Raw genomic sequence first — 72,089 nt, 5'->3', positions numbered from 1 at the left:
TCCCAGAGGCACGACCCATTCACCACAAGGCGCGGGCGGTACCTCACATGATGAGGGAGAGAGTGGAAATCAAGCTGGACAGGCTGCAACGTGAGGGCATCATCTCCCCAGTGGAATTCATCGAGTGGGCCAGCCCGATTGTTCCAGTACTCAAAAGTGATGGCACAGTCAGGATTTGCGGCGATTATAGAGTAGCTATTAATCGTTTCTCGCTACAGGACCAATACCCGCTACCTAAGGCAGACGACCTATTTGCGACGCAGGCAGGAGGCAAGACATTCACCAAACTCGACCCGGCCTACATGAAGCACAAGCTGGAGGAGTCTTCGAAGGGCCTCACCTGCAACAACACGCACAAGGGACTGTTCATCGACAGCAGATGCCTGTTTGGAATTCGGTCAGCTGCAGCGATTTTTCAGAGAAACATGGAGAGCCTACTGAAGTCGGTACCACACACGGTGGTCTTTCAGGATGACATATTGGTCATTGGTCGGGACACCATCGAGCACCTACAAAACCTGGAGGAGATCCTCCAGCGACTGGATTGCGTAGGGCTATGGCTGAAGAAGTAGAAATGCGTCTTCATGGCAACAGAAGTGGAGTTTTTGGGAGAAAAATCGCAGCAGACGGCATTCGGCCCACAGATGCCAAGACAGAGGCTATCAGGAACGCGCCCAGGCCACAGAACGTCACGGAGCTACGGTCGTTCCTGGGACTCCTCAACTATTTTGGTAACTTCCTACCGGGGTCAAGCACCCTCTTAGAGCCCCTACATGAGTTATTGCATAAAGGTGAGAACTGGGTATGGGGAAAAAAACAAGTAATTGCTTTTGAGAAAGCCAGAAACATGTTATGCTCCAACAAGCTGCTTGTATCGTATAACCGTGTAAAAGACTTGTGCTAGCATGTGATGCATCGTCGTACGGAGTCGGGTGTGTATTACAACAAGCTAACGTTGCGGGGAAGTTGCAACCTGTCGCCTATGCCTCCAGGAGCTTGTCTAAGGCCGAGAAGGCATACAGCATCATTGAGAAAGAGGCATTAGCGCGTGTGCGTGTTCGGGGTAAAGAAAATGCATCAGTACCTGTTTGGCCTCAAATTTAAGCTGGAAACCGATCACAAGCCCCTCATATCCCTGTTCGCTGAAAACAAGGGGATAAATACTAATGCCTCAGCCCGCATACAAAGGTGGGCACTCGCACTATCAGCATATAACTATACCATCCACCACAGGCCAGGCACCGAGAACTGTGCGGATGCTCTCAGTCGGCTACCATTGCCCACCACGGGGGTGGAAATGGCACAGCCTGCAAACTTATTGATGGTCATGGAAGTGTGTTGAAAATGGTAAATCACCTGTCACGGCCCGCTAGATTAGGACTTGGACCAGCCAAGTTCCTCTGCTGTCCCTAGTAAAAAACTGTGTACTGCATGGGAGCTGGGCCAGCATCTCTGTTGAAATGCAAGAGCTAATCAAGCCGTTCCAGCGGCGAAAGGACGAGCTGTCCATTCAGGCAGACTGCCTGTTGTGTGGTAACTGCGTAGTGCTACCCAAAAAGGGCAGGGAGACGTTCATCTCGGATCTCCACAGCACACATCCGGGTATAGTAATGATAAAAGCGATAGCCAGATCTCACGTGTGATGGCCCGGTATCGACTCTGACTTAGAGTCCTTGTACGGCAATGCAGCGTGTGTGCTCAGTTGAGCAACCCGCCCAGAGAGGCATCACTAAGTTTGTGGTCCTGGCTCTCCAGACCATGGTCAAGGATCCATGTCGACTATGCGGGCCCGTTTCTCAGTAAAATGTTCCTAGTGGTGGTGGATGCTTTTTCAAAATGGATTGAATGTGAAATAATGTTGGGAAGCACCGCCACCGCCACCATTGAAAGCCTGAGGGCCATGTTTGCCACCCACGGCCTGCCTGACATACTGGTCAGTGACAACGGGCCATGTTTCACCAGTGCCGAATTTAAAGAATTCATGGCCCGCAATGGGATCAAATATGTCACCTCAGCCCCGTTTAAACCAGCCTCCAATGGGCAGGCAGAGCGGACAGTACAAACCATCAAACAGAGCCTTAAATGAGTCACAGAAGGCTCACTCCAAACCCGCCTGTCCCGAGTACTGCTCAGCTACCGCACGAGACCCCACTCGCTCACAGGAATGCCCCTGGCTGAGCTACTCATGAAAAGGATGCTTAAAACCACACTCTCGCTGGTTCACCCCAACCTGCATGATCAGGTGGAGAGCAGGCGGCAGCAACAAAATGTAAATGATGGTCGCGCCACTGTGTCACGGGAATTTGATCTGGATGACGCTTTGTATGTGCTAAACTATGGACATGGTCCCAAGTGGATTGCGGACACGGTGATAGCTAAAGAAGGGAGTAGGGTGTTTGTAGTCAAACTAGACAATGGACAAATTTGCAGAAAGCACCTGGACCAAACAAGTCTGCGGTTCACAGACTGCCCTGAACAACCCACAGCAGACACCACCTTTTTTGAGCCGACAACACACACCCAAAGGATCAATGACACCACCCTGGACCAGGAAATCGAACCTATTATGCCCAACAGCCCAGCAAGGCCAGGCTCACCCAGCAGCCCTGCAGGGCCAACAACACGCCAGCCCAGCGAGGGCACAGCCAACACACCAGAACAGACATTTGTACCGAGGCGGTCCACCAGGGAAAGAAAGGCTCCCAACCGCCTCACCTTGTAAATAGTTTTCACTTTGACTTTGGGGGGGAGTGATGTTGTGTATCTGTAAAGCATGCACTCCCATGTTCCGCCACTGGGGAGTGCATCCCCTGAAGTCCCAAGGGACCCTAACATCCCTTGGGAGCACTGTATATAAGCCGGCCCCTAAAGCCTGTTCCTCACTCTGGAGTGTCTTATTAAAAACTGAGGTCACTGTTACGTTAGCCTCCCTGTGTGCAGTCTCATCTGTGTTAGGAACACAATACATTCATTACATTTGGCGATGAGGTAACTTAAGAACTTTCACATGTACAATGGGCACTGTTGGAATTCTAGAGAGATTTGCGGATGGCGAGGATTGGGAGGATTTTATCGACCACCTGGGTCAGTATTTTGTGGCCAACAAAATGGAGGGAGAGGCTGACGCAGTTCAGCACAGGGCGGTTTTCCTCACCGTTTGTGGTCCAAAAATTTATGGCCTCATGAAGAATCTTCTCTCACCTTTATGTCCAACGGACAAAGAATATGGGGATTTGGCTGCTTTGGTGCATGACCATCTTAAGCCAAAAGAGGTGATCATCATTTCACACTATCGCTTCTACACGCATGTTCGTGCTGAGGGCCAGGATGTGTTGGGATTCGTCGCCGACCTGCGACATCTTGCTGAGCCATGTATATTTGGGAACGTGTTGGAGGACATGCTGCGAGATTTCTTCGTGATAGGAATCAATCATGATGTGATTCTTCGGAAGTTATTGGCCAAAGAGAAGCTGGATTTGAGTAAGACCATCGCGACTGCCCAGGCATGGATGACGACTGATGATAATTTGAGGATATCTTCGAAGAGTCGGAGCTCCACGGTAAGTACTGTAAACAAGATTGTGCCATCGTCTGGCAGAGCTGCTTATGGCAGGGACTACTCGACTGCTTACGTGAAACCTGTAGCTGCTCAAATTCCGCCAACTGGTACGAATCCGATTTCACCCTGTTGGCGTTGTGGGGGCAATCATCGGCCTCATCAGTGTCGGTTTAAACAGTACTCCTGTAATGGCTGTTTGAAAGTGGGGCATCTTCAGAAAATGTGCCCACAACTGAGCAAGCATGCTGCCACTCATCACATTGCTGATGATGACCAGTTCAGTGCTGGCCCGGATACACAACCCGAGGAGGAAGTGTATGGTCTGTATTCGTTTTTGAGAAAGAGCCAGCTGATAATCGTTAAGGTGAAGCTGAATGGCGTGCCTGCATCAATGGAGCTGGACACGGGTGCGAGTCAGTCGATAATGAGCCAAAGGACATTCGACAAGCTGTGGGACACTAAGGCTGTGAAGCCTAAGCTGAGTCCAGTCAATGCCAAGTTGCCTACATGCACTAAGGAACTCATACTGGTGATTGGCAGTGCAGTAGTCAAGGTGTCATATGATGTTGTGGTTAATGATCGACCATTATGGATTGTCCCAGGTAATGCTCCAACGCTATTCGGCAGGAATTGGCTCAAGAAAATCAAGTGGAATTGGAATGACGACTACGTGTGCAGGAAGTGTATCCGCCTCCAACTCCTGACGGTCCGCATAGCGGAATTAGAGCTGAGGGTGAATTCACTCTGGAGCATCCACGATGCTGAGAATGATGTGAGTAGCACGTGTAGCGAGTTGGTCTTACCGCAGGTGAAGGGTCCGCAGCCAGCTAGGCAATGGAAGACCAGCAGGAAGAGCAGTGCAAGGAAGGTAGTGCAGGGGTCCCCTGCGTTCATCCCACTGCAAAACAGATACACCGCTTTGGGTACTGTTGAGGGGGATGACTCATCAGGGGTGGGCAGCAGCAGCCAAGTTCATGGCACCGTGGCTGGCTCTGCTGCACAGGAGGGCAGGAAAAAGAGTGGGAGAGCGATAGTGATAGGGGATTCGATTGTAAGGGGAATAGATAGGCGTTTCTGTGGCCGCAACCGAGACTCCAGGATGGTATGTTGCCTCCCTGGTGCAAGGGTCGAGGATGTCTTGGAGCGGGTGCAGGGCATTCTGAAAAGGGAGGGTGAACAGCCAGTTGTCGTGGTGCACATTGGTACTAACGATATAGGTAAAAAAAGGGATGAGGTCCTACGAGACGAATTTAAGGAGCTAGGAGCTAAATTAAAACATAGGATCTCAAAAGTAGTAATCTCAGGATTGCTACCAGTGCCACGTGCTAGTCAGAGTAGGAATCGCAGGATAGCTCAGATGAATACGTGGCTTGAGCAGTGGTGCAGCAGGGAGTGATTGGAACCAGTTCTAGGGGAGGTGGGATCAGTACAAACCGGACAGTCTGCACCGAGGCAGGACCGGAACCAATGTCCAAGGGGGTTGCTGTTGGGGAGGAGTTAAACTAATATGGCAGGGGGATGGGAACCAATGCAGGGAGACAGGGGGAAACAAAAAGGAGACAAAAGCAAAAGACAGAAAGCAGATGAGTAAAAGTGGAGGGCAGAGAAACCCAAGGCAAAAAACAAAAAGGGCCAATGAATATAAAGGGGCTGCAGGAGGAGGCAAAACTAAAAATCATGGGTTAAAAACTAGGATTGAAACACTCTACCTAAATGCACGTAGCATTCGAAATAAAGTAAATGAGTTGATTTGGTGGCCATTACAGAAACATGGTTGCAGGGTGGCCAAGACTGGGAATTAAACAGACAGGGGTATCTGATGATTCGGAAAGATAGACAAGAAGGGAAAGGAGGTGGGGTAGCTCTGTGAATAAAGAATGATATCAGGGCAGTTGTGAGAGACGATATTGGCTGTAATGAACAAAATGTTGAATTATTGTGGGTGGAGATTAGAGATAGTAAGGGGAAAAAGTCACTGGTGGGCGTAGTTTATAGGCCCCCAAATAATAACTTCACGGTGGGGCGGGCAACAATCAAGGGAATAATGGAGGCATGTGAAAAAGGAACGGCAGTAATCATGGGGGATTTTAACCTACATATCGATTGGTCAAATCAAATTGCACAGGGTAGTCTGGAGGAGGAATTCATAGAATGCATACGGGATTGTTTCTTAGAACAGTATGTTACAGAACCTACAAGGGAGCAAGCTACCTTAGATCTGGTCCTGTGTAATGAGAGAGGAATAATAAACAATCTCCTAGTAAAAGATCCTCTCGGAATGAGTGATCACAGTATGGTTGAATTTGGAATACAGATTGAGGGTGAGGAAGTAGTGTCTCAAACAAGCGTACTATGCTTAAACAAAGGGGACTACAGTGGGATGAGGGCAGAGTTGGCTAAAGTAGACTGGGAACACAGACTTAAACGGTGGCACAATTGAGGAACAGTGGAGGACTTTTAAGGAGCTCTTTCATTGTGCTCAACAAAAATATATTGCAGTGAAAAAGAAGGGCGGTAAGAGAAGGGATAACCAGCCGTGGATACCCAAGGAAATAAAGGAGAGTATCAAATTAAAAACCAATGCGTATAAGGTGGCCAAGGTTAGTGGGAAAACAGAAGATTGGGAAAATTTTAAACAACAGTAAAGAATGACTAAGAAAGCAACAAAGAAAGGAAAGATAGATTACGAAGGTAAACTTGCGCAAAATATAAAAACAGATAGTAAAAGCTTTTACAGATATATAAAACGGAAAAGAGTGACTAAAGTAAATGTTGGTCCCTTAGAAGATGAGAAGGGGGATTTAATAATGGGAAATGTGGAAATGGCTGAGACCTTAAACAATTATTTTGCTTCCGTCTTCACAGTGGAAGACACAAAAACCATGCCAAAAATTGCTGGTCACAGGAATGTGGGAAGGGCGGATCTTGAGACAATCACTATCACTAGGGGGATAGTGCTGGACAGGCTAATGGGACTCAAGGTAGACAAGTCCCCTGGTCTTGATGAAATGCATCCCAAGGTATTAAAATAGATAGCGGAAGTTATAGCAGATGCATTCGTTATAATCTACCAAAATTCTCTGGACTCTGGGGAGGTACCAGCAGATTGGAAAGCATCTAATGTAACGCCTCTGTTTAAAAAGGGGGGCAGACAAAAGGCAGGTAACTATAGGCCGGTTAGTTTAACATTTGTAGTGGGGAAAATGCTTGAAACTATCATTAAGGAAGAAATAGCGGGACATCTAGATAGGAATAGTGCAATCAAGCAGACGCAGCATGGATTCATGAAGGGGAAATCATGTTTAACTAATTTACTGGAATTCTTTGAGGATATAATGAGCATGGTGGATAGAGGTATACTGATGGATGTGGTGTATTTAGATTTCCAAAAGGCATTCGATAAGGTGCCACACAAAAGGTTACTGCAGAAGATAAAGGTACGCGGAGTCAGAGGAAATGTATTAGCATGGATAGAGAATTGGTTGGCGAACAGAAAGCAGAGTCGGGATAAATGGGTCCTTTTCGGGTTGGAAATCGGTGGTTAGCGGTGTGCCACAGGGATCGGTGCTGGCACCACAACTGTTTACAATATACATAGATGACCTGGAAGAGAGGACAGAGTGTAGTGTAACAAAATTTGCAGATGACACAAAGATTAGCGGGTTGTGTAGAGGACACAGAGAGGCTGCAAAGAGATTTAGATAGCCCATTCGCTTAACCTAAGGTTTGGCAGATGGAATACAATGTCGGAAAGTGTGAGGTCATCCACCTTGGGAAAAAAAACAGTAAAAGGGAATATTATTTGAACGGGGAGAAATTACAACATGCTGCGGTGCAGAGGGACCTGGGGGTCCTTGTGCATGAATCCCAAAAGGTTAGTTTGCAGGTGCAGCAGGTAATCAGGAAGGCGAATGGAATGTTGGCCTTCATTGCGAGAGGGATAGAGTACAAAAGCAGGGAGGTCCTTCTGCAACCGTACAGGGTATTGGTGAGGCCGCACCTGGAGTACTGCGTGCAGTTTTGGTCACCTTACTTAAGGAAGGATATACTAGCTTTGGAGGGGGTACAGGGACGATTCACTAGGCTGATTCCGGAGATGAGGGGGTTACCTTATGATGATAGATTGAGTAGACTGGGTCTTTACTCGTTGGAATTCAGAAGGATGAGGGGTGATCTTATAGAAACATTTAAAATAATGAAAGGGATAGACAAGATAGAGGCAGAGAGGTTGTTTCCACTGGTCGGGGAGACTAGAACTAGGGGGCACGGCCTCAAAATACAGGGGAGCCAATTTAAAACCTAGTTGAGAAGGAATTTCTTCTCCCAGAGGGTTGTGAATCTGTGGAATTCTCTGCCCAAGGAAGCAGTTGAGGCTAGCTCATTGAATGTATTCAAGTCACAGATAGATAGATTTTTAACCAATAAGGGAATTAAGGATTACGGGGAGCGGGCGGGTAGGTGGAGCTGAGTCCACGGCCAGATCAACCATGATCTTGTTGAATGGCGGAGCAGGCTCGAGGGGCTCGATGGCCTACTCCTATTCCTAATTCTTATGTTCTTCTGTTCTTATGATATCAAATCGTTGTCATCGGTGGATGACATTTCATGTGTTCAAGTGTTGAAGAAGTTTCCTTCTTTGTTTGAATCGAGCATTGGTAATTTTACTGGAACCAAGGTACAGATTCACCTGGATTCGAATGCAAGGCCTGTCTATCATAAAGCTCGGTCTGTTCCCTGCATGATGAGGGAGAAGGTTGAAATTGAGCTTGACAGACTCCAACGTGAAGGGGTCATATCATTGGTCGAGTTTAACGAGTGGGCCAGTCCTATTGTTCCTTTGTTGAAGAGTGATGGCACTGTCAGGATTTGTGGAGACTACAAGGTTACGATTAACCGATTTTCGAAACAGGATCAGTACCCATTACTGAAGACTGATGACCTGTTTGCCATGCTAGCTGATGGAAAGTCGTTCACTAAACTGGATCTGATGTCAGCCTATATGACACAGGAGCTTGTCGACACTTCGAACAAACTCACCTGCATCAACACCCATAAAGGACTGTTTGTCTACAATAGGTGTCCTTTTGGAATTCATTTGGCTGCAGCCATATTTCAGAGGAATATGGAGAGTCTACTGAAGTCCGTTCCTAGAACTGTCATGTTTCAAGATGACATTCTGGTCAAAGGTCGTGACACTACTGAACATCTGAACAACCTTGAAGTCTGGACAAAGTGGGGCTAAGGCTGAAACGTTCGAAGTGTACCTTCATGGCACCTGAAGTTGAATTCCTGGGGAGGAAGATTGCTGCTGATGGCATCAGGCCTACTAATTTGAAAACCAAGGCCATCAAAAATGCATCCAGGCCTCAGAATGTGACGGAGCTGCATTCATTCCTTGGGCTACTTTCGTAATTTCTTACCCACATTGAGCACTTTGTTAGAGCCTCTGCACGTGCTACTCAGAAAAGGCGACAACTGGGTCTGGGGTGTGTCTCAAGAAGAGCCCTTGAGAAAGCTAAGAATCTGCTCTGTTCAAACAAGTTGCTTGTTCATTATGATCCGTGTAAGCGTCTTGTATTGGCCTGTGATGCTTCATCATATGGGGTTGGCTGTGTACTCCAACAAGCAAATGAGTTGGGTAAGCCACAACCTGTTGCATATGCTTCAAGATGTTTGTCAAAGGCGGAAAGAGCTTACAGCATGATAGAAAAAGAAGCTTTGGCCTGTTTGTATGGGGTCAAAAAGATGCATCAGTACCTGTTTGGTCTTCATTTTGAACTCGAGATGGATCACAAGCCACTCATTTCATTGTTTCCGGAAAACAAAGGGATTAATACCAATGCATTGTCCCGTATTCAGAGGTGGGTGTTGACATTGTCTGCCTATGATTATGTTATTCGTCATAGACCTGGCATTGACAATTGTGCCAATGCACTGAGTCGTCTGCCATTGCCCACACCTGAGGTGTAGGCACCTCAACCTACAGATCTACTGTTAGTAATGGATGCTTTTGAGAGTGAAGGAACACCCGTCACTACTCTACAAGTTAGGATTTGGACCAGCCATGTCCCTATTTTATCGATTGTGAAACGTTGTGTCCTCAGTGGTGATTGATCTGCAATACCTATGGAAATGTGTGATGAAACCAAACCTTACAACCTTCGCAAAGGTGAACTGTCCATTCAGTCAGATTGTCTACTGTGGGGCAATCGTGTTGTCATGCCTAAGAAAGGTAGAGAGAAATTTGTATGTGAACTACATAGCACTCATTCTGGTATTGTCATGATGAAAGCCATTGCTAGGGCTCGTGTATGGTGGCCTGGAATTGACACTGATCTGGAATCATGTGTGCATCAGTGCAAAATACTTGTATGCAGCTAAGTAAAGTACCTGCAGAATCTCCGCTGAGTCTTTGGTCGTGGCCCTATCCTGGGAAAGATGTTTTTTGTTGTGGTGGATGCATATTCAAAATGGATAGAGTGTATTACAGGTTAAGCGTCCGAAATCCAGAGTTCCAAAATTTGGAATGTTCCGAAATCCGGACTCCCCCCACCTCGCTCCAGCCCAACCTCGCTCCGGCCCTCGGCAGCCCGACCTCCCCCCAGCCCTCGGCAACCCGACCTCGCCCCGGCCCGACATCCCCCCAGCCCTCAGCGGTCCGACCTCACCCGGCCCTACGTCACTCTTGCCCTCAGCGGCCCGTCCTCGCCCCGGCCCTACCTCGCCCCAGCCCTACCTCGCCCCGGCCCTCGGTGGCCCGACCTCCGACCCAACTTCGCCCGCCCCGACTTCGCCGTGACTTCTCCCGCCCCAGCTCTCGGCGGTCCGACCTCGTCCCGGCCCGACTTCGCCCCAGCCCCGGCTTCCACCCTTCTCCCCCCTCTGCCCCTTACCTCGGTGGGCTGACCTCACCCCCTTACCTTGGCTGCCCGACCTCACCTATCTCGGCCCAGGCAAAGACGTTCCAAAATCCGGAAATACCCGGAATCCGGAACAGCCTCGGTCCCGAGGTTTCTGGATTTCGGACGCTCAACCTGTATTATGTCATCCAGTACATCTTCAGCTACTATTGAGAGCCTTCGTGTCATGTTTGCTACTCATGGTTTGCCTGACATTGTTGTGAGCGACAACAGATCTTGCTTCACAAGTCTGGAGTTTCAAGAGTTCGTGAAACTCAATGGTATTAAACACGTGAGGTCAGCCCCATTCAAACCTGCTTCTAATAGTCAAGCTGAGCATGCTGTTCAAACGATCAAGCAGAGTATGAAACGTGTAACTCAGGGTTCACTGCAGACTCGCTTGTCCTGCATACGGCTCAGTTACAGGACCAGACCTCACACACTTACTGGGGTCTCCCCTGCTGAACTACTGATGAAGAGAAGTCTCAAGACCAAGCTCTCTCTTGTTCATCCTGATTTGAATGATCGTGATTAAAGTCAGCAAGGGTATCATGATCGTGCTGCTTTGTCACGTGACATCTCTGTCAACGATCCAGTTTATGTACTGAACTATGGTCAAGGTCCAAAGTGGATCGCCGGTACTGTTACAGCCAAGGAGGTTAACAGAGTGTTTATTGTTGTGCTCAAGAATGGTAAAACATGCAGGAAACATGTTGATCAGATAAAACTGCGGCACACGGATGAACTGGAACCGCTTGAGGAAGATGCAGTCAGTGACCAACCAACCAATGTTCATTCATCAGAGGACTTTGCTGTCATTATTGAAACTGGACCTCCAGTCTCTGATGTGGTCATTACCACTCCCATCAGATCGGTTACTCAGCCTTCAGTCACACTGACTCAGAACGCTCGCCTAGAACTGAAGTTGAACTGAGACGATCAACTCGTGAGCAGAAAGTCCCAGACTGTCTTAATTTGTAAAAAGACTGACATTAAGATCTTGAAAGGGGGATGTTGTTATGTATTTAGGTTTGGGGTCACCAGACACCAAGGGGGAGCCACTGTCGGAGGTCATCGGGCTGTACAAGCGCGTGCGCAGTCACTGGTATATAAGTGTGGGTACCCTGTCACGTGGGTTACTTTGGGCGCGAATAAAGTTGGATCAGGTTTAAACCTGAGGTAGTTTGCAGTAACAAGTCTTGTGAGTCATTACATTCATTACAGTCTTCCTTTCCTTTCCTCTTCTATTTTTATTTTTTTTCCTTGCTTTTATTTATTTCTAAATATACCCTATTATAGCTTATCTTTAAAAAGTTAAACATTTCACTTACCTATTTTCCTCAGCTTACAACTTTACCTTTGGGAAGTAAGTGGGGTCCACAGGGCTGGAATGTCACAACTCTTTCCTTTTTAAACGCACTTCATCTATAATTCCACCCCGTTCTGATGAAGAATCTACACTGAAACTGTTAACTTATCTATTCTCTCCACAGATGCTGAACGATTGTTTCCAGCATTTTCTGTTTCTTGTTTCAGATTTCCAGCATTTCTTTGCTTGCTTTCCTTTTGAACACTTTTAAATGGATGGTTTGGCGAGCCAATCCACAAAGCGATTATGTAAACGAGGGCAGAATTGATGGGCAGGAAAAGACAAGTCTGCCACACACACCACAATGACTGGAGCATCATGTCTAGACACTTCCCGAGCCCCTGTTAGAAGCTAGGTGTACTTAAAATGTATATGTTTATGCGATTGAAATTGTGATGCAAATAATACTGTGTTTAGCTGAATGTATTGGAGCTTCAGATAAGTAATGGGTGAATGAATTAAGTTGCGCTTTACACTGGGAATTGCTTAGGTTTAGTTTTGCTGGAAACTTATGAAATGAGTATTATCAGACATTACAGTTAGCCCAGATGCAGGGGACCAACAGTCTGTGGATAGTCCCAGAAAGGGGTATGGCCAAACAGCCTAGTATCTCTGTAATCTTTTTCAGCCTCACAACCTGACAAGATGCCTGTGCTCCTCAAATTCTGCCCTCTTGAACATCCCTCATTATAACTGCTCAACAATCAGTGGCCGTTCCTTCAGTTGTTTGGGCCCTAAGCTCTGGAAGTCCCTCCCTAAGCCTTGCCACATCTCTACCTGTCTTTCCTCCTTTAAGACGCTCCCTTAAACCTACCTCTTTAACCAAGCTTTTGGTCATCCACCTTAATTTCTTCTTTTGTGGTTCGGTGTCAAATTTATCTGTTTGGTCTTGTAACACTGCTCTGAAGCACCTTGGGACGTTTTACTACGATAAAAGCACTATATAAATAAAAGTTATTATTAGTTGTAGTATTAGAGTAGCTGGATAGATGCTTAAATAAATAACCATATTATAATGCTAAGTTAGGATTTTGACTTTGTTTAACAAAACTGCTTGCTGAGATACGCAAGTTAACCAGTGTATGAGAATAGAGGGTGACTTTGGAAATGTAATGATTCATGCCATGGTACAATAGTCTGATAATGGAATGAAAATAATTAATTTTCACAGCTAGCTACATGAACAGCTTTGAACATAAATAACTGATAGCAAACAGCTACGGACAATGTGAAGGCCGAGCCTGGTATGCCTCAGAGATGCTGACTCTAGCCTTGGGAGGACGGGGCCAGATGAGATAAGAGGAAATGAGTCCTCAGCATACCGTAAAGTCACGATATTCTGTCCCAGGGACACTCCAAAAAAGAGAATAAAAGAAAGACCTGAAAAGCCTCCAGTACAAACGGTCGAGTGGAGAGCTCCTGAGAATGGATCCATGCTGCCTTTGGTCTAACACTCTTGGGTAGTTCAAAAGAGACAGGGAGAGAAGAAGAACTGTTTGTGCACGCCAGCCGTCCTGTCCGATCGGGGCCAGTACTCGCTACTTGTCATGGTCCTATGTTTTTGCTGTATAACTAGTGTGTCATATTTCGCCTTATATTCCAATTAAACACAATACACCGACCATATTGGTTGTAGCCAATTCTGATTATTCGAAAGACCAGAGATAAGCGAATCTTGTACCCCACCCCCGGCCCCTCTGTTATTTAATCTCCTGGGAGAGGCAAAAACAAGAAGAGGAAAAACCCAAGGCCAATAAGGGAATTCCTCTCTTATTCCCTCAGGCGATCAAAATTAGTCAAGGAGATTACATGGAACAAGTGTTATCGATAAAGTCCTACTATATGATGGGATTTCTGTTCTAGTCAAGAACTGGTCCAGCTAGCTCCTGAAGGTGTGCAGAGAGTCAGCACCCACCACACCAGTCGGCAATGTATTCCAGAGGCTCACTACTCTCTGGGGAAAAAGGACTGCCTAATATCCAGTCTATTCCTACGCTTAACATAATTTAAACTCATGTCCTCTAGTCCTCCACAATCTGTTAAACTGGAATAATCTCTCAATAGGCACCAGCTCTTTAATTATTTTATATACCACTATCAAGTCGTTGCTAAATCTACCTTGCTCTAAAGTAAATAGACCAAGGTATTTAAGCCTAAGTAACTGAGGTTCTTTCAGCCAGAAATCATTCTTGTAGCTTTCCTTTGGACAATTTCCAAGGCCACTATGTGGGTATGGAGGCAGGCACACTGTCAAAATGGCCTGCTCTGAACTCGCCTCTGTGTCAATTTCTGACCTGTCAGATCTGCATTCGGATATCAGACCTGACAGCAAGCGACGGGACAGGTAATTAATATCAATAATAGGTACTTAGATGCTGGTTAAGAGGCTCAAAAGCAGGCACTTACAATTTTACCAAACTTTTGAAGGCTTTGCGTCTCTCGGGTTTCACGCCAGGTAAGTGTGTTGGGTTCTCAGTGATCCTATTGCTTTAGTTAGTTGACAGTTGCAGAAGTGGTATAAAAGCTACCATTTCACAGCTGTTCACTTTCCAATGTCAGAAGCTAAAGCCTTCAGGTTTTGGAAGAGACTTTTGAGCTGTATGCAGTTTGGAAGTGTTTGCAGTGAACTCGCTATTCACGGTCACCTCCTTGGAGCAACCTCTCTCACCATTGACAGATCGCGTCAGTCATCTCGACCTATAAAAGGCTCAGCAGTCCGGGGAGCGTCGAGAGAGGCGGGAGTTGAGAGAGGCAGCGGCCTATAAAAGGCTCAGCAGTCCGGGGAGCGTCGAGAGAGGCGGGAGTTGAGAGAGGCAGCGGCCTATAAAAGACTCAGCAGTCCGGGGAGCGTCGAGAGAGGCGGGAGTTGAGAGAGGCATACCGGTGCAGCTCCAGCTGAGAGAAGGCAAAAAAGAAGTAGAAAGAAATCAAAAGGTGACGTCACAGCCAACGTGGTAAGTGATTGGCTGCTGATTGGTGAGTAGTTTTTCTTTTTCTTTATTAGTCAGTAACTTTTAACATTGTTGTCGCCAATTTAAGTGTATCTAAGGGTTAAGTCATGGCAGGACAGCTCGGTCACGTGATATGCTCCTCCTGTACCATGTGGGAACACGGGGACAACACCAGTGTTCCTGACGACTACATGTGTGGGAAGTGTATCCGCCTCCAGCTCCTGACGGACCGCGTTGCGGAGTTGGAGCTGAGGGTGGATTCACTTTGGAGCATCCACGATGCTGAGAATGACGTGAGTATCACGTGTAGCGAGTTGGTCTTACCGCAGGAGAAGGGTCCACAGCCAGCGAGGGAATGGAAGACCAGCAGGAAGAGTAGTGCAAGGAAGGTAGTGTAGGGGTCCCCTGTGGTCATCCCACTGCAAAACAGATACACTGCTTTGAGTGCTGTTGAGGGGGATGACTCATCAGGAGAGGGCAGCAGCAGCCAAGTTCATGGCACCGTGGCTGGCTCTGTTGCACAGGAGGGCAGGAAAAAGAGTGGGCGAGCGATAGTGATAGGGGATTCAATTGTAAGGGGAATAGATAGGCGTTTCTGCGGCCGCAACTGAGACTCCAGGATGGTATGTTGCCTCCCTGGTGCAAGGGTCAAGGATGTCTCGGAGCGGGTGCAGGACATTCTAAAAAGGGAGGGAGAACAGCCAGTTGTCGTGGTGCACGTTGGTACCAACGACATAGGTAAAAAAAGGGATGAGGTCCTACGAAATGAATTTAAGGAGGTGGGACCAGTACAAACCGGACGGTCTGCACCTGGGCAGAATCGGAACCAATGTCCTCGGGGGAGTGTTTGCTAGTGCTGTTGGGGAGGAGTTAAACTAATATGGCAGGGGGATGGGAACCAATGCAGGGAGATAGAGGGAAACAAAAAGGAGGCAAAAGCAAAAGACAGAAAGGAGATGAGGAAAAGTGGAGGACAGAGAAACCCAAGGCAAAGAACAAAAAGGGCCATTGTACAGCAAAATTCTAAAAGGACAGAGGGTGTTAAAAAAACAAGCCTAAAGGCTTTGTGTCTTAATGCAAGGAGTATCCGCAATAAGGTGGATGAATTAACTGTGCAAATAGATGTTAACAAATATGATGTGATTGGGATTACGGAGACGTGGCTCCAGGATGATCAGGGCTGGGAACTCAACATCCAGGGGTATTCAACATTCAGGAAGGATAGAATAAAAGGAAAAGGAGGTGGGGTAGCATTGCTGATTAAGGAGGAGATTAAGGCAATAGTTAGGAAGGACATTAGCTTGGATGATGTGGAATCTATATGGGTAGAGCTGCAGAACACCAAAGGGCAAAAAACGTTAGTGGGAGTTGTGTACAGACCTCCAAACAGTAGTAGTGATGTTGGGGAGGGCATCAAACATGAAATTAGGGGTGCGTGCAATAAAGGTGCAGCAGTTATAATGGGTGACTTTAATATGCACATAGATTGGGCTAACCAAACTGGAAGCAATACGGTGGAGGAGGATTTCCTGGAGTGCATAAGGGATGGTTTTTTAGACCAATATGTCGAGGAACCAACTAGGGGGGAGGCCATCTTAGACTGGGTGTTATGTAATGAGAGAGGATTAATTAGCAATCTCGTTGTGCGAGGCCCCTTGGGGAAGAGTGACCATAATATGGTGGAATTCTGCATTGGGATGGAGAATGAAACAGTTAATTCAGAGACCATGGTCCAGAACTTAAAGAAGGCTAACTTTGAAGGTATGAGGCGTGAATTGGCTGGGATGGATTGGCGAATGATACTTAAGGGGTTGACTGTGGATGGGCAATGGCAGACATTTAGAGACCGCATGGATAAACTACAACAATTGTACATTCCTGTCTGGCATAAAAATAAAAAAGGGAAGGTGGCTCAACCGTGGCTATCAAGGGAAATCAGGGATAGTATTAAAGCCAAGGAAGTGGCATACAAATTGGCCAGAAATAGCAGCGAACCTGGGGACTGGGAGAAATTTAGAACTCAGCAGAGGAGGACAAAGGGTTTGATTAGGGCAGGGAAAATGGAGTATGAGAAGAAGCTTGCAGGGAACATTAAGACGGATTGCAAAAGTTTCTATAAATATGTAAAGAGAAAAAGGTTGGTGAAGACAAACGTAGGTCCCCTGCAGTCAGAATCAGGGGAAGTCATAACGGGGAACAAAGAAATGGCGGACCAATTGAACAAGTACTTTGGTTCGGTATTCACGAAGGAGGACACGAACAACCTTCCGGTTATAAAAGGGGTCGGGGGGTCTAGTAAGGAGGAGGAACTGAGGGAAATCCTTATTAGCCGGGAAATTGTGTTGGGAAAATTGATGGGATTGAAGGCCGATAAATCCCCAGGGCCTGATGGACTGCATCCCAGAGTACTTAAGGAGGTGGCCTTGGAAATAGTGGATGCGTTGACAGTCATTTTCCAACATTCCATTGACTCTGGATCAGTTCCTATAGAGTGGAGGGTAGCCAATGTAACCCCACTTTTTAAAAAAGGAGGGAGAGAGAAAACAGGGAATTATAGACCGGTCAGCCTGACATCGGTAGTGGGTAAAATGATGGAATCAATTATTAAGGATGTCATAGCAGTGCATTTGGAAAGAGGTGACATGATAGGTCCAAGTCAGCATGGATTTGTGAAAGGGAAATCATGCTTGACAAATCTTCTGGAATTTTTTGAGGATGTTTCCAGTAGAGTGGACAAGGGAGAACCAGTTGATGTGGTATATTTGGACTTTCAGAAGGCGTTCGACAAGGTCCCACACAAGAGATTGATGTGCAAAGTTAGAGCACATGGGATTGGGGGTAGTGTACTGACATGGATTGAGAACTGGTTGTCAGACAGGAAGCAAAGAGTAGGAGTAAATGGGTACTTTTCAGAATGACAGGCAGTGACTAGTGGGGTACCGCAAGGTTCTGTGCTGGGGCCCCAGCTGTTTACACTGTACATTAATGATTTAGATGAGGGGATTAAATGTAGTATCTCCAAATTTGCAGATGACACTAAGTTGGGTGGCAGTGTGAGCTGTGAGGAGGATGCTGTGAGGCTGCAGAGCGACTTGGATAGGTTAGGTGAGTGGGCAAATGCATGGCAGATGAAGTATAATGTGGCTAAATGTGAGGTTATCCACATTGGTGGTAAAAACAGAGAGACAGACTATTATCTGAATGGTGACAGATTAGGAAAAGGGGAGGTGCAAAGAGACCTGGGTGTCATGGTACATCAGTCATTGAAGGTTGGCATGCAGGTGCAGCAGGCGGTTAAGAAAGCAAATGGCATGTTGGCCTTCATAGCAAGGGGATTTGAGTACAGGGGCAGGGAGGTGTTGCTACAGTTGTACAGGGCATTGGTGAGGCCACACCTGGAGTATTGTGTACAGTTTTGGTCTCCTAACCTGAGGAAGGACATTCTTGCTATTGAGGGAGTGCAGCGAAGGTTCACCAGACTGATTCCCGGGATGGCGGGACTGACCTATCAAGAAAGACTGGATCAACTGGGCTTGTATTCACTGGAGTTCAGAAAAATGAGAGGGGACCTCATAGAAACATTTAAAATTCTGACAGGGTTAGAAAGGTTAGATGCAGGAAGAATGTTCCCAATGTTGGGAAAGTCCAGAACCAGAGGTCACAGTCTCAGGATAAGGGGTAAGCCATTTAGGACCGAGATGCGGAGGAACTTCTTCACCCAGAGAGTGGTGAACCTGTGGAATTCTCTACCACAGAAAGTTGTTGAAGCCAATTCACTAAATATATTCAAAAAGGAGTTAGATGAGGTCCTTACTACTAGGGGGATCAAGGGGTATGGCGAGAAAGCAGGAATGGGGTACTGAAGTTGAATGTTCAGCCATGAACTCATTGAATGGCGGTGCAGGCTAGAAGGGCCGAATGGCCTACTCCTGCACCTATTTTCTATCTTTCTATGTTTCTATGACCTCACCTGCCATCTATTCCAGCAGCATCGGTGCCTTTGAAAAAATATCACCTTGATCCTTAGCATCCCACCACCATCAGCCCCAACACCAACATCACTAAACACACCAGCATCACCACCAGCAACACCAACCTTCTCCGTGATCACCTGATGATGCACAGGACACAGGGCATCAGCACCTGACCACATTGCTGCCCGGGAGGCCTCGGCATGACCACATTTACTTCACTTCACGCTGTCTATCCTGGCTGCCATATGATGCACCAGGTTAGCACCACCCCACACCAGCTCCATAAAGCATCCCTGCAATGTCCAATCCATTCCTTTCACACTCATCACCATTGTGAGACCTTATGTCTCATCATTCACTACAACTCACTAAGCCACTTCCAAAGGTGCCCACAAATCTGTCCAAGAATGCAAAGTGCTGAAAATAAAGATTTCAAAGTTTGACAACACATCAACATTAACTATACATGAACATTGGCTAAAGGATCCAAGTGCCTACCCTTGTTTGTTGTTAGTTGGTATGATGGGACAAGGATGAGGATGAGTGTAAGGGGTGGCTGGTTAAATGGGGAACTGATAATGTAGACACAGAGAGAGATAGGTGGAGGTGCAAGGTAAGTTGATGTGAGTAGGGATGTTCAGGAGTAGAGTAGGGAAGGCAGAGTGATGGGGATTTGATGAGTGGCACAGCTTATGAGGTTGAGTGTAGCATTGCAGTAACGTTTTGTGATCTACCGAGATCATTGAAAGGTTTGCACCACTGCAGCCAGGTCCTCCTGACGACATCCCTGCTTGTGCCCTCCTGTGCAATGTGCAACCAGGCTGCGTTGGTGTACTGGGGAGGTCCCTTCCGCCCATGGGAAGGGAAAAGGACCTCCCTGCGTGCTGTGATTCCCTCCATAAGCAGCTGGAAGAAGCCATGGGAGAACCTGGGTGCAGCCCTGCACCTCTGTGCAGTGTTTGTTAGTTTTTGCAGCACTTCAATGGTGTAGAACACTAACAGCACAATTGTCAAAACCATTGTGGGCATGGTCCCTTTAAGGAAACCAGCTGATGACACGTCATCAAACGGCATCATCAGACTGGCTTCCTCTAATTGGCCGGGAGGCCCGCAGAGTGGTCTTAACAAGCCCAATCATCGGAAGATTCGGGACAGAGAGCAGGCTCGAGTCGAGCGGGGGCTTACCACACAGCACCAACCCCAGCTGCATCGATCCCGCCACGTGTGGTGAAATTGCGGCCATTATGTGGATGTCATGTCCTCAAATGAGAAAAAGTTGGAGCACAATATCAAATGAATGAATGAAGTTTCTTAAGGATGATACCGTAGGTTCAAAACAGGATTGATTAGCTAGTGTGCTCTAATGGTATCAAGTTTCAAAATAATCATACCTTACTTCCAATGAACAGGAATACCTGCCCTAACATGGTAAGATGTATTTAAATGAAGCCCGAAAGACATCATTATCGCTGCTTCTTTGACAGCACCTCTCAAACCCACGGCCTCTACCACCTAGAAGGACAAGGGCACAGGCACATGGGAGCACCATTACTTCCAAGTTCCCCTCCAAGTTACACACCATCCCCACTTGAAAATATATTGCTGTTCCTTCGTTGTCACTGGGTCAAAATCCTGGAACTCCCTCCGTAACAGCACCATGGGAGTACCTTCACCACAAGGCTCACCGCCACCTTCTCAAGGGCAATTAGGGATGGGCAGTAAATGCTGGCCCTGCTGGCGATGCCCACATCCCATGAATGAATAAACAAAAGAGATAGTCATGTCTATACACATCAGGGTTGCTAGGCACTGGGGAAAAAGCAGAAGTAAATTTAAAGAACAGACGTAGGTATTATTCGGCTTGACAGAGTTCTATTTTCCCACCGTTCTTGGAAATGTTTACTGCTTCTTTTTGCTGCTGTCAATTCTGCCATCTGTCTTTCTACCATTTACTGTGGAGCTGGCTTTTCCTCACCATCCCACCCACTTCAGAGAAGGCACAAAAATAATTGTGTGCAATGCAAAAAGAGCAGGATGGATGGAGGGAGCCTATGCTAGTAAGGCTGCAGCAAAGACACATGGCATTCACCCACCCCCAGTATCTCCACACGTGAGGATACAAGCAGAGGCCCCAAGCTTAGTCTGTCCCCATCTGGCCAAGGAGTAGCAGCAATCTGAAGAGGATGTGGAGGACAACCTTTCCTGGCTACAAGGTAGACTTTTCCCACACTGATACAGGAGACCTTCTCTTCACTACCATATCTAGCCACCGCCACATTGTCAAAACCATATCCAAATCTTGCCAAAAAGATTCTGAGCAACTGTAATTGTAATGAAAATCCTGGTGTGTACCTGCATAGTGCTTCTTACCACTGTGCTTCCTGTATGTGCAGTGTGTACTCTTAACCTCAATCTAGTGCTCCTTCTAGGTGGCAGGAGGGTATGGGGTGGTTGGCTACTGTGTGTCAATATGAGCCTCCTAGGATTGAGGTGGCCTCTTTTGTTGCTGCCTGGGCAATCTAACCCTGCCTTCTTCCTGCCACATGTTACAAGCTTTGCAGGGGGCTGTTCAGACTGCTTGCATGTGTGACTATCCTGAAAGCTAGCACCATCATCTGAGCACAATCCTGCCATATCACTAGTCCCCGTATGCTGGCTCGGCATGGTCACTGATCTGGGGGAAAATAGACCTAATGGTCCAGTGCCATCAGTGAGTTCCTAGAAGATACTTTCCCAACCCCAATCTCTTGGAGGCCAGGAGAAAATCTGGGACCTCAGATTTCTTTGGCAGCAGTCTGGCCATCTATGGAATAGGGACAGTCAACCCTTAGGGCCTTGGTCATACAGGCCCCCTTGCTGATGCCCCTGGAAATGCCACCTCTGTATGGGGGACTATAGTACTGCAAAGCCATCCATCAAGGAACCACATATATAGTTAATAGACTCCTGGAAATTGAACTGCTATCTGCTCCAAAGTGTTGGATACCATCCCTCGTGCACATATGTCTGATGTTCTTTCTTTTAAATGTAGGACCTATGAGATCTGGGTCCCCATACTCTTGAGCCAAAGGGTGATGTATCCTAACCTTCTGGCCAGCAACATCTTCCCATTCATGTTCCATCTCCAGCTCTTTCCAGTGCGTCAGCCAGTGCACTTCTCTCTATTTTAATCTTTATTTCTGCTGGATAAAAGGTAAGGAATTGATACTGAATTTGTTCAAGACATTGACGAGGTCACAGTCGAAGGAGTGCAGCAATTCTGGAAACCCCATTCTGGAAAATATATTTGGGCCATGGAAAGGGCATATCAAAGATTGGTTACAAAGATACCAGGAATGAGAGATTATGGTTCTGAATAAAAATTGGAACAAATTGACTTTGTTTTCACTGGAACTGTTAACAGGGATGCAATAGTGATTTTTAGAATAATGGAAGATTTTCTCACTGGTACAAATGCCCTAACAAAACGGGCAGAAGTGAGGATAACACAATTGGGATGGAAGAGCATGCTGGAGATTCAGGTCAGAAAAAGAGACAGTAATAATCAGACTGTTTTAGGATTGGTCCAATCATGAAAGTGATAAAAATGAATTCATGTGATGTCCAGTGAATGGCCCAGAGAAATGCCTGTAAGCTGGTGACCTGGAAGTCGTGGGGAGTGGGGGGTGGGTGGTTAAGGGTTGGGGGGTGGTGGAGGGGAGGCTGGTATGCGTGTCTCATTCTGAGAAATGTAGAAAGCTCCACTCCTGCCTTCAGCAGTAATGCATTATTCCCTCCAACTGATATTAATAACAAGAATCTATTTTTTAATCATAAAGTAAATACCACATGTTCAGGTTACAACTTGTGGTGCTTAGTTAGCGCCAGCTTTTCCATTTGGGCCGCCATGTGACTGTACAATGGACTTCCATATTCATTTCCCGCTCCTTATCCATTTATGTTTTTGGTTTCTCCTTATAACATAAATCACTTTTTTTTTCTTCGAGATTTTACTACATTGATAAACAGTTCTCCAAAACAGCTAACAGTATACTTGCTGATTGATAGGACCATACTGATTTGTTTGAAGCCAATTATCAAAATCTCTAAAGTAGTCACTTATTAACCCCTCATGAGATAAAAAAAATCACTAGAAACTATCCTGGTTTTTTGACTTCTTTTGACTTCATCGACAAATTATACATTTTCTGACCCATTCCCATTAAACTGCTGGCCACCCAAGTTCCCTTCCTGGGCCCCATACTTGCTGGCATCGTAAATGGTTCCCTTTCTTCATGAAATATATTCCTCTTTTTCAAAACCGCCATTATTACCTTCTTCAAAAAAACACACCCTCTGTCCTTGAAAACTACTGCCCCATCTCCAACTATTCTTTCCTCTGCAAAGTCCTTGAATGTGTTGGTGCCTCACAAACCCATGCCCATCTTTCCTGCAATTCCCTGTTTGAATCCCTACAATCAGGCTCCGTCCCGCCCCCACAGCATTGTTATAGGCATAACCAAAGTCATTAACAATATTCTCTGTGGCTGTGACTATGGTCCTCAACCTCTCTGCAGCCTTTGACACGATTGACAACACCATCCTTCTCCAATGCCAGCTCAGTGAGGCTGCTCTCAATTTGTTCCACTCTTATCTACCCAATCATAGGCAGAGCATTTCAATCAATCATTTCTCTACCTGAAGAAGGTAATCTTAGCCGATCTTCTGCTGAAACCCTTATCCACGTTTTTGCCACCTCCAGATTTGACGATTCAAATTCTATCCTGGCTGGCTTCCTCTCACCACCCTCTGTAAACTTTCTCTCATCTAAAACTCTGCATCCTATATCTTATCCCACACCGAATCCTATTCATCCATCACCTCCATTCTTACTGATCTACATTGGCTCCCAGACCCACAAAACCTCAATTTAAAATTCTCATCCTTGTGTTTAAATCCCCCCATAGCCTCTTGTTTCCCTATCTCTGTAACCTTCTCTTGGACTACAACACCCTCACTCCTTCCTATCCCTGTAACCCTCTCCAGCACTACAACACACATCCCCAAACTTGCCATTCTTCTAACTACAGCCTCTTATGCATTACCTCCTCCCTTCAACCCAGCTTTGATGGCCATGTTTTCAGCTGCCTAGGCTCTACACTGGAATTCACACCATAAACCCTTTTGCCTCTCCACCTACCCTCTCCTCCTCTAAGGCCCTTTTTAAAACTCAACTCTTTGATCAAGCTTTTGGTCACCATTCTAAATCTCTTCTTCTTTGGCTCAGCATCTATTTTTTGGATTCCACTTCTCCAAGGTGCTTTTCGTTGTTTTTCTATGTTAAAGATGCAATATAAATACAAGTTGTTTCTTTATACTCGAATTTCAGAAATGTAATAACAACCGATAAGAATGAAGAGAAAAATTAAATAAGAAACCAATTTTTTTTTCTTTTTTTAAAAAGAGAAAGAATGAAACAAAGAGAGAATAACTCACCACATGCTCAGATTTATTCATTGTTTCAGCACCTATGTGGGTATCCCTATCTCAGAGTGTTGCTGCACTGATCAGATCTTTATTAATTGTTAGCTCCAAAGTCGATTACCAGCTACGATCTTCAACATTAGATTCCAATTATTTTATTAAAAATGTCAACTCTGCTCTGGAATGAATCGTGATCCTTGATTCTTTGACTGTCACTGGGAACAGAGTCTTCAGGCTGCGTGATAAACTTGTCTTGTAATGTGGCTACTGAGGTACTTTAGATCCCCAACACTTAAATTAATCCAGACTGACAGGAACCAAAGCGTCTTACTCTTGGGCACTTGCATATCACACGAAGCACAGTTCGTATCATTCATGTTTGCGCCTCCCTCGTTTAGCACACTCAGTCAAAGATTGCCATAGAGTATTAACAACAGCAGTGCATAAAATAAAAAATTAAAATCAATGTACATAAATGCTGTCGTCTTTTTGTATTGGTATGCTGGATCGCTCTTACAATTCTATTCTCAACTTGTATGCCCTTTTAAAATTGGTGTCAATACAAAACATTTGCTTCCGAACCCATGACAGGCTTTAAAAAGAAACAGTCTAGAAATGTTTTCCTACTCAAAAGCTTTATATCCCTGAAAAAGTAACTCGCAGGCTCTAAAACAGGGAAATGTTGAGAATAATTTTCAAATGTTTAGAAGCTGCCTCCTGTTACAGTTTCAGGTTCTTTTGTATTATTTTCTTGATGACAGTTTCTGTAAGCAAGTCACAACTCTTATGATCAGAAATCTGCGGCTTTTGATTTCTGCTTTTGTAGCGTGCATGAACTGGGAATTCTTCAGGATATGTGGAAATATTACACATGAACCATAGGCAAAAACAACTGACCCATATTTATTTCCAAAATTAGGCACATTTATAAAATACAACAAATTAGATTACATGAGGAATAGCATTGATATCAAACATGTCAACAGAGCTCTCACCAATCATTCTCCACAAGATAGAAGTCTCTTAGCCACTCAGAGTAGAACACTGTCTCTAAGCATTGACGCTGTGAATTTTAATAAACCAGCCAACTTGTGTCTCTTGGTTAACAGGATGTAGGCCCGGATATTCTATCCAACACCAAGCCTCGCTCACCCATTACCCCTGTCCTCCTGACCTACCTTAACTCTCAGTACCCCAATGCTGCAAATTTTAAATTCTCATCCTTGTATTTAAATTCCTTCATGGCCTCACCCCTCCCTATCACTGTAACATCCTGCAGCCCTATAATCCCCCCCCCACCCCCACCCAATTCGTCCAACTTTGGCATTTCATTCGCCCTTCACTCCCCCCACTCCACTCCCTTTGTCTCACCATGCTTTCAGCTGCCTAAATCACTTTCTAAACCCTCCCACCTCTTCATCGGCTTCTCCTTTAAAACCCACCTTAAAACCCGACTCTGACTATGTTTATGGTCACCCCTCTTAATATCTCCTCTTTTGGCTCAGCATTTTTTTTGATTAGGCTTCTGTAAAGCACCTTGGATTTATTTTTACCTTAAAGGCACTATACAAATGTAACTTGTTGTTAACTTTAGGATAGTGCATAGCCACTTTCATACCACCACGACAAAACCACATTGAAGTTTGTTATTACACAATGATGTAATTGAAATAAAGAATTCCTGATTTTTTAATTAAGTGGCTGGAACCAATTAGCAGAGTCTCATCCTTTTAACATTTGCATAATACAGATACAATGCACAGAATGCAAAGTTGGCCTGGTATTTACACTGCAAGTTAATTTAAAACTTAATTCAATAAGCTGGTACCCCCAAACCAGCTAGCCCTTTAAAGGAAAACAAACACAATCATCTAATTAACCCTAATTTGCTTGTTTAGAAGAAAAAAACTGTTAGTATTTTTTCTCTACAAAAAACATAAAAATATTATGACCATGACAATTTAGCTTCCACAATAACATCTGCATCAGGAACCTATTCTTTCTGTTTCTCCCTCTCTACCTCTATCTGTCTTTGTTTCTCTCAGTTCTTCTTTAGCCTCAATACAACAGCAACTTGTATTGTATTTTAATTGTACAGTATTTCAATACAGCTACATAACATGGTAGTGTGGGTCTCTCTTTTCATATAACATACATCTAAATGCTGTTTGAAAATAACCACCAACTACCATAAATCTTTGACTTTTATTGGATCTGTTAATTTTGATTAATTCAGGTAAGTGCACTTGACATTTAGTTTTGATATAAAGCATTTCAGGTTATAGTGATCCAGAAGGCACAACATTCTCCTTCATCATGCCCTGGATGTGTAAATTTCATATATAAAAAAAACATTTAATCTGAAGCATAAATCATTATACTTATCTACAAGTCACCCCAGCATCCTCTGAATGTGTACAGTCATTGGGTCCAAGTATTGCTGGGCATTCCCAGATACTGTCCTCTTTGCCAGTACACAATGTTTCGTCCAGCCATATCGGCCCTGCACCTGCAAAAGAAGCACTAGAATAGAATCACAGAGAATGATTCGGCCTGTCGAGCCCGTGCAGCCTCTCTGCAAGAATACTTGAGCCTCGGGAAACCTGGCAGCTGAATGGAGGTGAGAGCAGTTTCGAGGAGAAGGTAAGTGCCTTTACAGCACTGCTTTTGGGCCAAGAGAAGCAGGATGTTCTCCCCCACCCCCAAGATCCCCCACCCCCCTCTCACCCCGCCCCATTAGACTCCCGCTAATACAAAGACCCAGGGGTTGAGGATCAGAGTCGGGATCGGAACACCACCCCCTCACCCCCGGGTCGGGGATCACACCTTCCTGCTCCTGCAGCCTGTTCTGGATTCCTCCCTACCCAACTGGAAGCCAAGCCTGTTCATCAGGCTGATTTCAGGGTGAGGAACCTGGCAAGGAGAAAAGACACACGCTGCAGAGTTAAATCTCCACAGTGTGACCGAATTTCCCCACCCCTACCTACGCAGCCCACCATTGTTAATATCCAGGTTAATGGCTTTGATCTTCCCAATGTTTCATTTAAGGAAATTTTGAAACAACAGCACTGAATATCCGACAAGCAGTGTGACAGCACAGAGGCAGTGGAGGAGTTAAGAGAGGTGGTAGTGAGGTAGAGCTGAGCCAGAAAATAAACTTAAACACAAGGATGAAAATTTTAAATTCAGCAAGGACAGGACTTTGCGAGGGATAGTATGTGGGCAGCAAAGCTTGAGCTGAAATTTACAGTGAGTGGAAGGGGGGAGACCATCCAGCATTGGAGTTGCCGGGTCTGGCGGTGACAAGGACATGGATGACAGTTTCAGCAGAAGATGGGCGAAGGTAGGGGTGGAGGCAGCCAATGTTATGGAGGTGGAAGCTCTGCTCAGGTCGAATATGACTCTGAGGTTGCGAACAATTTGATTCTGCCTGAAGCAATCGCCAGGAAGGGGGTTAGGATCGGTTGGGAAGGCTGCGTAGTTTGTGGCAGGGACCGAAGACAATGGCTTCGCCGTTGCAATGTTTAACTGGATGAAAGTGAGCCTCATCCAAGACTTGATGTCAGACAAGCAGCCTGAAAACACAGAGGCAGTGGAGGGGTTGAGAGAGATGGTGGTAAGGTAGACCTGGCAAGGTAGAGCTGGATGCCATCAGCATACATGTGGAAGCTGACCCCAGATGTGCAGATGATGTCACCAAGGGCAGCTTGCAGATGTAGAAGAGGAGGCGGCCAAGGATAGACCTTTGGCAGATTCCACAGGTGACTGTGGGGCATGGAGAAAAGCCATTGCTGAAAATGCTCTGGCCACAATAAGATAGGTCAGAGTGGAACCAAGAAAGGGCAGCCTCACTGAGCTGGACATCAAGCAAAAGACATTGGAGGATGGTGTAGTCTACTGTGACTGTTGGAAGATCAAGGTAGATAAGGAGCAGCAATGCATCACAGTCATAGTCACAGAGCATGTCATTTGTGGCTTTGGTTAAGGCTATTTTGTTTCGGTGGCAAGGATGGAAATCTGATTGGAGCATTTCAAAATAGAGTCGTGAGAAAGGCAGCTATATAAGGTATTGGTGAGGCCACACCTGGAATACTGCGTGCAGTTCTGGTTTCCATATTTAAGAAAGGATATACTTGCTTTGGAGGCAGTTCAGAGAAGGTTCACTAGGTTGATTTCGGGGATGAGGGGGTTGACTTATGAGGAAAAGTTGAGTAGGTTGGGCCTCTACTCATTGGAATTCAGAAGAATGAGAGGTGATCTTATCAAAACGTATAAGATTATGAGGGGGCTTGACAAGGTGGATGCAGAGAGGATATTTCCACTGATAGGGGAGACTAAAACTAGGGGACATAGTCTTAGAATAAGGGGCCGCCCATTTAAAACAGAGATGAGGAGAAATTTCTTCCCTCAGAAGGTTGTAAATCTGTGGAATTCGCTGCCTCAGAGGGCTGTGGAAGCTGGGACATTGAATACATTTAAGACAGAAATAGACAGTTTCTTAAACGATAAGGGGATAAGGGGTTATGGGGAGCGGGCGGGGAAGTGGACCAGAATCCATGATCGGATCAGCCATGATCGTATTGAATGGCTGAACAGGCTCGAGGGGCCGTATGGCCTACTCCTGTTCCTAGTTGTTATGTTCTTATGTTTACAGATTTGGGAGAATCGTAGAATCATAGAAGTTCATGGCACAGGAGCCATTCAGCCCATCGTGACTGTGCCAGCCAAAAAAGAGCTATTCAGCCTAATCCCATTTTCCAGCTCTAGGTCCGTGGCCCTGTATTACAGCACTTCAAGTATATCAAGTATACTCAGCATATCCAAGTACTTTTTATAAGCGATGAGGGTTTCTGCCTCTACCACCCTTTCAGGCAGTGAGTTCCAGACCCCCACCACCCTCTGGGTGCAAAAGTTTCCCCTCAATTCCCCTTATAGTCCTACTACCAATTACTTTGGCAACAACACATTCAGGGACTTTGGAGAGGAAAGGGAAGTTAGAAGGGGGAAGTTGTTTGCAAAGTCAAAGGGGGTCAAAGGTGGGTTTTTTGAGAAAGGAGCAGATGATGATGGTTTTGAAAGGTAGGGGACAGTACTTGAGGAGAGGGAACCATTTACAATGTTATCTAGCATGGGGACCAGGAAGGAAAATTGGGTGGTCAGCAGTTTACTGAGAATGGGCCCAAGAGATCAGGACACGAGTCTCAATGATTAGATGGGGTCAGATATAGCATGAGGGTAAACAGAGAAAGGTGCGGCTTCAGGTTGTGGCTGGGGGGAACCTGCAGAGAGGTTTCGCTTAGTGGGAAAGGGGAAGGAGGGGGGAACTAGCAGAGGTAACTGAATGAATAACCTTCGTGACATAGAGCCTCAGGATCCGCTATTGCTAGTATTTACCTCTTCCAAATTTAGAATTAGAATGAATGGCAGATGCATCTTGGTATCCAAGCATTTTGCAAACTACTTTTGCATCTTGAAAATCCCACTGATCGTCACAGATTGTTCCCCATTTTCCGGCATGGAGCACTTCCACTCGACCTTCATACCAGCCTCGCCCACTTACCAGCCTCACAGTGCGAGGAGAACTACCTACAGATGAATAACAGAGAATGTGAATAAAACAGCAAACCTAATTTGCACAGACACATGCTAATAATTTTATTTATTGAAATAAAAAAAGTTACTGGCACTGTCTTTGACATTTACCTTTGCACCATCTACTGAGAGCTGCCATTGACGCCCCTTCCCCCATTCAGACAGAGCACAATGTCTGCTTCTTGGAGAAGAGCTGGAGCACTGGAGGGAGCCCACGCTGGTGATGCAGCACCGCAGACAGATGGCACTCACTCGCAGCTCTCCCCATGACCGAATATACAAGAGGAGCTCCGGCCTGCTGAAGATCAGTGCCTCCCGAGGCTCCCCTTTACAACAGAAGCTGTCAGAGTTATGCTGCAAGCAGATCCTCAGCCTATCTCCACTATCGCCCTTACAATGACTATTGAAATCACCATCGCCCTTGACGGTGTTGCTACAGGGTCATTCCACGCTGCTACTGGAGACATTTATAACAATCGCGGATACATTGTTCGCTAGAGCTAACAATTTTGTGGACAACCAGCTCCAACATTATCATTATTATTAATTCTCAGGTTTTGGAAGTTACTGGCAAGGCCTGCATTTATTGCCCATCCCTAATTGCCCTGAGAAGGTGGTGGTGGGCCTACTTGTTAAACTGTTGCAGTCCGTGTGGTGAAGGTGTTTGCACAAAGTTAGGTAGGGTGTTCCAGGGTCTTCACTCAGCAACGATGAAGGAACGACAATATATGTCCATGTCAAGATGATGTATGAATCAGAAGGGATCTTAGAGGTGACGATGTTCCCATGCATCTGCTGCCCTTGTCCTTCTAGGTGGTAGAGGTCACGGGTTTGGCAGGCACTGTCTGACAGAGCACTGCAATTTTACCAAATGGCAGGAATCTTCATAGCCCAAGAGTTATCAATGTGGCCATTTTTGTTCCCTTCATCAAGGGCCCAACAGGAAAGGACACAAATCTCTCAATGTTCAGCTTGGCTGTGCTCACAACTTGTATAAAAATGTTTCTCCTAAATCTTATATTTATGTCCTCAGTCTAGCCCCCTCAACCAGGGATGTAAGGAATACTGTGCGGCCTCCTGGGCATTGATGCAAATTATTTCAAATGCTTTTAACAGAGTGTGAAGACTGATAAACTTTGCAAATTGCACTTCAAAGTATTTTGTTGTATGTGAAGTGCTTTGATTATTCTGGGAGATGTGTTAAGAACATAAGAACATAAGAATTAGGAACAGGAGTAGGCCATCTAGACCCTCGAGCCTGCTCCGCCATTCAATAAGATCATGGCTGATCTGGTCGTGGACTCAGCTCCACTTACCCGCCCTCTCCCCGTAACCCTTAATTCCCTTATTGCTTAAAAATCTATCTATCTTTGACTTGAAAACATTCAATGAGCCAGCCTCAACTGCTTCCTTGGGCAGAGAATTCCACAGATTCACAACCCTCTGGGAGAAGAAATTCTTTCTCAACTCGGTTTTAAATTGGCTCCTCCTTATTTTGAGGCTGTGCCCCCTAGTTCTAGTCTCCCCCACCAATGGAAACAACCTCTCTGCCTCTATCTTGTCTATCCCTTTCATGATTTTAAATGTTTCTATAAGATCACCCCTCATCCTTCTGAACTCCAAGGAGTAAAGACCCAGTCTACTCAATCTATCATCATAAGTTAACCCCCTCATTTCTCGAATCAGCCTAGTGAATCGTCTCTGTACCCCTTCCAAAGCTAGTATATCCTTCCTTAAGTAAGGTGACCAAAACTGCACACAGTACTCCAGGTGCGGCCTTACCAATACCTTATACAGTTGCAGCAACACCTCCCTGCTTTTGTACTCCATCCCTTTCGCAATGAAGGCCAACATTCCATTTGCCTTCCTGATTATCTGCTGCACCTGCAAACTAACCTTTTGGGATTCATGCACAAGGATCCCCAGGTCCCTCTGCACCACAGCATGTTGTAATTTCTCCCCATTCAAATAATATTCCCTTTTACTGTTTTTTTTCCCAAGGTGGATGACCTCACACTTTCCGACATTGTATTCCATCTGCAAAACCTTAGCCCATTCGCTTAACCTATCCAAATCTCCTTGTAGCCTCTCTGAGTCCTCTACACAACCCGCTTTCCCACTAATCTTAGTGTCATCTGCAAATTTTGTTGCACTACACTCTGTCCCCTCCTCTAGGTCATCTATGTATATTGTAAACAGTTGTGGTCCCAGCACTGATCCCTGTGGCACACCACTAACCACTGATTTCCAACTGGAAAAGGACCCATTTATCCCGACTCTCTGCTTTCTGTTCGCCAGCCAATTCTCTATCCATGCTAATACATTTCCTCTGACTCCGCGTACCTTTATCTTCTGCAGTAACCTTTTGTGTGGCACCTTATCGAATGCCTTTTGGAAATCTAAATACACCACATCCATCGGTACACCTCTATCCACCATGCTCGTTATATCCTCAAAGAATTCCAGTAAGTTAGTTAAACATGATTTCCCTTTCATGAATCCATGCTGCGTCTGCTTGATTGCACTATTCCTATCCAGATGTCCCGCTATTTCTTCCTTAATGATAGTTTCAAGCATTTTCCCCACTACAGATGTTAAACTAACCGGCCTATAGTTACCTGTCTTTTGCCTGCCCCCTTTTTTAATCAGAGGCGTTACATTAGCTGCTCTCCAATCCACTGGTACCTCCCCAGAGTCCAGAGAATTTTGGTAGATTATAACAAATGCATCTGCTATAACTTCCGCCATCTCTTTTAATACCCTGAGATGCATTTCATCAGGACCAGGGGACTTGTCTACCTTCAATCCCATTAGTCTGTCCAGCACTACCTCCCTAGTGATAGTGATCATCTCAAGGTCCTCCCTTCCCACATTCGTATGACCAGCAATTTTTGGCATGGTTTTTGTGTCTTCCACTGTGAAGACGGAAGCAAAATAATTGTTTAAGGTCTCAGCCATTTCCACATTTCCCATTATTAAATCCCCCTTTTCATCTTCTAAGGGACCAACATTTACTTTAGTCACTCTTTTCCGTTTTATATATCTGTAAAAGCTTTTACTATCCGTTTTTATGTTTTGCGCAAGTTTACCTTCGTAATCTATCTTCCCTTTCTTTATTGCTTTTTTAGTCATTCTTTGCTGTTGCTTAAAATCTTCCCAATTCTCTAGTTTCCCTCTAACCTTGGCCACCTTATACGCATTGGTCTTTGATTTGATACTTTCCTTTATTTCCTTGGTTATCCACGGCTGGTTATCTCTTCTCTTGCCGCCCTTCTTTTTCACTGGAATATATTTTTGTTACGCATTATGAAAGAGCTCCTTAAAAGTCCTCCATTGTTCCTCAATTGTGCCACCGTTTAGTCCTTGTTTCCAGTCTACTTTAGCCAACTCTACCCTCATCCCACTGTAGTCCCCTTTGTTTAAGCATAGTACTCTCGTTTCTGACACAACTTCCTCATCCTCAATCTGTATTAAAAATTCAACCATATTGTGATCACTCATTCCGAGAGGATCTTTTACGAGGAGATCGTTTATTTTTCCTGTCTCGTTACACAGGACCGGATCCAAAATGGCTTGCTCCCTTGTAGGCTCTGTTACATACTGTTCTAAGAAACAATCCCGTATGCATTCTATGAATGTAAGGCACAATGTAAGTACAAATGTTTTCTTTCTTTTACTTTTTAAACACCATTAGTTATCTGCAATTATTCATTTTAGCCAGTGCCATTTTCCTTGACTTGATTTGATTCAATTTAATTATGCCCCTTTTCTGAGAGGATTTGTATCTAGCCCTTTATCTCAATGTTATTTTAAACACAAACCAGAATTCTGTTGGGAGACAGTTTTGTAGCGCCTTCTGGAGTAATTCATTGAAAATATTTTTTACTTGTCCTCAATTCATATTTTTGCCCCTTGAGGTGCTATTTCCCTGACTGATTTTATTTAAAGCACTTTTGAAAGTTTTAGTGAAAATATCAGATCTATTTTAACACATTTTTTAAATTTAACATTAATGGAAAGCACACACTGAGGTGCTATTAAATAAGTATATCTTGTTAACTTTCTGCAATCCTCAGGCAGTGTTATAGTGACCAACATTAAGCTACATGTCCGTGCAGTGCTCTGCAGGTCCCATGCAGCAGGTGAGCAGCTTTTAACAAGAAACACCGTGCATGCGCAGAATATTGAATAACCCATGCAGCCCGTTAAAGGGATTTTATAGAAACCCATATTGAATCCATTCTAATGCATTTTCAGAAACAAATATTTTCCATGGATAATTCATTTGTTCAGCCTACTACTCAGCAAATCTATTCTTCATGTTGTTGAAGATATATGTTTGTCTAAAGAGGAACAAGAAGCAGCAGAGTTAAGGTGATTGGCAAAAGAACCGGAAGCAACACGAGGAATAACTTTTTTATGCAATGAGTGGTTTGCATTTGGAATGCACTGCCTAATAGGGTGGTGGAAAGAGATTCAATAGTCGCTTTCAAGGGAGAATTGGATACATACTTAAAGGAGAAAAAATTGCAGGGATATGGGGAAAGAGCAGGAGAGCAGGTCTAACTGGGTTGCTCTTCGAAAGAGCTGCCGCAGACTCGATGGGCCGAATGGCCTCCGTCTGTGCTGTACTATTCGATGATATGATCAATTATCACAGCCATGTTTCATGTCAATGGGCACCAAAGTATCACGTGCATGGTGTTGGTTAAGCAGCATCGTGACAGAAATAGTCTATAAATATGTATACCTGGAGTACTTCATACTTCCTGTACTGATCACTCACTGCACCAACTTCAAAAACATGAATTTCAGTCCCAGGAGAATTTGCAACAAACCATAGGACTAAATAAGGTCAGTGTGACCAACAAAAAAAAGAAAGATTTGCATTTATATGGTGGCTTTCACAACCATCGGACGTTCCAAAGCACTTTACAGCCAATTTATTTTTGAAGTGTAGTCACTGTTGTAATGTAGGAAACATGGCAGCCAATTTGCGCACAGTAAGCTCCCACAAACAGCAATGTGATAATGACCGATGATCTATTTTTATTATGTTGATTGAGGGATAAATATTGGCCAGGACACCGGGGATAACTTCCCTGCTCTTTAAAATAATACCATGGGATCTTTTACATCCACCCAAGAGAGCAGATGGGGCCTCGGTTTTACAACTCATCCAAAAGTCAGCACCTTCAACATTGCAGCACTCCACTGGAGTGTCAGCCTAGATTTTTGTGCTCAAGTCTCTGGAATGAGACTTAAACCTACAACCTTCTGACACAGAGGTGAGAGTGCTACTCACTGAGCCACAGTTGACACGAAACCTGCATGGCACTATCAACAGCATCAATAAGAGAAAGTCACCCAAGCGAGATGTTTCTAACAGTATTGGTTGAAACTTTGCAGAAATATATAGATTATTGCTTTCAATGTGCCTAAATGTAATTATTATTATTACGCTTCATTGTGTTTAATTCATAAATAATTATTTTATTTAAAGTAGCCTGTACAATTCTGCTGAAGTCTTTCTTAATTCATTGTGTTTTTAATTGTAAATAAATGTCTTACTTACCATATACAACTCCAATTGTCATATTTACTTTACCCTTGCTGATCCTGACTAAAAGTAAAAAAAAGACTTGCATTCACATTGCACCTTATCAAAGCTCGCAGAAATGCCTCAAGGTGAATCACACTGAGTAAATAAATTGCTTTTGGAATCTAATAGCACAGAAGGAAAGAACTTGCAATTGTATAATTTCTTTCACATCTTCAGATGTCCAAAAATGCTTCACAACCAATAAATTACTTTTGAAGTGTTTTCAACATAATAGGAAACACAGCAGTCAATTTGCACACAGCTAGCAATGAAATAAATGACCAATTAATCTTGATTGGTTGAGAGATAAATGTTGGCCATGATACTATGAGAACGCCCCTGCTCTTCTTTGAAGAGTGCACCCACCTGAACATCCAACAACAGCTCCAGCAATGCAGCACATCCTCAGTACTGCACTGAAGTGTCAGTCTAGATTACATGCTCAAGCCCTGAAATCATTCTACAGGTACATGCTACCTGTGAGAACACTACCATCTGAGCTAAGCTGACCATTCTAGAGCAAAGAATACAAGATCGCTCAGTGTCTATCTCATGGATAGATGTGCTGTTCAAATAGCATTGCAATCCAGCGATAATATCAGCATTCTGAGCAAAACTCATACACTCTGATCTGGCTACTTGTAAAATGCAAATCAGGATCCTATATCGTAATTGCAATTGAGGTACAAATGAGTGGGCATGCTCCGCCCACTAATTGCCTATTACATTGGATATATGGCGTTGAAACAGGCCATTCGGCCCAATCAGTCCATGCCGGAGTTTATGCACCACTCGAGCCTCCTTCTGTCTTTCATCATCTAACGATCAGCATAACCCTCTACTCCCTTCTTCCACATATGCTTGGCTAGCCTCCCCTTAAATGTATCTAAACTATTCACTTTAACCACTCCCTGTGGAAGCTAGTTCCACATTCTCACCAGCTCTTTATCTGAATGCACGTAGCATTCATAACAAAATGAATGAGTTGACGGCACAAATAAATACAAGTGGGTATGATCTGACAACCATTACAGAGACGTGGTTGCAAGGTGACCAGGACTGGAAACGAAATATTCAAGGTATTCAAGGACATACAGAAAGGAAAAGCAGGTGGGGTAACACTGCTAATAAAGGATGAGATCAGTGCGTTAGTGAGAAACGATATTGGCTCAGAAGATCAAGTTGTTGACTCAGTTTGGGTGGAGATAAGGAATAATAAGGGCAAAAAGTCGCTGGTGGGCATAGTCTATAGGCCCCCTAACAGTAGCTACACTGTTGGACGGAGTATAAATCAAGAAATAATGGAGGCTTGTAACAAAGCAACGGCAATAATCATGGGCGATTTTAACCTTCATATTGATCGGACAAAGCAAATCGGCCAGGGTAGCCTTGAGGAAGAGTTCATAAAGTGTATCTGGGATAGTTTCCTTGCGGAACCAACAAGAGAGCAGGCTATCTTAGATATGGTACTGTGTAATGAGACAGGATTAATCAATGATCGCATAGTAAAGGATCCTCTAGGAATGAGTGACCATAACATGATTGAATTTCAAATTCAGTTGGAGGGTGAAAAAGTTGGATCTCAAACCAGAGTCCTAAGCTTAAATAAAGGAGACTACAAAGGTATGAAGGCAGAGCTGGCTAAAATGGACTTGGAAAATAGATTAAAGTGTGGGACAGTTGATGAGCAGTGGCAGACATTTAAAGAAATATTTCATAACTCTCAACAAAAATATTTCCGAATGAGAAGGAAAAACTGCAAGAGAAGGGATAACCATCCATGGTTAACTAAGGAAATAAGGGATGGTATCAAATTGAAAACAAGGGCATACAATGTGGCCAAGACTAGTGGGAGGCCAGAAACTTTTGTTTGGAAACTTTTAAAAATGAGCAAAGAACGACTAAAAAAATGATAAAGAGAGGGAAGATAGATTATGAAAGTAAACTAGCATGAAATATAAAAACAAATAGTAAGAGTTTCTACAGGTACATAAAAAGGAAAAGAGTGGCTAAAGTAAATGTTGGTCCCCTAGAGGATGAGACTGGGGAATTAATAATGGAGAACAGGGAAATGGCAGAGACGTTGAACAAATATTTTGTATCCGTCTTCACTAAAAGACACTAAAAACATCCCAATAATGGATAATCAAGGGGCTATAGGGAGAGAGGAACTTAATACAATCACTATCACTAATGAAGTAGTACTCGGTAAAATAATGGGACTAAAGACAGACAAGCCCCTGGACCTAATGGCTTAAACCTAGGGTCTTAAAAGAATTGGCTGCAGAGATAGTGGATGCATTGGTTGTAATCTACCAAAATTCTCTGGATTCTGGGTTGATCCCAGCAGATTGGAAAATTGCAAATGTAATGCCCCTAGTTAAAAAATGAGGCAGACAAAAAGCAGGAAACTATAGACCAGTTAGCCTAACATCTGTCATTGGGAAAATGCTGGAGTCCATTATTAAGGAAGCAGTAGTGGGACATTTGGAAAAGCATAATTCAATCAAGCAGAGTCAACATGGTTTTATGAAAGGAAAATCATGTTTGACAAATTTGTTGGAGTTCTTTGAGGATGTAACAAGCAGGGTGGATAAGGGGGAACCAGTGGATGTGGTGTATTTGGATTTCCAGAAGGCATTCTATAAGGTGCCACATAAAAGGTTACTGCACAAGATAAAAGTTTAGTTGGTTGGAGGTAATATATTAGCATGAATAGAGGATTGGCTAACTAACAGATAACAGAGAGTCGGGATAAATGGGTCATTTTCCGGTTGGCAAACAGTAACTAGTGGGGTGCCGTAGGGATTGGTGCTGGGTCCTAAACTATTTACAATCTATATTAATGACTTGGATGAAGGGACCGAGTGTAATGTAGCCAAGTTTGCTGATGATACAAAGATGGGTGGGAAAGCAAATTGTGAGGAGGACAAAGGGATTATAGACAGGCTGAGTGGGCAAATATTTGGTAGATGGAGTATAATGTGGGAAAATGTGAGGTTATCTCCTTTGCCAGAAGAAATAGAAAAGCAAATTCTAACTTAAATGGAAAAAAATTGCAAAGTGCTGCAGTACAGAGAGACCTGGGGGGTCCTTGTGCATGAAAGACAAAAAATTAGTATGCAGGTACAGCAAGTAATCAGGAAGGCAAATGGAATGTTGGCCTTTATTGCAAGGGGGTAGAGTAAAAAAGCAGAGAAGTCCTGCTACAACTTTACAGGGTATTGGAATACTGCGTTCAGTTTTGGTCTCTGTATTTAAGGAAGGATATACTTGCATTGGCGGCTGTTCAGAGAAGGTTCACTAGGTTGATTCCGGAGATGAGGGGTTGACTTATGAAGATAGGTTGAGTAGGTTGGGCCTATACACATTGGAGTTCAGAAGAATGAGAGGTGATCTTATCGAAATATATAAGATAATGAGGGGGCTTGACAAGGTGGATGCAGAGCGGATATTTCCACTGATAGGGGAAACTAAAACTAGGGGACATAGTCTTAGAATAAGGGGCCGCCCATTTAAAACTGAGATGAGGAGGAATTTCTTCTCAGAGGGTTGTAAATCTAAGGAATTCTCTGCCCAGAGAGCTGTGGAGGCTGGGTCATTGAATATATTTAAGGTGCAGATAGACAGATTTTTGAACGATAAGTGAGTCAAGGGTTATGGGGAGTGAGCAGGGAAGTGGAGCTGAGTCCATGATCAGATCAGCCATGATCTTATTAAATGGAGGAGCAGACTCGAGGGGCCAGGTGGCCTACTCCTGCTCCTATTTTTTATGTTCTTATGTTCTTTGGGTAAAGAAGTTTCTTCTGAATTCCCTATTGGCTTTCTTGGTGACTATTTTATATTGATAGCCTCAAGTTATGCTCTTCCCCACAAGTGGAAACCATCTCTGTATCCACTCTATCAAAACCTTTCATAATTTTAAAGACCTTTATTAGGTCACCCCTCAGCCTTGTTTTTTCAAGAGAAGAGAGACCCAGCCAGTTCAACCTTTCCTGATATGTATACCCTTGCATTTCTGGTATCATCCTTGTAAATCTTCTCTGCACCCTCTCCAGCGACTCTATATCCTTTTTATAATATGGCAACCAGGACTGTACGCAGTACTCTAAGTGTGGTCTAACCAAGGTTCGATACAGGTTTAGCATAACTTCCCTACTTTTCATTTCTATATTTCTAGAAATAAACCCTAGTGCTGGGTTTGCTTTTTTTATGGCCTTGCTAACCTGTGTTGCAACCTTTAGTGATTTGTGTATTGGTACTCCAAGATCGCTTTGTTCCTCTACCCCACCCAGACTCTCACCCGCCAAGTAATAAGTGACCTCCCTATTCTTCCTTCCAAAATGTAATATCTCACATTTATGTGTGTGAACTTAATTTGCCAATTATATACCCATTCTGTAAGTTTATTAATATCCTCCTGTAATCTATTGCAGTCCTTCTCAGTATTGACTATCCCCCCAATTCGGTGTCATCCGCAAATTTCAAAATTGTGTTTTTGTTTCCAAAGTCTAAATCGTTAATATAAATTGTAAGCAACAGTGATCCCTGCACTGATTCTTGTGGAACACCACGATCCACCTTCTGCCACTGCCACCTTTTACCCCTACTCTCTGCTTTCTGTCTTGAAGCCAGCTAGCTATCTATTCTGCTTCTGCATTCTCTGATATTGTTCATCAGATTATGGAGTATCTTATTGAAGGCCTTTTGAAAATCTAGATAAATTACTGCATTACCATTGTCTACTCTCTCGCTTACCTCTTCACAAAATTTAATGAGATTGGTCAAGCAAGACTTTCCCTTTTGAAATCCATGCTGACTATTCGTTATTATATTTTTGGTTTAGGTTTTTCTATTTTCTCCTTTAGTAGGGATTCCATTATTTTTCCCACTGCCAATGTTAAGCTGATTGTTCGATAATTCCTTGGACATGTTCTATCTCCCTTCTTAAATATAAATATTACATTAGCTGTCCACCAGTCCTCTGGCACTACACCCTTTTCTGAGGAATTGTTAAATATGTGTAGTAATGCTTTTGCTATCTTTTTGTGGATGGATGCAATCCATCTGAACCAGGAGTTTGATTAGTTTATTTAATATATCCCCTCTTTTTATTTAAAATGCACTTATCTCATTACGAATCTCATCTTCCAATGTCACGTCCACCTGTTGTATAATTATTTAATATTTCTGCCATCTCTCTATCGTTGCCTGTGCTTTTATCCTGTCTATCCCTTAATGGCCCTATTCCTATCCCATCCTTCCTTCCTTTTTTTTACTGATGTGCCTGTAACATATTTTACTATTTTGTTTAATGTTCCTTGATAATTTAATTTCATAGTTCCTTTTTGTCTTTCTAATTGTTTTTTTGACTTCTTTCCTAATCTTTTCTTATTCTTCTTTATCATGCTCTCCCCTGCTGTCTATATCTTTAATGTATGCCTCTTTCCTTACCCTCAATTGTTCCCCTATGGCTTTATTCATCCATGGTGTCTCATTAGTGTTTAGTTTGTTCTTTCCTTTTAATGGAATATATTGTTCCTGCACTCTGTTGAACACCGTTTTAAATGTTTCCTTTTGCTGTTCTACATTGTTTTTTTGCCAATATGGTTGCCCATTTTATTTTCACAAGTTCTATTCTCAGCCCTTCAAAATCAGCTTTTCTCCAATCTATTACCCTGGTTTTTGTTATAATTATGTCCTTCTCAATTATCATCTTAAAGCATATTATATTATGGTCACTACTGCCTAGGTGTTCCCCTACTTATACTTCTCATCTGCTCTGGTTCATTCCCCATTACTAGATCCAATAGTGAATCCTCCCTTGTTGGGCTTTTTACATATTGAGTTAGAAAGGAGTCCTGTACACATTGCAGGAATTCCATTCCCTTATCCCCTTTACCTAGCTCTTCTGTCCAATTGATATCGGTGTAGTTGAAATCCCCCATGATTATTATTCTATTTTTTACACATTTCCCTAAGTTGTCTGCATCTTACTTCCTCCTCTTCCACCTCCCTTCCACTATTAGGTGATCTGTTGAGCACCTAAAATTTAAATTGGCTATCGTGTCTTTTCATTACACCTGTTGTGTATTTCCTGCAATTCTTTTATTTTTAATTTATCTATGTCAACTGCAGTTAATATTTAAACAGCACTTAGGATATTTATGATGGCAACCACAGGATTGTTATTTTGTTCTTACCTGCACTGTCACTTTCACCCTTTCCACCTTTCATTCCGGGAGCACCTTTAGAAAGAAAAAATAACTTGCATTTATATATCGCTTTCCATGTCCTCAGGATGTCCCAAAGTGCTTCACAGCCAATTAATTACTTTTGAAGTGTAGTCACTGTTGTTTTGCAGGCAAACGTGGAAACCAATTTGTGCACAGCAAGATCCCACAAACAGCGCTGAGATAGGTTATCTGTTTGGTGGAATTAATTGAGGGATAAATGTTGGTCAGGTCACCGGGAAAAATTCCCCCAATCTTCTTCAGATAGTTCCATGGGACCTTTTACCTCCAAAGCTTGATTAATCCCCTCATCTGAAAGATAGCACCACCATCAATGCAACACTTCCCTTAGTACTGCACGTGTGGTCTCGCAAGTGGTCTCTCCTTCAGAATCAATAAATCCATTCAGAACCGTTATCATCTGATCTGTACCAAAAAGACCTTTCAAATAATCCTGGATATAATCCTCCCCCGCCGGCCCGCCACAACCTCCCCCCCAGGCTGTCCCCCCTCCCCGCCACTGCCTCCCCCCCCTACGCTACCATCTCCCACCACCCACGCCACCGCCTTCCCCCCCCCCAGCCACCGCCTCCCCCCCCCCCAGCCATCGTCTCCCCCCCCAGCCACCGCCTCCCCCCCGCAGACTCCCCCCCAGCCACCGCCTCCCCCCCGCAGACTCCCCCCCAGCCACCGCCTTCCCCCACCGCAGCCTCCCCCCCCCAGCCACCGTCTCCCCCCCAGCCACCGTCTCCCCCCCAGCCATCGTCTCCCCCCCCAGCCACCGCCTCCCCCCCGCAGACTCCCCCCCAGCCACCGCCTTCCCCCACCGCAGCCTCCCCCCCCCCCAGCCACCGTCTCCCCCCCCAGCCACCGTCTCCCCCCCCAGCCACCGCCTCCCCCCCAGCCACCGCTTCCCCCCCCCGCAGCCTCTCCCCCCCAGCCACTGCCTCCCCCCAGCCACCGTCTCCCCCCCAGCCATCACCTCCCCCCCCAGCCACCGTCTCCCCCCCAGCCATCACCTCCCCCCCCAGCCACCGTCTCCCCCCCCAGCCACCGCCTCCCCCCCAGCCACCGCTTCCCCCCCCCGCAGCCTCTCCCCCCCAGCCACTGCCTCCCCCCAGCCACCGTCTCCCCCCCAGCCATCACCTCCCCCCCCAGCCACCGTCTCCCCCCCAGCCATCACCTCCCCCCCCAGCCACCGTCTCCCCCCCAGCCATCATCTCCCCCCCCAGCCACCGCCTCCCCCCCGCAGACTCCCCCCCAGCCACCGCCTTCCCCCACCGCAGCCTCCCCCCCCCCCAGCCACCGTCTCCCCCCCCAGCCATCGTCTCCCCCCCAGCCATCGTCTCCCCCCCCAGCCACCGTCTCCCCCCCCAGCCACCGTCTCCCCCCCCAGCCACCCCCCAGCCATCGTCTCCCCCCCCCAGCCACCGCCTCCCCCCCCGCAGCCTCCCCCCCAGCCACCGCTTCCCCCCCCCGCAGCCTCCCCCCCCCAGCCACTGCCTCCCCCCAGCCACTGTCTCCCCCCCCAGCCATCGCCTCCCCCCCCCAGCCACCGTCTCCCCCCCAGCCACCGTCTCCCCCCCCAGCCATCGTCTCCCCCCCCAGTCACCGTCTCCCCCCCCAGCCACCGCCTCCCCCCCAGCCATCATCTCCCCCCCCAGCCACCGCCTCCCCCCCAGCCATCGTCTCCCCCCCCAGCCATCGTCTCCCCCCCAGCCATCGTCTCCCCCCCCAGCCACCGCCTCCCCCCCCCCAGCCATCGTCTCCCCCCCCAGCCACCGTCTCTCCCCCCCAGCCACCGTCTCCCCCCCCAGCCATCGTCTCCCCCCCCAGTCACCGTCTCCCCCCCCAGCCACCGCCTCCCCCCCAGCCATCATCTCCCCCCCCAGCCACCGCCTCCCCCCCAGCCATCGTCTCCCCCCCCAGCCATCGTCTCCCCCCCAGCCATCGTCTCCCCCCCCAGCCACCGCCTCCCCCCCCCCAGCCATCGTCTCCCCCCCCAGCCACCGTCTCTCCCCCCCAGCCACCGTCTCTCCCCCCCAGCCACCGTCTCCCCCCCAGCCACCGTCTCCCCCCCAGCCATCGTCTCCCCCCCAGCCATCGTCTCCCCCCCAGCCACCGTCTCTCCCCCCCAGCCACCGCCTCCCCCCCCAGCCACCGCCTCCCGCCTCAGCCACCGCCTCCCCACCCACAGCCTCCCCCCAGCCACCGCCTCCCTCCCCGCAGCCTCCCCCCCCCAGCCACTGCCTCCCCCCAGCCAGCGTCTCCCCCCCCCAGCCATCGTCTCCCCCCCCCCAGCCACCGTCTCCCCCCCAGCCATCGTCTCCCCCCCCAGCCACCGCCTCCCCCCCCCAGCCATCGTCTCCCCCCCCAGCCATCGTCTCCCCCCCCAGTCACCGTCTCCCCCCCCAGCCACCGCCTCCCCCCCAGCCATCATCTCCCCCCCCAGCCACCGTCTCCCCCCCAGCCATCGTCTCCCCCCCCAGCCATCGTCTCCCCCCCAGCCATCGTCTCCCCCCCCAGCCACCGCCTCCCCCCCCCAGCCAGCGCCTCCACCCTCAGCCACCGCCTCCCCCCCCAGCCACCGCCTCCCCCCCCAGCCATCGTCTCCCCCCCAGCCACCGTCTCCCCCCAGCCATCGTCTCCCCCCCCAGCCATCGTCTCCCCCCCTCAGTCACCGCCTCCCCCCCAGCCACCGTCTCCCCCCCCAGCCACCGTCTCCCCCCCAGCCACCGTCTCCCCCCCAGCCATCGTCTCCCCCCCAGCCATCGTCTCCCCCCCCAGCCAGCGCCTCCACCCTCAGCCACCGCCTCCCCCCCCAGCCACCGTCTCCCCCCCAGCCAGCGCCTCCCCCCCCCAGCCAGCGCCTCCACCCTCAGCCACCGCCTCCCCCCCCCAGCCACCGCCTCCCCCCCCCCAGCCAGCGCCTCCACCCTCAGCCACCGCCTCCCCCCCCCAGCCACCGTCTCCCCCCCCAGCCAGCGCCTCCCCCCCCCCAGCCAGCGCCTCCACCCTCAGCCACCGCCTCCCCCCCCCAGCCACCGCCTCCCCCCCCCCAGCCAGCGCCTCCACCCTCAGCCACCGCCTCCCCCCCCAGCCACCGCCTCCCCCCTCAGCAACCGCCTCCCCCCCCCCGCAGCCTCCCTCCCAGCCACCGCCTCCCCCCACCGCAGCCTCGCCCGCCACCACCGTCTCCCCTCCCCTGCCACCGTCTCCCCTCCCCTGCCACCCTTCCCCCGCCACCGTCTCCCCTCCCCTACCACCCCTCCCCCGCCACCGTCTCCCCTGCCCCCAACGCCCCCACACCAACACACACCTTTTTAAAATCCCAATCAATTAATTTAATTCTTCTTCAGCAATGACTACAGGAGAAACTTTTTTTTCAATGATATGACTAGTCAATAGAATAAAGAATGGACTGTGAGTAAAGATTCTTGGATGAATGGAAGCAGCAAAGGAGGAATTATGAAAATAGCATAAGTGACTTGGTAACCTTGGGCTTTTCCAAATATGCATGTGTTTATCTGACCAATTACCCTTTAAACATTTAACCACCTACCATGCTGCACCACTATTAATACAGCCAAAAAAGGCTTTCCATGCAGCATATTTATTTGCTATTCACTTACTGATATATTTATGCAATCATGAATTTAATCTATTTAGAAGAATGTTTCAAACTATGTTACGAAGCTTGTTATCAATAATTTCATTCATCATATCCACCACATTCTTGCAATCCAAAGGACAAGATTGTTGCAAATATATAATTTATTATATCAATATATGCTTTTAATGGATTTACTCCACAGGACCAGCTGCTTTGCAATATTTGGTAAGCAGAAACCAGTCATAGACAGATTGAAAGTGAGTTAAAATTAGTTTTGGGTGCTGAGACTTGGGAGACAGGGAGGGAGAAGGGGAGTGTGTTTGCAGGGAGGATACCCGAGAATCCCGGAGATGCAGAGGTCCTGCTGAATTTAACGGTTTAATTCTGTTTCCCTCATGGCAGCAGGCCAGATTGATAGGCTGACCGGCTGGCGAACGGGAAAGCCTGCGGTAGAAGGCCGTAGCTGGGGGTCATTGGGGAATCAGCAAAGACCACACGGGTCAGCAAAGATTGCAAGGCATAAGCAGGGTCGACAAAGGTTGCGGGGTATAAGGAGGAATCAGCAAAGATCACAGGGCAGAACAGGAAAGATCACCGGGCATAAGGGAGTGGCAGGAAAGATCACCGGGCATAAGGGAGTGGCAGGAAAGATCACCGGGCATAAGCATGGGGACAGACCAGCAATCAGGAGGGGTGAAAGATTGCAGGGCATAAGACTTGGGAACACGGGCTTGGAGCGGGGGAGGGTCAGCCGATCACAGTCGAAGATTTGCTTGAGGGGCCTCAGCACTGCACTGGAGTGACAGCTTAGATTTATGTACTCAAGTACCTGGAGTGGGATTTGAACCCACAACCTTCTGACTCAGAAGCAAGAGTATTACCAACTGAGCCACAGTTCTTAACTTAATGATTACAGGGAAAACTACAATTATATTTAAGTAACAGTTATGCTTTAAGTATTTTTTTCTGTCATATTGCATAAAATAATGTTTGATTTCAATTACTTTACATGTGTTCATGTAAGACTCTGTCCTTTGGAAAGCATCAGTATCAACACTGTTGAGGTTGGCACGCTGTGCAGACTGATAAATAATTCCATACCAGGATGTCCCATTGATCCTTTACTTCCTGGCAGTCCAGGATATCCAGGAAGTCCACGGTCACCTTTGATTCCGGAGTATCCAGGAAGTCCAATTAGTCTTGGAAGTCCTGGAAAAGCTAATCATTAAACCACACTCAGATTCAAATATGAGGAAATCTCTTTACTGCTGCCTCCACTCAGTCTACAAGTGAACTTCATCCCACCCCAACCGTCTGGTCCACAGATTGTAATTCTGGACTGTTTCATAGTGTCTCCTCCCTTCCCTCAGTTTAAGACCGATACATCTTGCCTAATCTTTATCATATCTATGTACTCTAGAACTCACTTTGTGACTATTTGCATGCATATTTCGGCTGCCAACCCTGACCCAGATCCATTATTTCTATCTCCCTGCTTGAGCACTGCACTGCTCTCTCCTCCTCTTCCCCTCACCCAGCCATACTACCTTTCATGTCTCCCCCCTCAGGTATTTATCTCCTTTGATCCTACGGTAACCCATCACTACCCAACACCACCATCTCCCCTACTGCCATCAAAGGCTTGAGCCTCATTGAAAAAGCCAACGGATTCTTTGTGCGCACTTGGCATTCTCCAATGGGTCCTTTGTGGCACCCATTGTTGCCTTTGTAAGAGCACCATACCCAACTACCCCAACCTCCCATCTCACCAACCTTTCTGTCCAGCATATTTGTTGGTGACAAACTGCACCAACCTCCTTCCTGTCGTTCATTCCACCACCTCCACACCCATGACCTCAGCTGGTCGATAGAAAATCAACACCCCTCTCTGCATTTCCCTCCAGAATGTTGTTCACTCGTGAACAAAGTCATTGGCATCCACCACTTCATTGTGGATGGTATTATTGACATCCTGGTTTTGACCAAAATATATGATAAATGAGTGGCGGCATCATTCGCCCCCCGCCCGCCTCTTGTCAGCTGTGCTCAGTTGGGTAGTGTGATATCTTCACAGAGCACACACACACAGCTCTTAAGATGGCAGGCTCTCTGTCCGGAAGCTACCAGTCTATTTATTATAACTCTGCAGCTGCAGTACACAATACGGTCACATCCACAGTATGGAGCTACAAGCATTACAAGCTTACAGCATTTACAGACATCACACTTCTCCTTCCTTAATGAAAAAGCTATGATAACAAACATCATAAATAACTTCATTTGTATGCATATTTACAAATTTAACTTTACCACTTGTTTTCTGTTTCAAAGAGGATACCTTCGCTCTCGAACAGAACTTTCCAATCATGGTGTTGATTTCACACTCATTTGAGGACTTCATTCAAAATTTTATTATGAATTTGCCTATTTGGTGCTGAAATTAGTATGTCATCCAAATAACATACTACCCCTTCAATACCTTGCAAAATCTGGTTCATCACCCCTTGGAATATGGCAGGGGCGGAAGACACTCCAAACGGTTGCCTATTAAATTGATATAGGCCTAGATGAGTGTTTATAGTCAAACATGACTTGGACTCCTCATCTAGTTCAAGCTGTAAGTAGGCATTCGTAAGATCCAGTTTTGAGAAGATCTGACCACCTGTAGGTACAACAACAATGGGTGTAGCCCAATTACATCGATCTATCTTACAAATAATGTTCTCAGTCTCTAGTCTTTTTAGTTCTTGCTCAACTTTCTCTTTGAGTGCATATAATACGGAAAGTGGCTTGTAGTAAACCGATCTAGTGTCCTTCTGTACCCTGACACGCGCCTTGAAGCCTTGGATCGGACTGCCCATTTCGCAGAACACCTCGGATACTGCTTGATAACCTCATCCGTTGATGAAAATCTCGCATCCACAGAGAAGATCTTACTCCAATCCAGCTTCAGTGAGCTTAACCAATTTCTTCCTAGTAAAGCAGTCTTGTCTCCTTTCACTATTATTAGAGGCAAGTTCTGAAATTGATCTTTATATTTCACCGGTACGGTGATATGGCCTACTACAGGAATTTTCTCTCCCGAGTAGCCTCGCAGCTCTATCTTGGATTTCTCCAGTTGGAAATCACGCAATTTGTCGCAATATAGTGACTCCGGTACTACACTCACGGAGGCACCGTGTCAATTTCCATTGGTATCTTGAATCCCGCAACATCTATGTGGATTTTGATGCTTTCCGAATCGCTGTCCGTTAACCTCGTGCTCCTGATGACGTGTAATTCTAAAATCTCCTCGTCCTGCTGTTGTTCTTCCAAGCCATGTAGTCTCTTTGGATTACTACTCATAGCTTTGAATGCTGGACTCATAGCTTTAAAAACTGGTTTACCCTTCAGTCGGCATGCCTTCGCAAGATGCCCAGACTTTCTGCAGAAGAAACACTCTGCCTTCACGTATGGACAACTTTTAGCAATGTGTTGTCCCAGGCACCTATAGCACGACTTCGACGCTCTGTTAGAATTTCCAGTTTCTGAGACTTTCGCCCATGTCCGTCTTTTACTTTGAACCTGCAGGTGATTTACCTCGGTTGACTGACGACCGTAATCATGATTTAATTCTCGGGAATATTGTTCGGCCATGCTCATCGACCTCGCTGTCTGACAAGCAATCTCAAAAGTCAAATCATCCGTTGTCAATAACTTCCTTCTGATCGCATAATTTTTCACCTCACAAACAAAACGATCCCGCAATGCTCGGTTTTGAAAGTTTCCAAAATTACAGTGCATCAATAGATTTTTTAATGCTATGATATAATCATTGATATGTTCTTCAGTCTTTTGATTCCAAATCCCGAAATGATAGCTTTCAGCAATTTCTAATGGTTTGGGGTTATAGTGCTGCTCCAGCTTCGTTAAAATCTCTTTAAACGTTGTGTCCTTTGGCTCGTCAGGCACAAGCAGATTTACAAGGGTTTCGTATAATGCCGGACCCACCATTGTTAAGAAGATCGCTTTCTTCCGTTCCAATACAGCCTGGTTTTGGACTGCATTGTCTGGAACTTCGATTATGTTATTTGCAGTGAAATAAATTTCTAGCCGATCCACATACGTTCCTGGTCATGTCTATATTCACCCAAATATCCGATTACACCTGCCATGTTTAATCTCTAGCTGTTCTCACCATGTGCTGTAGTTTACCTCAGATTTTGTAGCTTTTTTTTCAAAGACAGAAACCTCCAAAGTCTTCTGTCGGCTGGCTGAATCCTTCACCAACAAAAATTAAACTTTAAACATCTGAAAAATCTCCATCCTCAGTCGCCAACTGTGATATCTTCAGAGGGCACACACACACAGCTCTGAAGATGGCAGGCTCTCTGTCCGGAAGCTACCAGAAACTGCCTGTCTGTTTATTATAACTCTGCAGCTGCAATACACAATACGTCCACATCCACAGTATGGAGCTACAAGCATTACAAGCTTACAGCACTTACAGACATCACAGGTAGCACACTCGCCTCTGAGTCAGAAGGTTGTGGGTTCAAATCCCACTCCAGGGACTTGAGCACATAAATCTAGGCTGACACTCCAGTGCAGTGCTGAGGGAGTGCTGCACTGTCAGAGGTGCCGTCTTAAAATGAGATGTTAAGCCAAGGCCCAGTCTGCTCTCTCAGGTTTACGTAAAAGATCCCATGGCACTATTTTGAAAAAGAGCAAGGGAGCTATCCCCGGTGTCCTGGTCAATATTTATCCCTCCATCAACATAACAAAAACAGTTTATCTGGTCATTATCACATTGTTATTTGTGGGAGCTTGCTGTTTGCAAATTGGCTGCCACATTTCCTACATAACAACAGTAACTACATTCTTATAATACTTCATTGGCTGTAAAGCACTTTGAGACATCTGGTGGTCGTGAAAGGCACTATATAAATGTAAGTGTTTCTTTCTTTACCGAAGCCTTCTAATAATTTGCTATATCATAGCTAATTCTATCGCCAGTGTCCGAAAAGTGCTGACGGCATAAAATTTCAGGAGCAGCAGTTACCTTGACTGCCACTGACATTGACGTTGACTGCAAAAAGTTGCAACAATAATATTGGAGCATTAACAAGCCCGTTTCCCCTCTCTGCCTTTACTACTTATCTGCATTTTATATTTGGGAGGAAATCACTGTTGGGTATTAATAACATGGGTTTAAGAGAATATGGTACCTTCATCCAATGGTGTTTGGAAATATGTTTAAAATACAAATGAAAGGCTGCAAGATGTTGGCAGTCCAGTCACAGTTTGGCAGCTTTGCTGTTGGTTGTATTCATGTATTTTAAAAAGGAGTCTTTAACCATCTGCGGCAATTATTCCCTATAATATTGCATTTCAATCTAAGGGTTCTGAGTCTACAGGTAAAATAGCAATGTAACTTTGGCAATTAACTTAAACAAGCTTGATGGGCAATCCTATGTTTTCTCTTGAAGATAGGATAGCAGTTTGGTACAACCATTTGAACAGAAATGGTGTTTAAAAACTCCAAACTTTATCTACCACCAGTCAAACTAACAATCACCAGTTGGTGATAATTCAATATTAAGTAAAGTTATTGAAAACAGACTTCATAGAATCATAGAAGGAGGCCATTCAGCCCATTGTATCTATCCCGGCCGAAAAAGAGCTATCCAGCCTAATGCCACATTCCAGCTCTTGGTACGTAGCCCACAGCACATTAAGTGAATATCCAAGTACTTTTTAAATGCAATGAGTGTTTCTGCCTCTAACACCCTTCAGGCAGTGAGTTCCAGATCCCCACCAACCTCTACACTCCCCTCTAATCCTTCTACCAATTACTTTAAATCAATGCCCCCTGATTATTGACCTCTCTGCTAAGGGAAATAGCTGCTTCATATCCACTCTATCTAGGCCCCTCATAATTTATACACCTCAATTAAATCTCCCCTTAGCCTGCTCTGTTCCATAGCTAAAATTCACCAGTCCTGGCAACATCCTCGTAAATCTCCTTTGTATCCTCTCTGGTGCAATCACATCTTTCCTGTAATGTGGTGACCAGAACTGTACGTAGTACTCTAGCAGTGGCCAACTAGTGTTATATACAATTCTAGCACAGCAGCCCCCCCCCCCCCCCTCCCAACCACTCTTATATGCTGCATCTCAGCTAATAAAGGAAAGTATCCCAACTGCCTTCTTAACCACCTTATCGACCTGTCCTGCTACCTTCAGGGATCTGTAGACCTGCTCTCTCCTAGGTCCCTCGTTTTTCTTCATAATTTTACAGTTTCCATCTGTTTGTAACAGTTTACACCATGAGATACAGGCCATTGTGTTGTGCCTAAAAAAAAATATTAAAAAACAGAATTGACCAAATGTCACTGTAACTTTGAACCTCAGTGACATCAGAATACCTGTAACAGGTAAAAATGTAGGAAATGCTTGCTGAAATACTATTGGTCTCGATTCACCTCACATTTTAATGGTATGACTGCCTCCACAGTAACCAAGTACAGTTTCCTAGGACTTGCAAACAACCCATGAAATATATACCTTTTTATAATCTGAGTTAGCATTTATGCCATTACTGTTATGTTCAGTATAAATTCACAGGACTATATCGCAAGCTCAAACTGTTGTGACCTTGGTCTCTTTATTCAGATTCCAGAGTGAGGAAGCAGCATGGTGAGTCACCTTTTATACCTGCTTGCCCCAGGGTGCACAGGTGACCCTTAGATCTCCCACAGGTGTGTCCCCTAGTGGTAAGTCTTACATTTGGGTAAAGTCTACATACATCCATAACAATTACGACCCTGACAAAAAGATTGATTCTTTTTGTGGCATCCTTCTGCGTGACCAAACTAATACTCATGCCTCTGTTGAATGTCTTTCTTGGTGTACCAGAACCCAGAACAGTTTTCCAAGATCGCTAAATAGGAATCAGGACTAAGAACCCCAGTTGATTGTTTCCTTCTTCCCAGCCATGAGCACTGACACCAATTGTAACATCCTAGCTTCAACCCAAGCTTTATAACTTATAAAGAAAGACTTGCATTTCTATAGCGCCTTTCATGACCACCGACGTCCCAAAGCGCTTTATACCCAATCAAGTACTTTTGGAGTGTAGTCACTGTTGTAATGTAGGAAACGTGGCAGCCAACTTGCACACAGCAAGCTCTCACAAACAGCAATGTGTCAATGCCAGATAATCTGTTTTCGTGATGTTGATTGAAGGATAAATATTGGCCAGGACACCAGGGATAACTCTGAATAGCACCATGGGATCTTTAACATCCACCTGAGAGGGCAGACAGGGCCTCGGTTTAACATCTCATCTGAAGGACGGCATCTTCAACAGTGCAACACTCTCTCAGTGTTGCACTGGAGTGTCATTTTAGATTTTTGTGCTCAAGTCTCTGGAGTGGGACTTGTACCCACAACCTTCTGACTCAGAGGCAAGAGTGCTGCCCACTGAGCCACAGCTGACACACAATACTTTATAATCTTGGTTGCAGTACTTCAATCACAATAATTTTTTTTTAAATATTTTAAATCATAAAATAGAATGCTGTTGTTAAATTATTTCCCATATTCTTCACAAAATACCTCTTAATCCTGGCAGTCCAACTTGACCCCGCTCTCCTGCATCACCCTTTTCTCCTTTGGGCCCTCTGGGACCTTTAAAAACATAACATGAATTAAATGGAATTTAAAAAAAGGAAATATTTGAATGCAAGTCAACTACTGGAAGACAAAGACAGGTTATGACGTTTCGGGGACATAGCCTAAAATGAAATTGACCTCAGGTTGCTATGGCTGGATGACATGGCCATAAACTCCTCTATTTCATTCCACTTATGCAGATCATTTGATCATCGCCTGCCATTTTTACCCCCATATTCATTCTCAGGTTGTAGGCGTTAGTGGCAAGGCCGGCATTTAATGCCCATCCCTAGTTGCCCTGACAATGTAACCGAGTGCCTTGCTCGGCTGCTTCAGAGAGACATAGGCACATTGCTGTGGGACTGGAGTCACATATACAAACATACGAATAATGACGGATAGGTAAAGACCCTCTGGTCCATCGAGCCTGTCCCACACAATTGCGATACCTTGTGTATCACGCCACCCCACCCAAAACCATGTGATCTCCTGGGAGAGGCAAAAAAAACAGATTTAAAAACCCAGGCCAATTTGGGGGGGGGGGGAAATTGGGAAATTCCTCTCCGACCCATCTAGGCGATCGAAACTAGTCTAGGAAGTCACTCTGGCCATTAAATTCCCTGCAGTACCTACCTGCTGTAGGAGGTAATCTCCGCCGCGGCCAGAAACAAATCCAGCTTTTGCTTGAAAGAGTTCAGAGAGTTTGCATCCACCACATGAAACATCAGCTTGTTCCAGAGGTCTACTATTCTGTGGGAAAAGAACCACCTCCTGACATCTAACCTAAAGACCAGACCGGGTAAGGACAGCTGGTTTCCTTCTCTAACGGACATTAATGAACCAATTGGGTTTTTACGACAATCCGACAGCTTCATGGTCACTTTTACTGATACCAGCTTTTTACTTCTAGATTTGTCTCACTGCAGTTTGGTGCAGGAATCTTCAAACTGAGCTTTGCATGTGCGTGTGAATGAGTCGATCTGTGTCATCTTAGTTTGTATATTTGTCCACAAAGTATTAGAAACGTTTGCTCCCTCATTGGGGCTTTGAGACAAATGAGTGAGCTTCCATTTTCCACCTCTTGGGGACTGCCTTTAACAATCCTCGAGGCCTGGGAAGTTCACTGCAGCAAAGAGGAGAAGAAGCTGTCAGAGAGCAGTCAGCGCAGAAGATTGTGGAAACATGAGGATCCAGTGGAGTAGCCCAGACCGGGAGAAAGGAAGCACCAGCCAGCCAATCGTAAGATAGTTAATGTGGTCGGGAGAGGAGGGATGGTGTGAGTTGTAGTGTATTGGCATTCTGCAAAAAAGAAAGTGATTACAACGGACAGAGTGGGAGGAGGGGGAATGAAATTCCTCTTGGGTGGTAATCCAAAATGCCCGAGAGCAAATAGACATTCCCGTTTTACACTCCACCTGGATATTTGTTTCCATAACTTCTATGGATACAGATATTGGGCGGAGTGTAAACGGGCTGGTAATTCGCTATCGCCCAGTGTCTGCACATAACTCTACCTGGCCCTAACTGTGTTTAATTATGCACAACCCTCATTCTAATTGTAGGACTTGCATCTGGGCCCACCCCACTCCAAAAGTTTGGACACCCCTGTGCTAGTATATAAAGGTTTGTGAGCCACACCTGTCACACATTTGCCATTTATGCAAATCATTGCGCCACACACAAAAACTGTATTAACAAAAGAGAGGAAAACCTAGTAATTTCTTGCTGATTTCGTCTGACCCTCCCTGGGGAGAAACAAGGAATTTACAAGCAGCTGCCAATCGGCAAGGAAGTTTTCCCTGCAACAGAAAATGTTGTCTAATTGATCTCGGCGTGAATTTCGGTCGATGCATTTTTCAGATGAGGGAAAGCGACAGTGTGTATTCTGAGGAAGCGCTTGCAGTGATCATCAGCATCGGGGCGGAATCAGGTCCAGGCCGAAAAATCCCCGGCCTGAATTTGGGTCGGGTCGGCCAGTTGACCGCAAAACAGTGGCCACAGGATTCCAACGCATAACCGCCGCAAACGGGCAGTAATGGGTCTTTCTGAGACCCTGAATTTCAGCCCCTCTAACTTGGTTTTCCCCATAGTTTTTCTCCATGAATTTTCACGACCTTATATCATTGCTGCTCCTCGCCATCTGTTTGCTGTTCTTTAAACAAGTCTGTTTGCTAACCCCTGCTGTTTCTACTGAAGGTTTCCCTCGCCATTGAACCAGGCTTCTTTAAGTCCATACATTTCTGCATCCTCTGAATAAATATTAAAATTTGGGGGCCGTTGCCCCACAGCCCAATACTGACAGGCTTCCCCTCGAGACTCAATGTGACCAAAACGGTTCTGCCTCCTGTGGACTGTCACCTATGGAAACCCTTTTTATATGGGTATAAATCTCAGTATTTTTACATTTTCAATGTTGGCATCTCACCACTAATGTCCTATCTATAACGGAGGGTTCAAAACTGTACATAACTGCAGCCTTACCAATGTCGTTAAGATACTTATACAAAATCAAAATACTGCGGATGCTGGAAAACTGAAATAAAAACAGAAAATGCTGGAAATACTCAGAAGTCAGGGAGCATCTGTGGAGAGAGAACCAGTGTCCAAGGTCATCGGCCTGAAACGTTAACTCTGCTTCTCTCTCCGCAGATGCTGCCTAACCTGCTGAGTATTTCCAGCATTTTCTGTTTTTATTTTGTAAAGATTCTTTGTCGACTTTTGCTTTTGAATTCAACGCCTCAATAAATAACCCCCTGAATTTCACGTGCCCTTTTATAGCTGCTTTCACTTCCAATCTTGCTTTTAAAGATCTGTGTATCTGCACCTCTTAATCAGCTCATCATGTATATAATGCCGCATAAAACTTGTCGCATCAGGAGTAAGGCACATTCCCCACCCCTCAATCTTCCATTGTTTGAGACCGCCCTTATTGGGCTAGTCCTTCCCTTACAGAACAATAGCGTAGTCACACTCACAGCTTCCACCCACAGAGTGTTACACACGTTAAAAAAATCCACGCATGGGCATCTTCCACCCCCTCAACTGGAATTCAGGACTGGAACATCGGGTCCTTCATTAAGACATCTGTTAAGTCTCGTGGAAGCAAGTCATCCTCGTTCGAGGGACCGCCTATGATGATGGTTTACAAATTGATTTAGTTACTTTACTAGGTGTGACTAGCTTCTACAAGGAGTTTAGACAAATATAAACTGATGATGTGTAATTACCTCGTATTAGAGTAATGTTCTGCAAAACCAGCGAGTGTTCCCAGTCCTTCAGTCTCAGGTCTTCAGTGACATTGTTTAAAATGGTCAACTCTGCCTTCAACCCCTTCTCCAAACTATTCTGAGCCGCCCTCACGGTCTGGGTATCATCAGACACATTTCTCATCTGCAGAACAAACTCTTCTAACTTCCGCTGTTGGATGACAATGCTTTCTGTGCAGGTGATATTCACGGAGCGTATTGCTGAGATTGCACCTTGAACACGATCATTTAGATACTGCACTTCACTCTGCAATTCCCGCAAAGCTTTCCCATCCAGTTCAGTGGAATTGAACATCAAAACCAGGTTGTAAGTTTCCTCCTCACTCTCCTTTTGTATCTGCTGAAGACTTTTATCTAAAAAGTTTAGTGAACCGTTCATCAACTGGGCTTGAAGAGTAATCTCCGAAAGTATGCTTTCCATTTTCACATTACGTCGGATAAGTTCATTCAGTGCATCTTCCTGGCGCTGCACTGTCTCTTTAAGGCCTGCAGTCTCTTTTTCTAATTCACTCACATTCTTGCCATTTTGGCCGCTTTCCAATCTCATTTGAACCATTTTGCTTTCTGTATCAGAGCAAATCCCAGAATTCTCCTTTCCTGATGATTTCTGAACTAAAGATGTAAATGGAAAAGAAAATTGTTTGTTAGAGGCATTGCATAGAGGGCAAGGAGAAGGTGGGTTACTTAAAAAAATGTAATGGGTTGTGATTTCCTGAGAAAGATTAAGAAAGAAAAGAAAGACTTGCATTTATATAGGGCCTTCCATGACCACTGGATGTCTCAAAGCACTTACAGCCAATGAAGTACTTTTGGAGTGTAGTCACTGTTGTAATGTGGGAAACACAGCAGCCAACTTGCGCACAGCAAACTCCCATAAACAGCAATGTGATAATGACCAGAATGTTGATTGAACATTAAGTGATCGGGATTCTGATGACCCAAAGGTGAGCCAGGAATGAATGATATTACAGCAATCTCTCTAAGGTGCACATTTATGAAAAATAAGACAATCCACAGCACCAAAGAGTACTAGGATGTGGGATTGTGGGTTCCCAATCTCAGCTATGTCACTACGGAGACAGCCCAAGCAGAATCCAGGCACTTCCAATAAGGTGTTGAAGCAAAATCAGAGGGCAAATTGTCACAGCGCATAGGCACAACCTGCCAGGAGGGATTAGGGGAATGTATGGCCCTCATGTTTTGCTATATGGCATGTCCTCCTCCCTAAATCCTGAAATTGCCCCAATGCCCTTCTCATTTCTTCATATGTATTTGCATTTCCTTCACAGAGCCCCTCTCATATACCCTTTAGCTGCCAGCTCTGAGTGGCATTAACAGAGGTCGGTCAGTACGTAACCCATGGAGCCTACAGAAGGGGAAGATATAACTTGGAACAAAAAATATTCAGACCACAGCAGTGACATAATTTCATTTTAATCCAACTATATGGTAATTCAGCAAAGTAAGTGTATAGTACAGACCTTACAAGGCATCTGGGCCAATCCTAGATCACTTGTCCCGGCTTCCAAATGTGCGAGCAAACCTCCCAACTGTATTGCTCCACATAGGGCGTGATCAGTGCAGTCAGGAGGTTTGCTTTTAAGAGAATGTCAGGAGCCCACATAACCACCACAGTGATCTGGAATTCGTCCAGATCGATCAGGAGATTTACAAGATATAACAACAGTATGTTCATATTAACAGTTGACTAACACCCCAAGTACATGCACATCCTTTATGCTGGATTAGCTGCACAATATAATGAGGCAAATGCCTAAAATTTTCACAAGGGTTATCAGCAGAAGATTTGACAAAATCTACAGAGAAACAGCATAAATAACTAAAAACAGGCATTATTTCTCCAAGCTTTTTGTTGATCGTCCGCTGAAGTTCTGGTGTGAGACCAGGAGAACCCCATGGAAATTATCCCACTCCCACTCCCCCCACCCCGCCCCCCCCCAACAAAGAAAACTCTCCTCGTATAGACTGATGATCAGAGCTACATAGGATTACATAGGATACACAGCACACATACAGGCCATTCGGCCCAACCAGTCCATGCTGGTGCTCCACTCGAGCCTTTCCTCATCTAACTCTATCAACATAACCCACTATTCCATTCTCCCTCATACACTTATCCAGCCTCCCCTTAAATGTATCTATACTATTCGCTTCAAACACTCCCTGTGGTAGCGAGTTCCACATTCTCACCACTCTCTGGGTAAAGAAGTTTCTTCTTTCTTCTTATCCTTATTTTCAAATTCCTCCATGGCCTCGCCCCTCCCTATCTCTGTAATCTCCTCCAGCCCCACAACCTCCCTTCCCCCCCACAAGCCCCCTCCCCCCACAACCCCCTCCCTTCCCCCCCACAGCCCCCCCACAAGCCCCCTCCCCTCCCCCCCACAACCCCCCTCACTCCTCCCCCACAACCCCCTCCCTCCTCCCCCACACCCCCCTCCCTCCTCCCCCACATCCCCCTCCCTCCTCCCATCCCTCCCCCCCACAACCCTCCTCCCTCCCCCGCATCCCTTCCCCCCACAACCCCCCTCCCTTCCCCCCCCACAACACCCCCATCCCTTCCCCCATAACTGCCCACAACCCCCTCCCCCCCACAACCCCCCTCCCCCCCCAAAAAAACCCTCCCCCCTCCAACCTCCCTCCCCCCACCCCCGCAAGATGGCAGCGCTCCTCTAATTCTGCCCTCTTGGGCATCCCTGATTATAATCGCTCAACCATTGGTGGACGTGCCTTCTGTTGCCTAGGCCCCAAGCTCTGGACCTGTCTAAACCTATTTGCCTCTCTACCTCTGTTTCCTCCTTCAAGATGCTCCTTAAAACATACCTCTTTCACTAAGCTTTTGGTCACCTGCGCTAATTTCTCCTTATGCAGCTCGTTGTCAAACTTTTTATCTCGTAATACTTCTGTGAAGCGCCTTGGGACGTTTCACTGCGTTAAAGGCGCTACATAAATACAAGTTGTTGTTGTTTTCCCCACATGTAGAAACATTCTTTCTCTATCTACTCTATCAAAACGTTTCATAATTCTAAAGACCTCTATTAGGTCACCCCTCAGCCTTCTCTTTTCAACAGAAAAGAGACCCATCCTTTCCTAATAGGTATAACCTTGCATTTCTGGTATCATCATTGTAAATCTTTTTTGCACCTTCTCCAGTGCCTCTATATCATTTTTATAATATACTTACTGTACCAATGTAATTGCATCAATGTTTCAAGACTTGAGAAATATGGCCCTGAAATTCCCGTCGGAGGCTTCCTTTGGACGAACGCCTCCAACCCAAATCTTCGCTACGAATGTACCTGGTGGTCCCGGTGGCGCCTTGGATTTGGGTCGGAGGCCTCCTTTCCACGTGCTACACAGCGCCCCCCCACCCCCACCCCACCCGTCTTCTAGATACGGGCGGAGAAGCTGGAGTCACATGGGCCTGGACCACCAATCACTGTGCAGTATTCTCATTGAAAGTAATGGGAACTCCGATTTTATGAGTTCCCATTACTATCAATGAGAATAACCCCCTAAAACACCCAAACACAACATAATAAAAAAAACACTGCACATATTTAAAATTAATTGCAATTAAAGTTAATGTTTTTGAAAAAATATATATTTTGCGGATTTTTTTTAATGTGTTTTAATCGGGTTTAAAATAAACTTACCTTAGTGAACAGGGTTTTTAACTATAAAAATGTGTATTTAAATTTTATTTTTATATGTTTTAAAACTCTGACGCTGCACCTGCTTTCACCAGATGTAAAGTTTAAAGGACATTCGCTGGCCATGAGTTGGGAAAATAGCCCAATCTCACCCACACGGATGTCCTTCTCCCAGGGATGCGGGAGACCCATCAAGAGAAATCTTGACAGATTGGAAAAGCCGGTTTTTGGTGCATGTGCATTGCACACCAAAAACCGGCTTTTGCGAGGCCTCGCCGTGTCCATACATATTCTGTACAGACCAGGCAAGGCCGGAATTTCAGGGCCTATATATTTTTTAAACTCCAGCAAATTTTTTGAAACCATTTGAATGAAGGTTTGTTCAGCCATGAACTCATTGAATGGCGGTGCAGGCTAGAAGGGCCGAATGGCCTACTCCTGCACCTATTTTCTATGTTTCTATGACCGGGAGTGACTCAGTGGGCTGAATTCTAATTCCATTGGTGGTGTTAGCAGCAGGGCGGGTCTTCCATCCTTTCACTGACTCCGCTGTTAACCTCCCAGAGCCCTTGTTAGCCATACGGGCAGGTTAGGAGCAGTAATCCCACCCCTCGTTGGCTTGCTGCGGCTGGAGGAAGGGAAATCGAGTGCTGTTGCAGCCTTCAAAAGGTGGAGCGGGGGGGGGGGGGAGCCTCACTTTTGGAGGAACAGGAAGCACAACCACAAGAATATCTGAAGGAGCAGCAGTCTCAGAGGTTGGGGGGTCAGCAGTACGAGGGGCTTCCAGATTCTCATATGCACCTGTGGAGGTGTTACTGGCTGATGTCAGGGCAAGACGAGATGGGCACTGAAGGCAAGAAACCAGATAAGAGGATGTTGCGAGGGAGGTTGAAGAAGCAGTCAGTGCAACTTCCACCACCCCAAGAATTGTCACACAGTGCAGGAAGAGGTTGAATGACCACACAAGGATGGCCATGGTAAGTCAGGGCACTGTTAGAATCCACATCCTGAATCACTGATAGAGGCTTCACGCACTTCCTTACCTCTCATACTCCCTCATTACCTGGGTCTCAGAGAAACGCCACACTCAAGCACTAGCTGAGTTCACAATCATCTGTCAATTCACACAGCCTGTCACAAGGAGATCCGTTACTCTTCAAGGATTGTTCAATTAAAGGGACATTGCAACGGCATTTCTCATCATCATGGGATGATTCATATTGGTGAAACAAGTCTCCATAGCACTAGTAATGTTTATCTCCCTACAGCAGAAGAAGGAAAACTGCAAGTGGAGGAGGAACATTAAAAACCCTGAGTCCACATGAACTCTGCAAATAATAGGCCGAAGGACAGAAGAGGCGGTGAGAGGTCGCAAATTTAAAGGCAGGGTGACAGCAAGGCAGGGCGAGACTCATTAGAAGTTGTGTCACCTTCCCGTGCTTTCTCAAAATAGTACGGCTTCTTTATGAAATGGTAAGCTGCTGTCTGACAGGCGTTGATACTGAAGTTGAGAAAGATTGCAAAGTGCCGCAGTACAGCGGGACCTGGGGATACTTGTGCATGAAACACAAAAGGATAGTATGCAGGTACAGCAAGTGATCAGGAAGGCCAATGGAATCTTGGCCTTTATTGCAAAGGGGATGGAGTATTAAAGCGGGGCAGTCTTGCTACAGCTATACAAGGTACTGGTAAAGCCACATCTGGAATACTGCGTGCAGTTTTGGTTTCCATATTTACAAAAGGATATACTTGCTTTGGAGGCAGTTCAGAGAAGGTTCACTAGGTTGACTCTGGAAATGAGGGGGTTGACTTATGAGGAAAGATTGAGTAGGTTGGGCCTCTACTCATTGGAATTTAGAAGAATGAGAGGTGATCTTATCGAAACATATGAGGGGGCTTGACAAGGTGGATGCAGAGAGGATGTTTCCACTGATGGGGGAGACTAGAACGAGAGGGCACGATCTTAGAATAAGGGGCCACCCATTTAAAACAGAGATGAGGAGAAATTTCTTCTCTGAGGGTTGTAAATCTGTGGAATTTGCTGCCTCAGAGAGCTGTGGAAGCTGGGACATTGAATAAATTTAAGACATAAATAGATAGTTTCTTGAACGATAAGGGGATAAGGGGTTATGGGGAGCGGGAGGGGAAGTGGAGCTGAGTCCATGATCAGATCAGCCATGATCTTATTGAATGGCGGAGCAGGCTCGAGGGGCCGTATGGCCTACTCCTGCTCCTATTTCTTATGTTCTTATCTCCTCAATAGCCTCCAGAGGAGCACAGCCTGAGGCAGTGAACTGCGGTGAAATATAAGTGAGACATCTTGGGGTAGAAATTAGCCCAGGCCCATTTCTGGGCCCAGAATCGACACAGCATGCCCAAACAGAGAGGCCCAAGGCCGTCACCAAATTAAGCCTCGGGCCTCATTTACATCTTCGGGGGGCAAGCTACTGAAGTCTGTTACGCCTCCACAGACAACTCACACCATGAGGAAAATGAATTTCGGGTCCCCGTCAGAGGACCTCGGGTAAGTTCCTGAATGGGGGGTTGAATCAGGCAATTGGATGGAGTTGGAGCAGGAGATCGCCAGGACTGTGGAGTTGGAAGAAGCATTTCTGCTCCTCCTGGCTCCACGGGAATATTTTTTATTAAAAAATGTAAAACTTATTTTTAGCTGTCGGCCGTAAGGGGGCACTGAAGAGCCAGAGCCCCACTCATCGGCAACCTTTGTGAAGGGGTCCTTCAACAGGCGCTAGGCCTGTAATTAATATATTTAAGGAGCCCAAAGCTTGTTTTAGGCATTGGCCTGCGAGTTTCCCTTTAAACCCCAGTGAGTGGATACCCGCCGGTAGGGAATAGACACCTATGATGCCTCGCTCTAATGTAATCTATCCTCCTTTTCATAACATAGAACCATAGAACATACAACACAGGAGGAGGCCATTGGGTCCGTCGAGCCCGTGCTGGGCTCTCTGCAAAGAGCACTTCAGCGAGTCACACTCCCCCGCCCTTTCCTCGTTGCCTTGCAATTTTTTTTCCTTCAGGTACTTATCTAATTCCCTTTTGAAAGCCACAATTGAATCTGCCTCCACCATCCTTTCAGGCCGTGAATTCCAGATCCTAACGACTCGCTGCATAAAAAAGTTTTTCCTCATGTCACCTTTGCTTCTTCTGCCAATCACTTTAAATCTGTGTCCTCTGGTTCTCGACCCTTCTGCCAATGAGCTTGAGCACAGAGCTCGGAGGCAGATCTGGGAGAATGCAAACGGAGTAAATTGCAAGTGGCGTGAGGAATTTTGTGAACTCAGGAATTCGGTGGAGAGGAGAAAGGCGGTGGAGATGTCTGACTGAAAAGGAGGAGTGGAGCCACAGAACCCAAGTTCTCCAAATTAACAACATAGGAAATTGAGAAATCCATTCCGCCCAATCCAAAAACCATACCTTCTGCAGAGCTGATTGAACAGGGCAGTTATATCATGACAGACTCTCCAGAGCACGAAACAACAAAATTGATGTCCAGGCAACCTCTAGCTATAGCAAACAAAATGGCCTGCTCAATGAGGTATCCACCTGGGGGATACCACTCTGTAGCTCACACCACCGCTAATGATAACAGTAATCATTTGGATTGGGTTTGGGGAAGAAATTAGGGAAAATGGAACCAGGGGTGGTGGGGGAGTTAGCCATGCCCACTTGACCCCACAGGACAATCTAGTGGCAGGCGTGAAAGAAAAATAGAGCTACTTCTGCACGATAACTCTGCAAGTCTTTACCAACATAGTTCGAGCGTTACAAGCATTACAACCCCATTTAACTCAGTTTTGCAGTTCAACACCACATGAAAACATGGTGGTAAATCAAAGCAAAATCCAGATCTGCATCTTTTTATTTGTGATTTAATTCATTTTGACACTACTTTTTAATTTTATTGCCAATGGAATATTTGAAATAGACTATCGAACATAAATGGACCCAAAATCATATTCAATTGGGAGCAGAGAGATACAAGCTTGATAGCAGGGCAGAAAGGGAGATGAAATTAGCTTGTGAAGGCACTGAATTAGGATTTAACTGGCATGGTAAGATGAAGGAGCTGCCTAGTCCTTCCCTTATTCCAACATAATTGCCCTGAAATTCCGTGAGGCTACCATTAGTTTCCCACCTTAACTTCGGAGTAAACCTTCCCGCCGTTCCTCTGGGGCTTCTACAGGTCTCCTGCCAAGGTTATGGCAGGAATCCAGGGACAACCCACGGAATTTATGGGGATTAAGTTGTGTTTGTATTGTGCTTCATTATTGTCATAACAACAATGTTTGGTCCGATTAGCATTAAAACACTGAGCACCTGGCTCAGAAGATCCTGAATTCACATTTCTACCTTGACAGACATTCCGACTCTGGATGCGTCTCAGCTTTGCCTCTGCACGGAGCAGTGCACCACATTCACTCCTAGAGGGGGGACAACTGGCAGAACCAGGTGAGCACAGTCTGCAGAAGGTTATCTCATTTGGCTGATCACACATTAATTGGTTTGATCAGCAGATGAAACATGTGAATGAGGAAGCGTACTTGTGATAAAGCCACCTGTGAGGCCTTTGATGGGGGGGCTGGAGGGGGGGAGGCGGAGGAGGAGAAACATCAGCTTACTATTCTAGCACATTGTACATGAAACAAATAAATTGTTACCTGCCATGGCCACAACTGATACCAGGATACAGAGGACTATCAGGTACAGAGCAGTCACGGCTGTCCGCAGGGTCCAACATGGCAATGGTATATTGAGGTAAGCTCTTTCATTTACACCATTGGGCTCTGAAAAACAGTGGAAACTTTGACATATAATTTATTTACATTTTCTTAAATGAATATTTGAAATGATTAAAGACTAAAGCAAATTGGAGTAAAGTCTTTCCAGCATTTTAAAAATCAATTACAAGCTATTAACCCAGTTGCCTCTTTGTGAAAGTACGAACATATGTAAATGCATGTAGTTCGCTACACTCTCTCCTCTTTTGGTCAATGCAATAAGGGAATATCTCCAACCTGAATGTGCCAGTTCTGATGAAAGGTACCACCAGAAACATTATTCTATCATTCTCTTGCAGATAATAATTGAACTGCTGTGTATGTTCAACATTTTGGTCTAGAAATTCCCTGGGGCTGCAGTGCCAGTATTTACACCAGGATTATGCGCACCGGGCACCTCCCCTGCTGCATCCACTGAAGTGCACGAGGTCAAGGGGCAGGGCTATGAGGAGTGGGCCTTTGGCAGGTTGGCAGTGTCTCTGGAGAGCGTGCCCCTCCTCCCAATGGTAAGGATTGGAAATGCTGGTTAATGCTTCCCAGTCTGATGGGTTGCCATGACACCCTGAAAGGGGAAGAGAATGTCCCCGGTGGCCCCTTGCACGAGGGATGCTTGTAAAGTTAAAGATAACATTTCCATGGATATTAAGAGTCCAGACCCTGATTCTGAGGAATTTCAGCCCCTTTCTGTGTTTAGTTGAAACTAATTTATTTTCTGAATTGCAAACTTACATCCAAATCAAATCCATTGAGGAAAAATCCACAGAAGCAATGGGCCAATGGTAGAAGATTGCAGGGATTTTTAATATAAATATAGATTAGAATTCAGTGTTCCCTAAGGATTAATTTGCAATCCATACTGCAATTACGATTATCTAGAAATGCTGAATTTGTTTATTGCCCCAGTTAAACTTGAAAATTTATTTATACTGGCCTGTGCCTAAAGGCTTCTCATAGACACAACATGGCACAGCAGAGAAAGTAAACTAGATTTAATACAGATCAACAATTCAAATTCTTTACTGCAATGGCACTGTGATGTCTAATGTTCTGTTTAAATGTTATAATATTTGTAGAGCAACTGGAAGTTCTGGATACATCAGAGACTAGCTCAAAGTAATTGAAACTTGGTAGTGCAGTATAAGAAGGTATGAGACAGAATATTCTTCCTCTTCTTCCCCAACCAGCAGTGATAAAGATGGGAAAAACAGAAAGGGCTGGAATTTTGGTTGTCTTAATGCCTCAGTTAGCAGCCAGAGTGGGCATTAATGAGAACGCAAGAGGTTACTGACCAGGAGTGCAGCATTTATCACCCCGACGAAAAATTCATTCGAGGCTCACCGGGGGCACAAACCAGTAAGCGCCTGGCTGCTGACGACCACTCCGATCATGGCGTATTCCTGGTGCAATCCCAGGTTGGAAAATTAGGTGTGGCCGCGTCATTTAGCAGCCACCAAGAACAACATTGAGAAAAGCAGTGGGTCCAGGCTTGCAGAGTCGTTAACTGGTAGCTACTTAAAGGGATGAGGAAGCGCTTACCTCGGAGGTCACAGTCAGTGCAACATTTACACACAAAATGGTGGTGAGCCTCCAAGTTAACAGCGGCAGGCAGAAATAACAGCTCATCTTGAGAAATAGTGATTTTGAAAACTTTAATGGGTGCATTATTATGCCGTGCCTTTAAGACTTAGCTTTTCCCGAGATCTGAATCAGAGTTTGGGGCATGCGCAATGACTCGGTTAAATTTAGTACCGGCATTTTCGTTAGTGCCCCCCCACCTGCTCTGGTGTGCAATGGCTGATTTAGCGCCCCTGTCAGCTCTTCGACCGATTCTGACCAATTTCTGGGCGGGAGGCGCAAACTTTTTCAAGGCATTAAAATACCGCTCTGCCTGGGTTACCGCCCCTATAGAGTCATGACCTAATTTCTCCCCCATAATGTTGTAAATGCTCAGCCTATTAGATAGCATCTGCGGAAAGGACAGACAGTTAACATTTGGGTTTCTTCAGCAGACTCTTTTGTTCCAACGGAAGATCCATAACCAAAATGTCGACTAATCTGTTCTCTCCACAAGTGGCCCATGTTTCCAGCATTTTCTGTTTCTGTTTCAGATTTCCAGCATCTACAGGATTTTACTTTCGGCTTATATTAATTAAGGCGACATTTGCCCAAAGAATGTTCTAGCAGCACTAACTCTCCGAAACAATTAAGTCACAATTGTCTCCCTCTGCCTCCGTATGTGAGCAGCAATCAGCTTACTGGCATTGATCGAGGCTGCTGTATTTTCTACTTCCTGAAATCAAAGCACATTGCTGAGGAAGTGATGACTGTTATGTATGTAAATCTGTAATTACCATGTCTAACCACCAGAGGGCTTATCCCCTAGAGTCACAAGGGATCCCACAATCCCTTGGGAGCACCTATATATAAGGAGGCCTCGCAGGCTGGAGAGGCACTCTGAGATCTGTAATAAAGGACTACGGTCACACTTACTTTGAGCTTGCAGTATCTAGTCTGACTCTTTATCCAAGACATAACAGTGACCAAGGAACATTAGCACATTATTGAACTTTCTCAGCTCAGCACAAAAATAATCACAAAAAAAGCAAGTATTTCTGTGCAATGGAAAGAAAGAATTCTTATTCCATTCAACTGTAACGTTTTGCATTGAAATAGTCCCAATTTGCACGACTAGGTTCACAACAGAATATTGACTATTGAGACAATTAGGGTGACAAGGACTTGAATACTCTGGCACACAGAAATACATAAGTAGATGGATGATCATGGAGGAGTGCATCCACAAATTTCATCGTCCCACAATTAGTGGTCGTGTTGTCAGCTGCCTAAAGCCCTAAACTCTGGAAATCCCTCCCCAAACCTCTCCGCCTGTCTCCCTCTTTATCCTCTTTTAAGTCACTCCTTAGAACCTGCCTCTTTCACTAAGCTTTTGGTCACCTGTCCTACTATCCCTTTATGTGGTTCGGCATCAAATATTGTCTGATAACGCTCCTGTGAAGCGCTTTGGGACATTTTTAACCACGTTAAAAGGTGCTATATAAATGCAAGTTGTTGTTGTATAGACAGTGAGCAGAAAATGTCATCCCATTCAATTCCTTGAAATGAATGGCAGCAAAGGGAAAGGTCACAAACACCATCTTTGCAGATGGCCAACCGCCTGATGAGTGTGTAATATTTGTTGGTAATTCAGCGAGTTCCCAGCCTCGCGCAATGCCGCACTGAGCAGTGCGATATGGGAAGCCACATCATTTCCGAGAAGAACTTGCTGTAACAGAAACTGCACAGAGCCAGTTCAGGCATTCTGAATCTCACAATGAACATATCATCCACTATCATTAATGGTTTCAAAGAATAGTAAGTTATTAACCTATTCAAAAATATTATTACTGTGGGAAATAGAGCAGAATGAACTGCTGCCTTATTGGTTAACCTGAGGTAGGTCCAAATAGTAGTTACCGCATAAGACAATACACTCTTAAAATAGAAGAATAAAATTCACAATCCATGGGATCAGATTCTGCTTTTAGATTATTTGGGCGCATGAAGATTAAATTAAAACAGAGCAGTAGGATCAATGAAGGACAGGAGGGAAAAAGTGAGGTATGTGGAGAAAAGTGGATAGAAAGATACAAATACAGAAAGAAATTCCTTCTCAATTATTATAATTTTTAAATGTACTTACTATCATCACAGAAATCCATTTCTGAGTGAGAGTTAGAAGATTGCATCATGCTGGCTTCTTCGTTCGGGTTTTCCAGTAGAGTAATGTTATCGCTGCCATCAGCTAATTTCTCCCACTTTACCATACCTTAGTACCGTCTGCCTGAGAATAAGGCAGTCAGACTCGGTGAATCGACATGTGTTTACCTGAACAGATAAAGATTAAAGCAGATGCGGTAAAGCACAATGGTGTATGTTCCTACATTTTCAAAATATAAATCCATCCCTGTATTCACTCAAAATAAAGAAAAAAGACTGAGGAGTTAAATACAAATATCACGGCCATTCTTGTGACTGTGGAGTATTTGAAAAAAAAGCTTTAGATTTACATAGCGCCTTTCATGACCACCAGACATCTCGAAGCGCTTCACAGCCAATGAAGTACTTTTGGAATGTAGTTATTGTTGCAATGTAGGAAACGCGGCAGCCAATTTCCGCACAAGCAAGCTCCCATAAACAACAAGAGTGATAATGACCAGATAATCTGGTTTTTTTTGATTTTGTTGATTGAGGGATAAATATTGGCCAGGACATCAGGGATAACTCCCCTGCTCTTCTTTGAAATAGTGCTATGAGATCTTTTACATCTACTTGAGAGAGCAGACGGGGCCTCAGTTTAAAGTCTCATCCAAAAGACGGCATCTCCGACAGTGCAGCACTCCCTCAGCACTACACTGGAGTGTCAGCCTAGATTTTTTTTGTGCTCAAGACTCAGAGGCAAGTATTCTACCCACTGAACCACAGCTGACACTGTTGTTCTGACACTGCTTTGAATGATGGGATAAAACAGGCGCCTTTAGAGCCACTGACAGATCCTCTCAGCTTTTTAGCTAAAATTCTATTTCTTTTTCACGGACTACACTGTTTTTATACATTTTTTTTAAAGCCACAGATATCGGAGCAGTGGAGTGGAATATCATCAACCGGTCACAGGCCGAGTACAGCATGGGTACATCTCGAGACATCGAGCAAACTGCTGTGTATCCTTCCCAACACTTTTGCCTCAATACTAACCTCAGAAGAAAAGTGCCTAGTATATCAGTGTGACTTTTTTTTACATTTCCTGCTTCATTCACCATTATGGCCTTGGTAACATTGCCAATTTAATCCAATATTTGCAGAATTGTGGATGGCTCTACGTTATGGGTCTGCAACTACTGATTCCTGCATGAAGTGTGCCCAAACTCAGTCCATATCAGAGCCTTGTAACCAGAAAACAGAAGTGAGTTTGGGCCCCCATTTTAACCCCAAGTGGCTTCCCCGCTCAGGCCTAAATTAAAATGACAGTTGGGTCTTAATGTCATCGGGCCACAACAGGCTTATGTAAAGGAGGATCCTGTTGGCTCCGGGCGTGTGACCTTGTTGCCTGCTCAGGAGAGCAGGTTAAAATTGCAGATGTTGCGATCATGGCAGCTTTCGGACAGGTAAGAGCCAGGGCAATTTTAACTGCCCCCTTGCCAGCTTTCTGCTGAGCGAGTAGGGTGACTGAGCTGGAATCCTAAACCAGAACCCAGAACTGAAAGCACAGTATGTTAACTTACCCTACTATCCAGTCTCCTCTCACGCCCTTTAACAGATATCTCTGGTTTAAAAAAAAGTCAATGGCATCAAAATTGGAAGCTATCTTTTCTGCTACCATAGTTTATTAAAAATGTCTGCCAACCAGTGGGGCTCCAGATTACAGACACCCTTCTTTTTACTGGTCACAGATGAGCACTCAATGGAGAAATCAGCTTCAATTTGCAATCAAGAAGAAAAGATCAGGTTGCTGGAGTTCATGAGATGTTTCGTTGGTAGAAATGTCCGCCCACCAATAATCATGGCACAGTACTGACACTAAGAACAACAGAGGTCAATGTGGGGGTCACCCCTCGTGGTGTGGTGCAGCAATAGTTCCAGTAAGTGCAGGCCAGTGACGGAATATGCAGGAAGTTTCCTAATGGTTAAAAGCCTAAGCAGCCCTGGAACATGACCCATGCAATGAAAAGCTGTGTACCTTCTCTTCTTAGGCAGTCCACTGGAGTCGAGGGTGACTTGCTTCCACACTAAAATGAGTTTGAAGGTGACTGATGAGACCAATGCGGGATCTACAGTCTCTGTCACAGGTGGGGCAGACGGTGCTTGGAGGGACAGGAACGGGGGTGGGGGGCGGTGCGTCGGTGGGCTGCTTGATTTGTTTTACACTCCGTCTGCAGTTTGTACTTGGAAAAGTAATGTCCCAAAAGAGTGAGAAACACCAGTTAACAGCATGGAGATAAACTACAATTAGAGTGGATTAGAGTTTGATGAGAAATTTGAGAAACAGCGTGGAAATAGGTACATGCACATAAAATGAACTCAAGATAGGGGGAAAGAAAACAGGACCAAGAAAAAGTAACGGAGGTAGAGAGAAATGAAACCGAGTCAGAGAAATAACTATAAAGAAAGACAGACAGCAACAAATAAAGAAAAAAATGCAAGAAAATAGCATCTTCTGTTTCAAAGGTTCCAAATAGTTATACAACCATCTATATTAAACTGCTTATGCTGTGATACATGCACACAAATAAATTAAATTATTTAATTTAATAAATGTATCAAATATATAGCAAGTTTTTACATGAAATAATTGCTCAGCCCACACCAAACCTAAATCAAAGATTCGAAAACTGCTCACCAGATTATTTGAACTTTTGTATTTTGGAACCTTGAGGAGAACAGTCTAATCTTCGCAAGTTAGGAACACGGTAGAAGTGAGTTCTCGGTGTACTCAACGAACAGTCACAAGGCTATGTGTGGCATCGAGGTTACAATTAGTTTACAGACAGACAGGCAGGTCTGCAATCCAATCAAATGCAGGTTGCAAATTTTAGTAGGGTATTGATGTAACAAAAAACCCAGGGTTTGAGAGAGATTAGTAAAACTATAAATCTATAAAGCTGATTGCCTTGGGTCTTCTATGGAACAATGCATGGCAGAATTTAATTAGTCCAGGAAAACAGACCACAGCTGATTAATATAAGTCTGCTGTAATTAATTATTAGGATTAATGTACTTGAGGATATTGGAAGTGTCATGTATTCAACTATCATTGTAACCCATGTATCAGCTGACCTAAGTTGTACACCTTGAGAACATTGACCACAAGGGGTGCATTTGTGGGAGACACTCCTAACCTGGACTTTTAGGTATAAAAGGGGAAGCTCCACCCACCTTCATCACTTGAGGTCTTGGTAATGAAGGTAACTGGTCACAGAGTGACCTTCTCTCAAGTTTGTGCCTTGTGTGCATTTATACTGTATAGTAAGGAGAAACTGGGATTTAAACCACGCGAGAATGGCCACTAGGAGCACAGAACAGAGGTACTGTGTTGGTGATGATTGGGACGACTTTATTGAGAGACTACAGCAAAGTTTTGTCAGTAAGGAATGGTTGGGACAGGATTCGGCCGACAAACGCAGGGCTCATCTCCTGATGGTTTGTGGATCCAGAACGTACTCCCTGATGAAGGACCTTCTAGCACCAGAGAAGCTGGCAGACAAGACGTTCGAAGAGCTCAGTAAGTTCATCGGGGAACACCTTAAACCAGCGAGCAGCATGCACATGGCGAGACACCGGTTTTACACGCACCGGCGGCGAGAAGGGCAAAGCATTCCAGACTTCGTGGCAGACCTCCGGTGACTGGCGAGCCTATGTAAGTTCCCAGATGCATGCAGAGCGGA

The 72,089-nt window shown here is 45.4% G+C and overlaps 1 protein-coding gene across 2 annotated transcripts; it reads right to left on the bottom strand.

Moving 5' to 3' along the window:
* Nucleotides 1–25,593: 25,593 nt before the first annotated feature.
* Nucleotides 25,594–71,125, bottom strand: LOC139279362 (macrophage scavenger receptor types I and II-like). Of its 2 annotated transcripts, none has more exons than XM_070898482.1 (9): nt 71,045–71,125; nt 68,351–68,535; nt 64,531–64,656; nt 56,139–56,789; nt 52,855–52,926; nt 46,357–46,473; nt 41,613–41,657; nt 29,610–29,801; nt 25,594–26,724 (listed from the first exon to the last, which is right to left on the bottom strand). In XM_070898482.1, the coding sequence occupies exons 2-9, from the start codon at nt 68,472–68,474 to the stop codon at nt 26,597–26,599; spliced, it is 1,455 nt and encodes a 484-aa protein (XP_070754583.1). In that variant the 5' UTR covers nt 68,475–68,535; nt 71,045–71,125; the 3' UTR covers nt 25,594–26,596. The 2 variants fall into 2 exon arrangements, with proteins under 2 accessions (XP_070754583.1, XP_070754584.1); XM_070898483.1 differs by lacking the exon at nt 71,045–71,125 and adding an exon at nt 70,385–70,428.
* Between the last annotated feature and the right edge of the window lie 964 nt (nt 71,126–72,089).

This window comes from Pristiophorus japonicus, chromosome 14, assembly GCF_044704955.1.
Source record: "Pristiophorus japonicus isolate sPriJap1 chromosome 14, sPriJap1.hap1, whole genome shotgun sequence".
In the NCBI taxonomy this organism is placed as follows: domain Eukaryota; kingdom Metazoa; phylum Chordata; class Chondrichthyes; family Pristiophoridae; genus Pristiophorus; species Pristiophorus japonicus.
The sequence above is the reverse complement of the archived record's forward strand: the minus strand, read 5'-3'. Positions and strand labels throughout refer to the sequence as shown.

Excerpts from the sequence above, each read along its gene's own strand:
- LOC139279362 (XM_070898482.1), bottom strand. The coding sequence starts at position 68,474 with ATGGTAAAGTGGGAGAAATTAGCTGATGGCAGCGATAACATTACTCTA. Across the intron at positions 56,790-64,530 it reads ATCAGTTGTGGCCATGGCAG|TTCAGAAATCATCAGGAAAG; the intron begins GTAACAATTTAT and ends TTACATCTTTAG. Across the intron at positions 52,927-56,138 it reads GAACATTACTCTAATACGAG|GTCCCAGAGGGCCCAAAGGA; the intron begins GTAATTACACAT and ends ATGTTTTTAAAG.